The 68,473-nt window shown below is 52.5% G+C and overlaps 4 protein-coding genes across 4 annotated transcripts in view; 2 read left to right on the forward strand and 2 right to left on the reverse strand.

Moving 5' to 3' along the window:
- Nucleotides 1–7,269: 7,269 nt before the first annotated feature.
- Nucleotides 7,270–16,100, reverse strand: PCGF1 (polycomb group ring finger 1). Its single transcript, XM_033161174.1, has 9 exons — nt 15,954–16,100; nt 13,329–13,434; nt 11,943–12,095; nt 11,532–11,603; nt 11,249–11,354; nt 9,625–9,658; nt 8,880–8,966; nt 7,542–7,622; nt 7,270–7,456 (listed from the first exon to the last, which is right to left on the reverse strand). The coding sequence occupies exons 1-9, from the start codon at nt 16,047–16,049 to the stop codon at nt 7,409–7,411; spliced, it is 783 nt and encodes a 260-aa protein (XP_033017065.1). The 5' UTR covers nt 16,050–16,100; the 3' UTR covers nt 7,270–7,408.
- Nucleotides 16,101–44,956: 28,856 nt separating this feature from the next.
- Nucleotides 44,957–48,246, forward strand: TLX2 (T cell leukemia homeobox 2). Its single transcript, XM_033161176.1, has 3 exons — nt 44,957–45,749; nt 47,073–47,310; nt 47,888–48,246. The coding sequence occupies exons 1-3, from the start codon at nt 45,338–45,340 to the stop codon at nt 48,105–48,107; spliced, it is 870 nt and encodes a 289-aa protein (XP_033017067.1). The 5' UTR covers nt 44,957–45,337; the 3' UTR covers nt 48,108–48,246.
- Nucleotides 48,247–50,581: 2,335 nt separating this feature from the next.
- On the forward strand, nt 50,582–54,844 carry LOC117053453 (neurofilament light polypeptide-like). Its single transcript, XM_033161175.1, has 3 exons — nt 50,582–51,821; nt 53,392–53,516; nt 54,488–54,844. The coding sequence occupies exons 1-3, from the start codon at nt 50,802–50,804 to the stop codon at nt 54,552–54,554; spliced, it is 1,212 nt and encodes a 403-aa protein (XP_033017066.1). The 5' UTR covers nt 50,582–50,801; the 3' UTR covers nt 54,555–54,844.
- A 5,751-nt stretch (nt 54,845–60,595) lies between these two features.
- Nucleotides 60,596–68,473, reverse strand: part of LOC117052637 (interleukin-12 subunit beta-like) — an 11,445-nt gene continuing 3,567 nt past the window's right edge. The window contains exons 2-6 of the mRNA XM_033159607.1: nt 68,129–68,383; nt 65,975–66,086; nt 65,467–65,654; nt 62,456–62,622; nt 60,596–60,715 (exon numbers count right to left, since the gene is read on the reverse strand). Of these exons, the coding sequence (XP_033015498.1) occupies nt 60,596–60,715; nt 62,456–62,622; nt 65,467–65,654; nt 65,975–66,086; nt 68,129–68,383 (842 nt within the window). The remainder of the gene's footprint in view (nt 60,716–62,455; nt 62,623–65,466; nt 65,655–65,974; nt 66,087–68,128; nt 68,384–68,473) is intronic.

Genomic DNA, 68,473 nt, shown 5'->3' on the forward strand with positions numbered 1-68,473 from the left:
CCATGGGGTCACGAAGAGTCGGACACGACTAAACAACAACAACATGAAGAAGGGCTTTCTTTCCTGTGTCCTGAATCTTCCAATGGTCACCTTCCCTGGGTGTCCACGAGTTCTAGTGCGAGTGTGACATCTGATGCCTGGTGTGATGCATCATGTGCCCCCCTCCCAGTAACCAGCACCCCTCCCCCCGCCACCTTGCGCTGTGTCTTCTCTCTCTGTGTTAGAGTCCACATTGCGCTGGGCTGTGGATGCTGAAGCCCAGGCAGGACGTGTCTCCCCCCCCCCCGCCCGCTCCCGCCAGCACAGCCCTATTCCCAGGTCCTGGGCCAGGGGCTGCCCCCACCCTCCAGGCCATCTCAGGCCTTCCCTGCAGTCTGGACATGAAGGAACAATGGGCAGGGGCCGAGAGGGTGGTGTGCCAACATTCGTGACTGGCGGCATCCTGGAAGCGGGCAGGAAGCCTAACACTTGGCGCTTCCCGTCCTCACAGTGCCTGGCTCCCCTGAGAGGGCTGGGAAAGTGGGAAGTGCCACAGAATGATTCATGGAGGGGGCGGGGAGGGGTCCCTGCCCCCCCCTCACTGGAAATGGAGAGCCAGCGGCTTGAAGGCTGACACAACCGTCGAGCAGGACCTCTGCCCTAAGACAAGGTTGGCTGCAGTTACTCCATGTTAAAGAAGCAGCATTCTACACATGCTCAGGAACGGCCTGATTAATTTTGCCAGGTTTCCAGGACTGAGGTCACAGGTGCTTGGGCCCAGTCAGGTTGCATTAAGAACATCGATGCTGCTGGATGTGGCTGCTGATCAATCCAATGGCCCATCCAGGCCAGCATCCTGTTCTCACCCAAGTCAACCAGATGCCCCAATGGGAAGATACCCGCGAGCAGGATTCGCACACAAGTGCAACCTTTCCCCACCAGCAACTGGTATTCAGAAGCATTGCAGCCTCTGGTGGTGGAGGCAGGGCAGAGGCATCCTGGCTGGTGGCCTTTGATAGCTCTCTCCTCCTCCCTGAATTTGCCAAACCCTCTTTTCAAGCAATCTAGCTTGGAGGCCATCTCTGTCTCCTGTGGGAGGGAGTTCCGCAGTTTAACTCTGCGCTGTGTGGAGAAGGCCTTTCTGTGTTGCACTGACAGGTAAGTAATCTTGAGCCTGAAGGCCCTGCTTGGCTAGCCCAGTGTGGACGCAGGACCCCCCCCCTCCCTGCGCAGTCAGCCATGCCTGGGCCAGGACCAAGTCAGGCAAGTTGACAGGCTCCCCCTCCCCTGGGTGTGTGTGTTGTGTGTCTGTGTGAGTGGATCTGGCTGTGCAGTCGTTTAATGCCAATCGGGCACCAGCGGTTGCAAAATTGCCTTTGGATTTTTCTCATTAGCTTCGTCTCCCGTGAGCTCGTTATGCGGGAGCCTCTGTTCCGCCTGCAATGACAGCTCATTCCCACTCTGACAGCCATATGGCACGAGCAGCGCTCTGTGGGGGGAGGGGGCAGTGCAAGGAGGGGGGGCATCATTGGTGTCAAAGCAGGAAGTGCAGCAAAAGTGCCCTGGAGCACCTGCAGAGAGCCTTTCCCCCCCTCACCTGGGAGGAGCAAGCTGCCCCACACCTGTGAGCAAGGATGGTTCTGGGGGCAGTTCTCAAACTTGGATGCCCAAACACTGCAAACCTGGAAGTAAGTGTTCTGGTTTGCAAACTTTTTTCGGAAGCCGAACATGCTCTGTTTTCACAACAAAATAAAAAATTCTTTCCAGTAGCACCTTAGAGACCTACTAAGTTTGTTCATGCACACGAAAGCTCATACCAAGAACAAACTTAGTTTATCTCTAAGGTGCTACTGGAAAGAATTTTGTATTTTATTTTGTTTTGACTATGGCAGACCAACACGGCTACCCACCTTTAAATGCTCTGTTTTGAGTGTTACGCTTCCAATTTGAGTGCCATACTTCCGTTTTGAGTGTTACACCGAGGTCTGTCTGTTTTTGCCATTTATTTTGCGTTTTTGTTTTTGCGGCTTTTTTGTTTTGTTTTTGTGACTGTGTGGAACCCAGTCCAGCTACTGACTGATTGTGTGACCGCAGTATATTGTTTATTGCTTTCATTTTGTGGATCAATGGTCTCGTTAGATAGTCAAATTCATGTTAAATTGCTGTTTTACGGGTTGTTTTTAGAAGTCTGGAACGTATTAATCCACTTTGCATTCCTATGGGAAAGCATGCCTTGGTTTTGGAACGCTTTGGTTTTGGAACTGACTTTTGGAAAGGATTAGGTTTGAGAACCGTGGTACCACTGTACTTAGAGCCCGTCCTGGAGGGCCTGTCCTGGCTGCGCTCCTTGCTGAAACTTTCCCTTCCGGAGGCGAACCCTCCTCACAGCCCACTTGGCTGGGACAGAGGAAGCTTCCTCCTGCCAGGCTGCAGGGGCTGAACTAGCGGACCCTTGGGAAACTCTGCAATTCTGTTATCCTAGGTCGGCCCCCTTGCGCATCTAGCCTGGGACAGCTCCAGGCAGGTGCGGCTGGGGAAGGAGCCTTGGGGCTTATGCGCGCAGAGCCTCTGGTGCTCTGGCCCTGAGCGACTGTGGCCCTTGCACAATCCCAGCTTTCTTGTGGCAGTGAGTTCCAGAGTCCTGGCTTCCCACTGGCTGCCTGCAGTGCGAACCAAGTCTTGTCTAGGTGGCACTCAGAGGCAGCCTGGTGCTCCGGGAAGAAGCAGCAGGTCTGGTGGGTGGTTAGACGGGAGACTGTGTATGTGTGTTGCAGACAGTACAGGGGCCTCTTCCTAATGGCCAGCCCAACCTACTTTGCTGCAACTCAGAGGAACGTGAGCTCCCCTCACCCCCATTAACTGCTTGCGGGGGAGGGGGAGGGGAGGGGGGCTCAGGTTTCCCCATCCCTGTAGTTTGGAGCCTGCGGCCATTAGCAGTGCCCAGAGCATGACCAGGGAGGGGGGCGATATCAAAGAGCTGCCCCCCCTTCCACGCCTCTCATCACCCCCACGATCCCTCCCTCCATTAGTCATGTTCCATAAAAGCTGCTTTCTCCTGGAGAGTAAAAGGTCTTAGGAAAGCATTCTCAACCATGCTGGGAATGAAAAGCAGGGGGCCTCCTGGGCATGTGCAGAGTGCATTTCCCCTCACCGCAGCAATAAAAGCAATGGCAACAAGGAACAAAGGGTGTGTGTGTGTCAAAATTCAACACGGGCGTCAACCTTAAAGAAGCTGTATGAATTCTCATGGGAAGCTGCTTCTTGCTTCCTTAATGTCAGCTGGGCAACCCTGTCCCCGACTCCCGAGAAGGGCAAAGTTGGCAGCTGAGCTGACACATCCGGGAGTGGGGGGGGGGGCCTCTGTCCAGGTTTCTGGACTCTTGGAGGGGCTGTGGGAAGAGGACCTCTTCCCAACCTCCATTCCTCCCCTTCTTTGCTCTCCACCTCATCAAGGAAATGGGCGCAGTGAAAGCTAAACTTTGGAAGTCTCTGCCACCAAGTTGGACGGCTTAAAGAGAGAACTGGACAAATTCATGGAGGAGACTCTAAATTAAGGTTTCTAGCCAGGATGGCTCTGCCCTGCCTGCACAGTCAGGCAGCAAGGCTACTGGAGACCCGTTGCTGGAAACCCCAAGAGGAGAGACTGCTGGTTGCTTGTTCTGGCTCAGCTTCTGGGCTTCTCTTTGGGGGCATCTGGTTGCCCGCTGTGAGAACAGGAGGCTGGACTAGATGGGCCATGGGCCTGATCCAGCCGCCAGGCTCTTCTGGTGGTCTTAGTTTCTCCACTCAGATGTGCAGCACCCCAGTAGCTGGTGTAAACAATGGAGGGGGGGGGGCGAAGAGAAACTCTGGAAGCCGCTCAAGGGCTGAGAACCCCCCCCCCCGGCCTGGCCCAAAGGCTTAATGTCTGGATAATTATTCTTTTTTGGAGCGGATGTTTCACAATGTCTGTAAAATGGGCACAATGAGGCAGCAGCGTCCCCTTTCAAGGACCCTGCCTTTGCAAGTTCTCTCAGCGCCAGCTAATTTTGAATTGTGAGGATTAGGAAGGGACAGCTGAGCCCATCGTTGCAAGTACTTAGCACTGGCCCACGGTCCTGCAGCCTGATGGTTTTGATCCCTTGACCCTCCGACCTGCGTTTCACCACATACTTAGCAAGGCCCAGGTCTTCCAAACAGGGGTGGGGAGCAGCATGACCCCGGCCCATCTCCCTGATGCTGCCAGCGCTGCTGTTGCCTCCGTCCAGACGGGTGAGAAATCACCAACAGCTGGGCTTGGTGGGAAGGGCCAGCCCAGGGTAACCAGATCTCCCCCCTCCCTCCCAGGGCTGCGGCATTTGGGGCTGGGGCTCAGGGTCAGCAGCAGCATCCCTCGCTCAGGGGTTAAGCGCAGGGCAAGAGGAGGGTTAACTACCAGCCAGTGCCCTGTAAATCATTTCACTTGGGGAGGAAACAGCAAGACAAAGCCGAGGGGAGGGTGGCAAAGGCAGAACTCCAGAAGGAAGGGGCAGGTTTAGCTTGGAGAAGGCGAACTCTACAGTTCTAGGTGGGCCGGGGGGACGGGGACGACGACCAGAGAAGTGGAACTGCCCCCCAAATGCAGAAGAGCAAGCTGGTGGCATGGAGCTGGAGGAGAACCAAGGAACTTTCAGAAGGTGGAAGGAAAGGAGGGGAGAACTCGGGCGCAAGACCTCCTTCATCGTTGTCTTCTCAGTGACCTGCTGCCAGACGGTGGCCTCCTTCTCCTAGCATCCCCTGCAGACGCCAGAATGGATCAGGCCCACAGTACGTGCCAAGCACCACTTGGGAGATGCCACCCCTGTGCATTTGGTTGGCAAAGGGGAGCCCAGAACCAGAGGACAGCCATTCGGATCTGAGTCGGGGCCTCCTCTCTCGATATGCTGCTAAGGGTTTATTCAGTTAAACCCGCTAAGCTGTCAAAAAGGGAGATTGGCCCACCAAAGGGTTTTGCAAGGTCAAGGCCGGATCCAGAGGCCGTTGGGCACTTTCAGGTGACAGCGGAGAAGGGGCACATGAAATCTGAGGTGGCACAAAGCAGGAATGGGCTGCAAAACATCCAGAGACATCTACATTTTGCTGGGCTGGGCAGAGAGTGGTGGAGTGGACCAATGCCAGGTGGGACCCGCAGGAAAATGGAAAACCTCGTGATGGCATCGCAAAGGAAGATATTTATGGGTACGCAATAAATTGGCCATGGGGATACCTCCACAGAGGCTCTGGGGCTTCAGAAAGGAGAGTTGCTTGTCTCAGCACCAGGAAAGGCGTCGAGTGTGGGCCAAGTGGCGCTCTGGGCAACCTGAGCTGGCCCAACACTAAATCAGCAAAGAGGATGGCAGGCTGGAAATGCCCTGGAGAACCGCGTGAAGGAACTGGGCGACCCCCATTAAAGACGTGGGGCAGAAAAAGGCAGCAGCCACTGAAGCCAAAGACCCCAGTGCCACAGAATCACAGGACTGTAGAGTGGGAAGGGACCCCATGGGTCATCTAGCCCAACCCCCAGAAATGCAGGAATCACAACGAAAGGATCCCAGTGAGCCAGTAGAGAAGGCATGGGCAGCGGAAATGGGGAGGGGGCTGCAAGCAGGCAGGTCTTGGCTCCACGTGAGGAAGGCCTCCTGAATAAAGGAAGTGGCCATCTGAAGCAGTTGACCTACGGAACTCCCCCCCACAGGAGGCAGGGATGGCTTTAGATGATGATGATGAAACACCTTTATGTAGGACAGGGCTGTCAAGACCTTCTAGGCAGGATGGCTCTGCCCTGCCTCCACATTGGGAGCTAGCGATGCTTCTGGACAGCAGATGCTAGGAACCACAGCAGGGGAAAGGGACCAGTTCTGATCTGCCGCCCCTTTCAATTCTAGAGTCCAAGAGCTGGATGGAGCCTAGATCCCAGAGGCTCCCAAATTTGAGGCTGGAGGAGAAGAACCACCACCCAGGACTGTGCAACCCAACATCCCAGCTTGAGAAGGGAGGTGTCTCTATGACAGTCCCCGATTCAAGGGCCCCCTGGACCACAGAGATGGCCAAGACAGGCGCTGACGGCTGGAGCCTGAACCTCGGAGACCTCGTTCCTCTTCCTCAAATCTTTCTCTTCCCACCGTAACTGGGAAATGACCCGCCAGGGGGAGGGCAGCATGGAGTGCCAGCGTGGCAGTGATTCGTGTTGGACTAGGACCCGGAAGGGACGAGGTTCAAATCCTCCCTCGGCCACGAAGCTCACTGGGTGTGAACGTGGGGGCCAGTCACCGCTGCCTCGGCCTGGCCTCCCTCGCAGAATCGCAGTGGGGATTAAAAGAGGAGAGCCATGGGCTGGGAGGAAAAGCTGGGAAATAAACGCAATGGATAAATGAACAGGGAAAGGCTTGCCCTGGAGGAAGACATCGCCGAGAACTCTGCAGGGCTAAGAGGAATTGGCGATGGAGTTGGCACGGAGGGAAGGGATAGAGCCCCCTCCCCTTTGAGGGCCGTCTCCAGCTGTGGGCATGAGGCCAGAGCTCAGGGGCACCTGTTACGTTTCCAGGAATCAAAGAGGGCAGGCGGGGCGGCTGGTTCACAGCCCAGCCTGCATCTGCACGGACGGCCCCCTCCCCAGATACAAGGAATCCGAAGGACTCCGGGCGGGGATGTTGCTACATGCCCCCCCTCCCATTTTCTGACAGCTGCCCAGATGGCCACCCCCATTGGCTGCAACAACAGCTCCTAATTGGCTGCGAGCCGGGGGGGGGCACCCATCTCCCCCCCAAGCAATCAGGAGCTCATGACTGCATTATGCCCATTATCTCTGGTGGAGGGAGAAGGGGGGGGGCTGGAATGAGGATCATTATTTGCTCATCGCTCCTCATTGGAATTCTGACACCCAAAAGGGGGGGGGGGTGGAGAAGAGAGGGGGTGGGCTGGGGGCTGACGGAGATTAATCTCCCCAGCCAGCACAGCAACTGCCACTTGGTAAACGTGCCTGAGCTGGCGGTGCATTAAATCACTGCACAGGAATGGGGAGGGGGGGTGGGCTGGGCTGGGCTCCCTCCCTCCCTCCCTGCAGGGATTCCAACCTCAAGCCCCCCCCCCCAAGGCTGAAAACGGGAGTGTCGCTGCCACCCACTGGCCAATCTGAGAACTGTGTCTTTTCTGACTGGTGCTAGGAGTCCCGTCCCCCCCAGTTCCCACTGTTTGGGGTGGGGGTGGGGGGGCAGATGAGGACAACATGAGACTCTGACTTCCTGCTCTCCCAGGAAATGCTGCTCAGCTCTGGCAGGAGGGACAAAATGGGTGTGCATTTTTTCAGCTCTTTTATTCCAAAAAATAGACTCGTATTGAAGAGAAGGCAGGGCTTAAGTTAAAAGGCGGGAGGGAGGGCAGGCGGGGGGGGGGGTGGCGATGCTGGGGCTGCAGCCCGTCCGAGGGCCCCCCCCTACCTCCTCTTCTCCTTCACGCTGTAGTTGAGCAGCAGAGGCGCCGGCTGCAAAGGGAAGAGAGGGAAGGCAGGGTGAGTGTCTCTGATTTTCCGGGGAGAGGGGGTCACCACCCACCCACGCCCCACATACCTTGCCAAACCAGCGAGAAAGCCAGAGCTGCTTCAGGGTCATGTGGTCGGGGAGCACCTCATTGTTGAACAGGATCTGCACCTGGAGGGGGGCGGAGTCCCGTCAGCACCTGCCAGGTGGAGCCCAGGCTGCCTCTCCGCGCCTGAGAGAGGGCCTCACCTTCCTGTTTCCTCGCAGGCAGACCACCTGCTCACCCGCCCACCCTCCCCGGGGACTGCAACCTTTTTTGACCAGTGGACGCATTTCTGATTTTGAGAGGGTGCTGGGGGGGGTGGCAGTCACAAAACAGCTGCCATGGGGGGGGTGGCCCAACACAAAATCTGCTCATTTCTGCTGGTCCCGGTTGCAGAGATCAGGCAATGCTGATTTTAGAAGCTTGGGGTTCCTGAGTTGAAAGGGACCCAAAGGGTCATCCAGTCCAACCCCCTGCCACGGATTCCCCTCCCTGCTTCCTAACAGTCACAGGGAGGGCAGGGGAATGCAAGGGGGTCACATCTCACATAAATCACTTGGGGGGTTCCTGGACGTTTAGCCCCATAACTGTCTTTCAAGGAAGAAGAGAGGTTGACTGTTCTTTGGTGGTCCTGTAGAAAGTAAAAGACTTCTGGGAAATGATATATAATGAATTGAAAAAGAGGTTGAAGATACCTTTCCCCACAAAAAAACAGAGGTCTTTTTTTCTTGGATTAACAGGGGAGGGAAGACCTAGGGACCTAAAAAGGTTATGCAACAACAGCTGCAAGGATGCTGCCGGCCCAGAATTGGAAACAGGAGAAGATACCAACAAAAGAAGAAGGGATAATTAAGATGAGGGACTATGCCGAAATGGCAAAGATGACTGCGAAGATCACGAGATCAGGATGAGAAAAATTTTGAGCAGGAATGGAAAAGATTTATAGATTATTTAAAAGACCACTGTAAATATATTAAAACGTTAGCAGGTTTGATATAACATTCATGTAAGCAAATAATTGGAAATAAAGATAAACAAGAGGGAAAAACCAAGAATTTGGAGATAAAATGAGATGCAAGAAATTTTGTGGGGAAAGATCGGAATCCAGGGGAGCAGCAGGGGGAGGTCTATATTGTTCGTTGTTTTTTGTGATTGATTGGAAAAACATTGAATTTATGAATTATTGTGATTATACAATTTGAAAATAATTATTTACTTATTTTTAAAAAGAGAGAGGTTGACCATTTTGGGGGGCGGGGGGGGGAGCTCACTGTTGGAGCACCTGCCCAGGATCAGCAACAAAGGTCTTTGCAGGTGGTCTTTGCAGCCCGCAGAAGTCAGGCTGGCAACTCCCCCAACCCTTTCCAGGCAGAGACCTTACTCACGTGTTGTAACGCCAGCTCTAATCGGCAGCACAGAACCCGGCGGAGGTGGCGGATCTGCGCCCGTACCGAGCAACGAACGTATTTGTGCTGGGGGAGGGAAGGGAAAATGAAATGGGGGGGGGTGAAGGGAGAGGCAGCTGGAAAGGACAGAGGCAGCCCCCCTCCCCTCCCCTCCCCACCAGCCCTGGGGTGTTTTCTCTCACACAAATGCCCCCCCCCGGGTCTCTGTCTCAAGGAATGGCAAATGGTGCCAAGAGGAGGGAGGGCATGTGTGAGTGCCTGGGTGGGGAGCCCCCCCACGCTCCTGCCATCAGCTGCCAGCCTCTCACTGCAGGGTCACCGGGGGGGGGGGCTGAGGGCAGGGCCATCTTTACCCAAATGTATTCTGGGGGCACGTGAAATGTATACCTACTGTATACCAGTCCCTCTTGATTGGTGGCAGTAAAAAGCAATGAAGCAAAAGCCCCATCGCTCTGTTACTCCTTAGCGTTAAATATTCCTGACCAGTCAGGAAACAAAAGCAGTCATTTCTCCCCCCAAAAAGGTCAACAAAAAATCCTGGGGGTGGCTAAACTTAATTTGGGGGCGCCGGGCGGATCTTTGCACCGCTGTCCAAGGGGGAGATGGCAGAGCTGGAGTGGGCCAGGGGGGCCGGAGGTCAGAGGGGGCTCTTTTCCCACCTGGCCAGGTCTCCAGGCCCCCTTGTGCCACAGCCAGAGCCCACCCAACGCCTCGGCTTCCTCACCTGCAGAATGTGCTTGTTCTTCTCTTTCCCAGAACTGCAGAAAGAAAGAAAGAGAGAAAGAGAGAAAGAAAGAAAGAAAGAAAGAAAGAAAGGGAATGAGAGCCACGCCAGCAAGCTCTCTCCACGCTCTCTGCCCCACCGGGGGATGTGCAGAGGACTGGGGGACCCACAAGATCCCCTGCAGGGGAACATGGCACTCCTCCCCAAGGGAAGAGAAGGAAACCATGCTGAGGGCAGGAGCTGTCGCCCTCCTTTCCTGGGCACTCCCCCCCCTCCCGCTGGAGAAGAGCTCCTGCGATTTACCAAGAGGCTCGGCTCTTGCTCTGTGCGCCCCCCCCCCCCCAGAAAGGCCGGTGGTTCCTTGCCTTGTTTGTGGAGGAAGCGCCAGAGTGCCCCCTAGTGCTACGCTGGGGCACCGCAGCCTGCCCTGGAGGAGGGAGAGGGAAGAGTCCCCACTGGCAGGCAACCTGTGGGGCGCTGGGTGCTCCCCTCTCTGCTTCTTGAGGGGCACAAGAAGCCAGGAGCTGGGAAGAACCACCGGCCATCTTTTGCAAACCCCCCCCCCACCCAGTGGGAAAGCGCCTGCCCCCCAGCAGCAACAAGAGCCTTGAGCTGAAGACCAGGCAGGGCTGGGGGAGCACATGCCCACTTGGCCAGAAGGCTCACTGGACGGTTGCCCTGCTGGCCGCTTCCTCTTCAAGGGATGCCAACAGATAAACTCCCTCTTTCAGCCCAGAGGCTGCCTCCCCCCCCCCCCCCAGCCACAGAGGGGCCCGTAGAGTCAGCAACTCTGGGTTACTCAAGCAAGCGAGTCAAGCCACGCGCTACAGGGAGGCAAACTTTCACTGCGCCCCCCCCCATCCTGCTGCCTCAAGTTTCCCTGGGACCCTGCAAGCCTGTCCTGCGCTGTGTCCAGGGCCGGATGGAGGTTGGATGAGGCCCTCAGCTACTGAAGGTAATGGGGCCCTTTCTATGTCCAGCTGTCCTTTGACAACAACAAATTGTTGCTTGTTTTTTGTTGAATATATGCTATATGGTAATTTATGGACCTAATAGGTATCTCAAGCCATTTGCACATAACAAAATACGTATTTTATCAAAGTAATTGTTGAACTGAAATACAATTAAGAAGAAGTATATTAACAGTGACATACAATTAATAAGTATATTCATAGTGAAATTATTATTAAGCTCCAAATTTAAAAGATTTTGCATATTTTAGGGAGCAGGCTAGCAAGTGGGGCCCATTACTTACACCATAGGAGCCTACAAAACACTGTTGCTGTATATAGCTTTTATTTGTTTTTTATCTTGAATTTTGGAAATGTACATCCAGTTTTTCCCCCTTTAAATTTCTTGGGGGGCCCCTTGGGGCCCAAAGCTAGAGCTTGTTTAGCTTATAGGTAAATCCGGCACTGGCTGTGTCCCCGAGACCCACTCCTGCTGCTGCCCCACAGAGACTGCCTGGAGGTGCAAAGGCACAGTTTTGCCCCCCCCCCCCAGCAGCTGCACCTCTAGAGACAGGGTTGGGCAAGGACTGGAACCTTTCCCAGGTCTGTCTCCAAGAGCCCCCCCCCCTTGATCGCACTCCCCCCGGCCTCCCCCCCCCCCTCGCCATCCTCACCTCTGTTTCTCCAGGCACAGCAAGACGTGCTCGTCGAAGCGGTAATAATGGGCCCGCGAGTGGTCAAAGGTGGTGTAGGGCAGGCCCACGCGGTCAGAGGCCGAGTCTGGGGGGACAGGCGAGGAAGCAGTCAGGACCCCTGCGTCCCCTCCCTTTCTGCGGAGGAGGCCTGGCAAGCCACCCCTCCTCCTCCTCCGGCCCCCCACCCCAATTCAGGCTCCTTTGCCTCAGTTCCCTGCTGGTGTTGATGCAGGGGGGGGTGTCAAAAAGAAAGCGCCCCCACCTTCGTTGCTGGGTTGGCTGACGCGCTCCAGGCCGCGGGACTGGTAGAACTCTCGGATTCTCTTCTCCTCGCCTATGGGGGGAGAGGGGGGTGGAAGAGAGTCGGCCTTCGCTGGAGTCATGGGGAAAATCCCAGCCAGCCTGCACTGACCCTCCAAAAGGGAGGACCCAGGGAGAGAGAAGGATTGGGGGGGGCCTGTCTCTTTCCTATGCCTGGGGGAGGCCCCTCTCCAAGGCTCAGGTGCCTCCCGGGGGATCCTGCCTGAATGGAGCTGGAAGGCTGAGCTCGGGGGAACCCCCTGCAAGCGGATGTGCGTGGCCCTCCCAGCGTGGCCCCCCCCAAGGCACCAGGGGCAGCAGGCAATGCCCCTCCTCGCCTCAAAGGCTCTCCCCCCTCCCTCCCTGCACTTACTCTCCTGCAGGCCAGGCACCAGCTTGTAGACGATGTCCTGCATGACGCGGTCTGGCTTGAGGTTGAGCAGGGGCTGCGTCTCGTGGATTTTGGTGCTGCACATGGGGCAATACTTGCTGGTCTGCAGGTACTTCACGATGCAGCTCTTGCAGACTGAGAGAGAGGGAGGGGGGCACCGTGAGGCATCCTGAGCTGAACTGGGAGGGGGTCCCGCCAGGGCAAGGATCCGAAAGGCGGCCAGCCCAAACTCCGCACAGAGTCCCTTTCCCTCTCGGCCACAGGAATGACCAGGAGAAGAAACTCAATTGATCTTTAAGCTTCAGAGGTCCCCAAACTTTTTTTGGATCCCCTCCCCAGAGCCGTAGCCGGGAGATCTTGTGCCCCTGGCAGAACTGTCCAGATTGCACCCCCCCCCCCCGCCACAGACAAATGAGCTCTTCTTTCAAACTCTCCTCCAACCCCCACTTCCACCCATTCAATTCACCCTCTATTTAAAGCCATTTTTTAATGGGGAAATAATCAATATTTATATTTATGGACATACTTTTAGCCAATTTTGCGCCCCCACCCATTGCCTGTGGCCCTGGTGGGGGCCCACCTCACCGCCCCCTAGCTACGGCCCTGCCCCTCCCCCTTGGTTCTGCAGGATCATCCCCAGTGCCCCCTACCCTACGAAAAGTGTTTTTCAAAACAGCAGTTTGCAAGACACACCCAGGAAGATAACACAATAAAACCCAAAACAATTAGCTTCAAAATCTAGCTGAAGCTATTTAGATTATTAATTCAACAAAACTGATGAATGTGTGGACCAGGGATACCAGCATTTCAGAGTCTGATGGTTACTTAAACCCCCAGCACCCCAGTTGCCTCCTCATCTCTTAGCACCCCCCCCCAGCACCCAGGGATGCTGCCACCTACTTTGGGAACCACTGGCATCGCCCTCAGATGGCTGTTAACCAGAAGGTTGGGGCTAGACGATCCTCGGGGTCCCTTCTGCTTCGGAAGGGAACCCCCCCTTCCTGCTTGTGCATGTCAGACAGCCCCCCCCCCGGATCTCTGCTTTCCAATGTTTCCCTCCAGACAAGGAGGGGGAGCACCCCATTCGCAGTTTCCGTGTGAGAGAGGAAGATTTTGAGGTGGTGTGATCTTAACTTCAGAGCACAACCTCCACCTGCACTGCCCCCCCACCCCCTGCTAGCTCTGGTCCCCCTACTGCTGGCATGTGGCCCCTGGCAGATTTCCTCCCAAGGGAAGGTGGCCCTCATCTGCAAAAGGCTGCTCCTTCTGTAGCTGAACACACCTCTCTTTGGTCAGGAACATGTCTCTCCCCGCTCCCCCCCCCGGACAGTCAGCCTGACCCCCCCTTTCCCCCCTGGTGCTACTCACAGGTGTGCAGGCATTCGGTGATGGTCGTGGCATCGATGAAGTATCCGGCGCAAAGGAAGCAGACAATGTGCTCGTTCAGCTCCTTCATCTTCACCCTCACCTCCTCCTGGGGACAGGCAGGTGGATTAGACCAGGGGTGGGCAAACTAAGGCCTGGGGCCCGGATCCGGCCCAATTGCCTTCTCAATCTGGCCCCGCGAATAGTCTGGGAATCAGCGTGTTTTTACATGAGTAGAATGTGTCCTTTTATTTTAAAAGCATCTCTGGGTTATTTGTGGGGCATAGGAATTCATTCATCCCCCCCCAAATATAGTCCAGTCCCCCACAAGGTCTGAGGGACGGTGGAGCAGCCCCCTGCTGAAAAAGTTTGCTGGCCCCTGGATTAGACAGATGGGGGGGGGACTCCTCAGCCCCTCCCTCCCAGCTGCCCAAGAGAGCTGCTCCTCTACCATCTCTCTGTCTCTCCATAGAATTGTAGTTTGAGAAGGGACCCTCAGAGTCATTTAGTCCAACCCCCTCCATTGCTAGCCCAGTGCCCACTGGTCAAAGCCTTAGCCCCTTGTTTGAAAGACGGGTCCCAGGGGCCCCCCACCAGCCTGCTGGAGGGGCAGCTTGACCCACACCCTTGTCCCTACATGCAAGTCCAGATCTAAAAGGCCCGAGTTCAAAACCCGGCTCTGCCACGGCCTCTTTTTCTAAGTCTTCATTAAATCTCCCTCTCTCCCCCCACCCCAGCCACAGAACAAGCCTCCCCAAATGAAGACGTGCTCTGTGAACACCCCTTTTCCCCTGCGGATCGTGTCCCGCCTCCATTCCTGGGCCTTGGTTTTCCTCATCTCCTCTGAATATTGGGTTGAACTGATGCCATTCCCAGGGTGTCTGTTCTTGTCCGTTTACGCCCATTTAAACCACCCCCACACCAGGCAGGATGCCCTCATCTCCCACTTGATGTCCCAAAGGGAAACCAGCAAGCAGGATCCGAGCACAAGAGCAGCCCTCTCCCCTCAGAGTTGGTGGCCATGACTGCCTCCTGTGGCAGTGAGTTCCACAGTTTAACTATGCGCTGTGGAAAGACGAACTTTCTTCCTCTGTCTCACAAGAGAGGGAGGGATGCCAAAGTTTGGACCTGCCTGGTGACAGGGGAGAGCAGCTTGCCTGCCTTTGGCATGCGAGGCTTCAAGCCCCCAGTTCTTCCTCCAGTGGGCGCCCGGCTCAACAAACTACAACTCCCATCATTCCTGGCCATTGGCTGGGCTTGCTTGAAGTTGTAGTTCTGCAACACCTGGAGGTCAAAGCTTCCTCCCAGCCGGCACAGAGGGTGTGGCTCTGAAATCAAGAGCTACCCTTTGGTCAGGAAATGGCCCGAGGTGAGTCTCAGTTTGCCTGCCTGAGAAATGGGGACAATAACAACTTGCTCTTCTCAGGACAAAGTCTTGCGGCACCTGAAATACCAGCAAGTTTAGTCCATAAATGTCACTTCATCCGGCAGCCCCTGATGATGCCAGGACAGTGCAGTGGTTAAGCGTTGGACTGGGAATTGGGAGACCCGGGTTTGAATCTCCACTCAACCAAGAAACTCACAGGGTTGTGGTGGTAAAATGGAGGAGGAGAGAACCAAGAGCTCCTTGTGGGGAGGTGGGGAAGGTGGCAATAACAAATAGGAAACAAAATGAAATATCTGTAGGAAGCAAATCTGTCTGTGGCTAATCTGCCACAAGACTCTTTTGACTGCATCCAACCGATAATGCCACACTTTGAGGTGGCAAGGAAGGTGGCATGGTCTGGGTGCTCATGGGGTTCAGGCAGGGCCAGATTGAGGTTTGATGAGGCCCTAAGCTACTGTAGGTAATGGGGCCCATTCTATGTCCAGCTGTCCTTTGTGTTGAATATATGCTACATGGCAATTTACGGACCTCATAGGTATCTCAAGCCATTTGCACATGTTGCCATGCAGCCAGTCCACGCAGAATGTAGGCACCCTATATCTAGAAAGGAGCAATCCAGGGCTATTTGAGGGAGCAGGCGGGGCCCATGTCTTACATCAGAGAAGCCTACACAACACAAAACACTGTTGCTGTATGTAGGTTTTATTTTATTTATTTTTTATCTTATATTTTGTAAATATACATCTTTTTTTCCTTTAATTTTTTTTGGGCCCCCCAAGAGAGCGGGACCCTAAGCTACAGCTTGTTTAGCTCACAGTAAATCCAGCACTGAGTTAAGGCAAAATCCTCAGAAACGAGCCCCGCCCGTTTCGTGGTGGCAGGTGGCACCCGAGAGAAGGAAGGGGCATGCACTGCAGGGGCTGGACTAGATGTCCCTTGGGGTCCCTCCCAACTCTACAGTGCTAGCAGGCACGACCCACCGAGGAGTGCGGCTCCTGCGCCTTTAACAGGGAAGGGACCCCACAGGGTCATCCAGCCCAACCCCAGAAGCCTCTCTCTCTCTCCCCGAGGGGCATCTCCTTAGCTCCGCCCCTCGCGCTCAGGGGCGGGGTCACGCCTTTCCCCGCCCCCTCTGCGCACGCTGTCGCGGCTCCCCTGCTGCGCATGCGCACGGGCGCCAGGCGCGAGGCGCTCCCGCGCGGCCCCCGCTTCCCCGCCTGCCGGTCCCGCCGGGGCCTCACCTCGTTGCGGAGCGGGTCCATCTTGTAGACGGCCTGGAGCTGGTTGCGGAGCCGCATCGCGATCGCCATCGGGCCCCCCTGAGGAGGAGACGCCATCTTGGAGCTGCCTCGCCCACTTCCGGGTTGGCCGGAGGGCGGGGCCCGTCGCCGCGGCAACGGCTGCTGGCGTCACGCCGAGGGGAGCGCGCGGGGCACGCTGGGAGTTTTAGTTGGCGGCCGGGCAGGCTGCCGTCCGTCAGGTCGAGAGAGAGAGAGGGAGAAAGATTTCCTGCTGACCAGCCAGAAGATGGAAAGTCTTTTTAAATGGTATAATTCGGAATGTATAATTGGCTTTATTATTTGTATTATGATGTGGCAAGATTTGATATGTTATTATTAATTCGAGTGTTGTTAATGAAAAATTAATAAAAATTATTTTAGAAAAAGAGAGGGAGGGATGAAAGGGCGACTCCCGCCCCGCCCTCGTTAACCCCTCCTGTGCCGGGCGAAGGAGCGGCCGCGTGCAGTTCCCGCTCTGGCCACGAGGGGGCAGCAGCAATGCTCGACGGGGGGGGGCAGAGGATCCCCGTCGGATCCGGCCGAAGGAGCCGCGGATCTCCCGGCCAGGGAAGCCCGCGAGCCAGACGTGTCCAGCCCGGAGGAGAGGGGACGGGAGAGCCTCGAAGGGCCGCCCCGTCGAAGAGGGCCCGAGCTTGTTCCCCGCTGCTCCAGGGGGTGAGACCCGGACCCAAGGATTCCAACGATCAGAAATTAAGTTCCGTCTAAATAAATAAATAAAATTAAAAAATTGTCCAGTAGCACCTTGGAGACCAACTAAGTTTGTTCTGGGTATAAGCTTTCGTGTGCATGCACACTTCTTCAGATACCACACGGAAGCTTATACCCAGAACAAACTTAGTTGGTCTCTAAGGTGCTACTGGACAATTTTTAAATTTATTTCGACTGTGCCAGACCAACACGGCTAGCTACTTGAATCTAAGTTCTGTCTAAACATCAGGAAGAACTTTCGGTTTGACAGTGGACCTCGGAAGGGGGTGGACTCCTCTTCTCCACGGAAGGTTTTGATGCAGAGGTTGGGTAGCCATTCAGCTGTGGTTGAGGAGAAACTGCATGCCAGGGGGTTGGACTAGATGACCCTCGGGAGCCCTTCCGACTCTACGAATCTCTGAGCGGAGGAATCAGAAGAGCCCTGCCGCCGTCCAGTCCAGCATTCTGCTCTCCCAGGATCAGCCAGGATCTGAGTAGCAATTCTCCCCACTTGGCTATCCCAGCAACTGAACAGGAGAACACCTGTGTTTCCTGCATTGCATGGGGGGGGGGGTTGTTGCTTTGGGTGGGAGGCCTCTCAGGAACCTCGACTCCAGCCTCGCCAACCCTGTGGGACGGCTGCCTGTTGGATCAGCCGCGGTGGCAGCTGGGCTCTGGATGCAAGGGGCGATTCAGACTGTTTCCCCTCACAACCCTCGGCTTTTGTGCTATATCATTCCCCACCCTAAGCCAGAATGGAAGGAGAGTTACCCCAGGCTGTGTGGCTGTCATCCCCCCCCCCATCTTGCTTCTTTTCTGGGTGGGGGGCATTTGACAGAACAACAGTTAGAACATCAGAAGAACTCTGCTGGCTCAGGCCAGTGGCCAGTGCCGGATTTACATATAAGCTAAATAAGCTATAGTTTAGGGCCCCACTCTCTTGGGCCCCCCACAAAAAATTATGAGTCTTTGTAAAATGTGTTTCTAAAGGAACTTTTGTTATTGCCAGATGCCAATGTGTTTGTATTATTAAGTTATGAATAAAAAATCATTTTAAGTTAGAGCTTAATAACCATTTCACTATTATTATACTTCTTAATTGTATTTCACAATTAATATACTTCTTAATTGTATCTCAGTTCAACAATTACTTTGATAAAAGACATACTGTGTTATGTGCAAATGGCTTGAGATACTTATTAGGTCCATAAATTACCATATAGCATCTATTCAACACAAAAAACAACAATTTGTTGTTGACAAAGGGCAGCTGGACATATAAAGGGCCCCATTACCATCAGGAGCTGAGGGCCTCATCAAACCTAAATCTGGCCCTGCCAATGGCCCACCTAGTCCAGCATCGTGTTCTCACAGTGGCCGACCAGATGCCCCTATGGGAAACCCACAAGCAGGACTCGAACACAAGAGCAGCCCTCTCCCCTCCTGTGGTTTCCAGCGACTGGGATCCAGAAGCATCGCTGCCTCAGACCAATGGAGGCAGAGCAGAGCTGTTGTGGCTAGGAGCCATCCCTAGCCCTCTCCTCCAAGAATGGGTCTCATCCTCTTCCTCTCATTCTTCCTTGAGGCTAGAAGCCACTGGCAGCACTCTCTTCCTGCATGACTGACTGGCTGGGATCCTCTGGGATCATAAAATCATAGAATCATCAAATTGGAAGGGACCACCAGGGTCATCCAGTCCGTCCTGCAATACAGGAATCTTTTGCCCAATGTGTGGCTTGAACCCACAGTCTTGAGATTAAGAGTAGTAGTAGTAATAATAATAATAATAATAATAAATTATATATACCCCGCCCATCTGGCTGGGTTTCCCACTCTGGGCGGCTCCCAACCGAATATTAAAAACAATACAGCATTAATCATTAAAAACTTCCCTAAAGAGGGCTGCCTTCAGACGTCTTATAAAAGTAAGACAGTTGCTTATTGCCTTGACATTTGATGGGAGGGCGTTCCACAGGGCGGGCGCCACCACCGAGAAGGCCCTCTGCCTGGTTCCCTGTAACTTCACTTACCGCAGTGAGGGAACTGCCAGAAGGCCCTCGGAGCTGGACCTCAGTGTCTGGGCTGAATGATGGGGGTGGAGATGCTCCTTCAGGTCTACAGGACCGAGGCCATTTAGGGCTTTAAAGGTCAGCACCAAAACTTTGAATTGTGCTCGGAAATGTACTGGGAGCCAATGTAGGTCTTTCAAGACCAGTGTTATGTGGTCTTGGTGGCCGCTCCCAGCCACCAGTCTAGCTGCCACATTCTGGATTAGTTGTAGTTTCTGGGTCACCTTCAAAGGTAGCCCCACATAGAGCGCATTGCAATAGTCCAGAGATGTCCAACAGGTCAATCGCAAACCACTGGTAGATCCTCGTGAGGTTTTGGTAGATCGCCGTCAATCTCTGGCTCCCTTTCCTTAGCATCGCTAGAACCAAGAACAAACTTAGTTGGTCTCTAAGGTGCTACTGGAATGATTTTTTTTTTATTTTTTACTTTGTACTGACTCCTGTCCTGCCCTCCATTGTCGTTTGATCTCTGGAAGGGAAGACTGCGCCTTCTCTGTGCTGCTGTTTTCATCCATAGCAATCTTTTTGTGAGTGACTTAACCCCTTTGCCCCCTTGTCTTTAACCCCCCACAAAAAACGGAAGTTCAACAACTTTGTGCTGAACCCCCCCCCAAAAAAAACGGGGATAGATCACTGCCAGTTTTTAATTCTGAAAGTAGATCGCAGTCTCTTGAGAGTTGGCTACCGCTGTATAGTCCAAGCGGGAGATAACCAGAGCATGCACCACTCTGGCGAGACAGTCTGCGAGCAGGGAGGGACTCATCCTGCTTTCCTAATGGAGCTGGCAGACAGCTGCCCTGGATGCAGAATTGACCTGCTCCTCCATGGACAGCTGTGAGTGCAAAATGACGCCCAGGCTGAGCTCCTGGTCCTTCAGGGGCACAGTGACCCCATTCAGGGCCAGGGAATCCTCCATATCCCCCCGCCCTCTGTAGAGTCTCACGCTCGACCATCTGAGCTATCCTGAAGAGGGAGGCTGGCATTGAGTGGTGGGTGCCATCACAGGGGAAGCCGAGCCCTCGCCCGGCACGTGGTGCCGCTGGGAATTGAGGACCGACTGCCTAGAGTGACCACCCTGGCAGCTGCTCGAAGATGCCAAGCCCGTCTCTCTCCCAGGCCTGGCTGCCTCTGCCCTCTGCCCTCCTCCTCCCCGCTGGGGGCTCCCCAGGCGGCACTTGAGACCCGGATTGCAGCGCTTAGCCAGCCTCCCGCTAAGGAGCCCCCCGCCAGCCAGGCAGCGCTCCTGCTTTGCATTAGTCGGCCCTGATCAAATCATCTCCATTAGCCTGGCTCCAGGCAGCGGAGCTGGCAGTGCCACAGGGCGTAGGGAGGGGGGTCTGTCTCATCTCTCCTCCCCACTCCCTGGCCCAAGTCGACCCTGGGGGAGGCTGCTCCTCTCCCTCCCTCCCCGCCTCCGCTTTGAGGAGGAGAGCAACAAGGCCAGACCCAAGCAGAGTCTCTCTGCCCCCCTCCCCCAATCCAGGGGTTCCTCTTGCCAGCCTCCAGTGCCCTCCAAGGCAACACCTGGGGGCATGTGAAGATGGAGCCGCTGGAGATCACCGAGGAAATCTTTTTAATTTAATTAACCATCTTTTTAGGCTGCCTTTCTGGGCAAATGCCAATCCGAAACGCCATAAAACAAAAGACAGAACAGCACCAAAATTAAAATGGCCAAACACTTAAATATTGTTTATGAGTAAAAAGTTGTCAGGCGTCTGCACAATGAAGTTGATGTTGAAGAATCATTGCTTCCACACTGGTGGTCTTTGCTTCTTCCAGTACACGTCTTGCATGCACACGAAAGCTCATACCAAGGACAAACTTAGTTGGTCTCTAAGGTGCTACTGGAAGGAATTTTTTATTTTGTTTTAACTAACTAACTAACTAACTAACTAACTAACTTCAGCAGGATTCAAATAAATGGATTCAAATGACAAGAAAGAAAATTCCATCTAACCATAAGAGCTGTTCAGCGGCAGAATGGACTCCTTCAAAGCTGGAGGCTTTTGAACAGAGGTTGGCTGGCCATCTGTCATGGAGCTTCAGCTTCCATTCCTGCATTGCAGGGGGTTGGACTGGATGACCCTTGGTAGCCCCTTCCAACCCAACAATTCTGTGATTCTTCACGCACATTCCCAGCCTCTACCATGTGCTGTGATCTTGGGCTGAATGTGTTGGGGGCTCCCCTAGAGCTTCTCCCCCCCCCCCAAGACATCCTGCAGCCTCCTGCCTCCTTCTCTCCCTGCAGTTCCCATGCCCAGCAGCATCTCCTGCTGACATCGCCCCCCCCCCCACGCTGGGCCTGACACCCGCCTGCCTGACAGGTAATAATGCTGCGGCCCCCAGCGGCCCCCTTAAGAAGCCCATCCCAATGATCGGCTGTCAGTCTCCTGTCTGTGGCTGCCCCCAAGAAACTCATTAAACAGCTGCAGATGGAAGGAGCCCAGCCCAGGAGAGGCCAGAGGGGCTTGTGGGGAGCTTGGCTTGGCCCACTCAGCTGGCTGTGCCCATCGCCCGGCTTCAGAGTGTACAGTGTAATGTACTGTTTACTCTTTTATTTTTATTTCTTATTTTTCTTGTTTGTTTTCTTTATTGCTTTGTAATAAATAAATAAAAAATTAAAAAAAATTAAAAGGGAACTTCAGGCATGGGGCGGGTGGGGGTGGCTTGGAAAAAAACTCAGAAGGGTACTGCCAGACAAATATTATATGGGCCCATGGTTTGACTTGGTCCGAGGTTCCTTCCTTCCTTCCTTCCTTCCTGGTTCAGGCCATGCACAGCCCTTGTTAAGAAGCCCCCATCAACTGTGGAGGGGGGGGAACTAGGCCTTACCTCCTGATGCAGAGCCTTCCCCATAAGGACCCCCCCCCCCCCGCAATGCCTGCAAAGAGGCATCCAAGCATCTATTCACTGATACAATGGGGGGGGTGGACCTGGGGAGGGAGGAGGTCTCCTCTGGAGGCAGTGTTGAGTGCAAGGCACCAAACTGGCATGAGGTGGCGCTGCATCGCTACACGTAGCCAGGCTGGACCTGCTGCAGGGCTGCCTGTTCCTTGTTCCTGCAGCCCCTGGTTCTCCCAGGCTCTCCTTCTGATGTCACAGTTGCTGCACCTTCAAAGGGAAGCTGGAGTAAGAAGCTGCAGGCCTGGAATTCGTAACAACAACCACCACCAGGGGTGCCAACTTGAATAAAATAGGGGGGGCAGGTAAGTCCCACCCTGCATGGTCGATCACATGATGCAACACCCATGCACCTTTTGAATGACAATGCGCATTAACTTGGCCGGGGGGGGGGGAGTATTTTATTGGGGCCGGTTACTGCTTTCAGCATAAGTGCTGGTGGGGCACAATGTAGCGCCTGGTTTGCGGTTGTGCCCAGGCTTATACCCAAAGTGGAAGGGCGTTACCCTGGCTCGGCCTATAGGAAAATCTAAAAAAATGTAGTATAAACACCGACAACTGGGAAACGCTGGCCTGCGAGCGTTCCAGTTGGAGAACAGCCTTTACCAAAGGTGTTGTGGGCTTTGAAGACACTTGAACTCAGGACGCAAGGGAGAAACGTGCTAAGAGGAAGGCACACTTGGCAAATCCACACCGGAATCAACTCCCGCCTGGAAACCAATGTCCCCACTGTGGAAGGACATGTGGATCCAGAATTGGCGTCCACAGTCACTTACGGACTCATTGTTGAAACCGTGTTTATGGAAGACAATCTTACTCGGCTATGAGGGAAACCCAAAGAAGAAGATAAACCAGTGACTTTGAGGAGGGACCAGTGTGGTGAGAGTGCTGGACTAGGACCTGGGAGACAAAGGTTCAAATCCCCCCCGCTCATCCATGAAACTCACTGCGAGGCTTTGGGTCAGCCACTCACTCTCAGCCTAGCAGCCTACCTCATAGGGTTGTTGTGGGGATTAAATAGGAAGGAGCAGAAGCACATGTGCCACCTAGAGATCCTTGGGAGAAAAGGTAGCGTATAAATGTAAGAGAGATATTTAGGGATTCCTCTGAAAGGGGAGCAGAATCACCTGCATGCCAGCTGGGCGTGGACTTATGGCCCCCACTGAGTCCTCCCTGGCACTCTGTTGGAGCTGGCGATGGAGCCACCTTCTGCCTCGTCCACCAGCCAACAGGCATGGTCCTCCCTTGGCAGAAGGCTCTGGGCTGACCATTTGTAGCTGCCACAAGTGGAGATCTTGGATTCCTGGCTCAGGGCTGAGGTCAATGTGCGGGCAGCTCATCCATCAGGGAGGGGGCTGCAGCCCCCCCCCCTGCACAGAGATAGATGGGCTTAGCCTTGCCCAGAGGCTAGGAAGGCACACAGCTGGCTGGAAGTCCAGGTTGGAGTGGAGTGGGGGCTACACAGCAGATCTAACCCTCCCACCACCACCCCCCATGCGAGGAAAGGAGACCAGTTTAGAGAGGGAGGCAGAAGGTGGCAGAAGAGATGGACTTTCCTCTCAAGAACTGGGCCCAGACTCAGCTTCCTTGGGGGAGGGAACTGGCTGCCCTCTTAAATCTGAAAAAGGTCCTACATGAAGCCACCGCCTGTGGCCATGGCCGGCCCACCCATGAGGCAAGATGGGTGGCAGGATCCACAGGGGCAGCAGATCTTGCCTCCAAGGAGTGCATTGCCTTGCAGGCCAGATCTGCCTCCTCCCCCCCCCCCCGCCCATGCCACCTCTACAGCAGCCTTGTTCTTCCCTGGCAGGGTGCGTGTGCGCCATTCTGCAGTTCACCTCAGGTGCCCAAATGCAATGCAGGGGGCTGGACTAGATGATGCATGGGAACCCCTCCCACCCCCTCCTACAATCGTTCTCCCCACCCTCACTCCCAAGGCATTTGGCCTTCATCTTGTGGGCCCCCAAGCCTCCCCCCCTTCACTCCTCCTTGCAGACAGAGCGTCATTTTGCTTGGCACCAGCTTGTGCTCATAAAGGCCTGGTAGCCTCAGGGTAGTCAAGCTGCCCAGCAGCCGCTCTCTTCATGTGGAAGTGGAGGCTGGACCTGGAAAGCTTTTCTCCTTTTCTGCTGAAGCTCTGAGCTCCCCCATCGCCACCCCCACTGCCAGCCAGCTCTGGCAGATGGTGTGTGCCCCCCCCCCTGCAAACTGGGATCCACCAGTGGCTGAAATGTGGTTTGTGCCTCAGAAGCTCCTAATCAGTGGGTTGATTTTAGTGGTTTTGCAAACAGAACAGAACAGAAGAGGCCCCCCCCCCCAGTGGTGTATTCTGCAAAGATTTCAAACCCTTTGCGCCTTTTGATGTGTGTGTGTGGGGGGGGGGGCTGTTGATAGTCATTTGAGTCTAAAGCAGAATAAGTCCCCCTGGCCCTATCCTGATTTGTGTCTTTTGTCTTAAGAGATAAGAAGGATGGCGAGTGATGGGTTTATGAAATACATACACACATAAACACACACGTATGTATATGCTACAATTTCTGCATTGCCTCTGTTGGATCCCTCATGCCATGAGCTTCTTCATTCTTCTTTTCCTCCTTAGTTGGTTTATATAATTTTATTTATTTCATAAAAATTTATATACTGCTTGATTGTAGAAAACCTCAAGGCAGCTTTCAAAATATGCATAAAGGTGTTAAAAGGAATACAAATACTGATTGATTGATTGATTGAGCAAGCCTCTGGGTCATACTAACTTGCAAACTGAATCATTTGAAGAGTGGAGGCAGAATCTCGCTCCCTGGCTACTCAGTCAGGCTCCTTATTCATGGCCCCTTATCATGCCCCTGCAACAGAATGTCACAATTGCCCTCCCTCCCTCCCTCCTTGCAGAGCTCTTTGTTTTGGACTCAGAAGGTGGCTATTTCTGCTGGATTGCCCCTTCCAGTGCCCCAGGAACAGCACGTGGGGCACCCCTAAAATGTCCCTACCCAAGTGTCCTTCCCCCTAGCGGCAGGCGCTGCTCCTCTGGCTCCCCAGATTGTTGCCGCGGAGCAATATCTTTGCTTGCCATCAAGTGAACCTGCTCTCAGTTCAAAGGGGCTGAACTGTTTCTGCTTCTGCAGCTTCCTTCCAATTCCTTTGACACCTTCGGTCTCCTGGTCCTTACAGCCAGGTAATACCTTACCCATGTCTTTGTCACCTGCAAAGTTGGGCCCTGTCAGGTGTGCTTGATCTGCTGCTATTTGATCCCTTCCAGGTGATCAGGAATTGGTTCAGGCTGAAGGATGACCTCAGGAACCAGGGAAGAAGAAGAAGAAGAAGAAGAAGAAGAAGAAGAAGAAGAAGAAGAAGAAGAAGAAAGGAGTCATGCCCCATAGTAGATAGCAATCATTAACTCAAAACAGACACCAGCAGCTGGAAAGTCATTGACTGGATATGGCAGAGGGGAAAAGAGATCAAATTTTCAGCTGGTAGCAAAGTGGCTCAGCCCACAGCACAGGGGCTCATCTCTCACAGAGGATGAACCCACACTTTTCTCTGTAACTGTAACTACAAGATAAAGAATAAGGCGGAAAAGGGGAAAAGGGAAGGTGGCTGCGTGATCAGTCCTTATATAGGGTCTGCCAGGGTCACGCTCATCTACCGGGTCACACGCAGGGGGAGGTGTGACAGGAAGTCCTCCTGGCTGGAGTTACTTCCCCCTGAGTGTCCACTCTGGGCAAACAGGAAGTGTTGTATTTGACTGCTTACGTCATGTCACATCCCACATGATGTCGATGTGCAAACATGAATCTGGATTATGTCTGTGGAGAAAGGGCAGGCGCTAGGAAGAGCATCAAGCATGGGCGTAGCCAGGACCTTTGTTGGGGGGCAGGCTTCATGTTGGGGGGGGGCGCAGAACCTCAGTTAAGTATTTTGATTGATTTAGTTGACTCTGCTGCCCCTCTGCCCCTCCCCCGACTACGCCCATGGCAGCAAGGGCCAATGGGGGGGGGAAATAAGGCGAGGCAGCAGTGGTGCCTCACCTTAAGCCGAGGACAGTGGAGGTGGAGAAGGAGTGTCTGCCCAGGGGGCAGGGAGGTGGAATGGATCATGGGGTGCAAGTGTGTAGGTAACTGGGGTAAGGTTGTGCATGAGGCATAATCATATAATTCAGAGTTGGAAGGGACCCTGAATCCACAGAGCTGTATCGGTGATAGGCAGATACTTAGACCGTAGAAAAATGTAATTGGTAGATAGGGCTCTATGTGATGTCATTTCCCCAAGGAGCATGTAGTACTTCCTGTTCCTGTGAGCAGCCATGCTGGCAGACTTGTCCTTGCTCGCTCCAGCTCAAGCAGAAGCTTGGAGGTGGTAATACTTGCAAACATATTTTGCCTGCAAAGGTTTTTACTGCTGCTATTGCTGTGAACCATGCATGATTATAAAGTAAGTAAAAACAAAATAAAAAAAATTCCTTCCAGTAGCACCTTAGAAACCAACTAAGTTTGTTCTTGGTATGAGCTTTCGTGCGCATGCAAACTTCTTCAGATACTTCTTCAGATGCATGCGCACGAAAGCTCATACCAAGAACAAACGTAGTTGGTCTCTAAGGTGCTATTTTGTTTCGACTATGGCAGACCAACACAGCTACCTACCTGTAACTATAAAGTAAGTAAATAATGTTTTAAACTTACTTCCCAAGTTGATGTCCGATTCTTTCAGTAGGGCAAGAAAAGAAGAGCCAGGTGACTTCATAGCTGGACTTGCTTAAATCAAAGTTCTACAGTCTAATTCTTGTGCTTTTAATTCTGCTGCCAAGGATGGGATTTTGAAATTCTGTTCAGCGGACACAAATGGGTGCTGGAAGGGTAGATTGCAGATAATATACCCTCTCCTACCCATTCAAATCCATCCCACATTGAGGTTGTGCAGGTTTCCCGAAAGAGTCATCTGTTTGACTAGGGGAGAGGCGCTGGCCTAGATGGGCCTGATCCAGCAACTGCAGTACTCAGTTGCTTTGAGTATTACTGTGCTCAAAGGTGGGTGGGGATGCTGATGGTGCTCCCCCCCCCCAAATATGTTTAGGCAGCCTTCATCTTTCAGCCTCTGCCCCTCGGGGTGAATGTTTCAGTGGTTAGGGGCAGCGGCTTTTGCTTCTGCCCCCTCCCTGCTGCTGCCCCCTAGAGGGAGGTTATCTCCCTGGGAAGGCCAGCTGCTCTGCTAAAGTCCAACCCAGCCATGCCCCAGTAGAGAGGGACGCCTGCTGCCCCCTTCCTTGCCAGGCCAGCTGCCCCCTTTGCCCTGCCTTCCTAGATGAAGTTTTCCCCCTTTTTTCTCTCCCCTCCCAACCAGGCCTCCTTAATTTGCTCAAGAGGGAACCGGTGTTGGCGGAAGGCAGGCAGCTGCGTGGCATCGAGGGGGCAGCCGGGAGGTGAATGGGCCAGGCAGCGAGGCTGGTGGCCTCCGTCGGTCCCCGCGAGCTGCTCTTCAGCTTCCTGTGCTGGGGAGGAGGCAGGGCAGGGCCCCCGGTTGCCGCCTGGAGGGGGGGGGGTCCGAGGAGCGCTTCATGCGGTTACGACGTGTCTGATTGAGGCAGGAGGCGCCAGCCGCTCCCCCGGGAGCTCAAGGACCCAGCGCACGGCCGGCCTAATGCAATCTGCGGCCGCCGCAATCCAATTAGCCCAGAATTAACCCAGCCGAGAGATGAGGGGGCGGCTGTTCCGCGCTTGCCCTGCGGGAGCCAAGGAAGTGGGTGGGGGGCGAAGAGATGGCCAGGCAGGTCGCGGTGCGCTCGGGGTGCGGCTCGTTGCCAGGGCTGCCAGCAGCTGCCGCAGGTGGGCGCCCCCTCGCCCAAAGACTGAGGGGGAGGGGGCCGGCACCAGGTCCCCTACGAGCCTCTTCAGCCATACCTGCAACGGACAAGAAGCAGAGGGGCGGCGCGGGTCCCCGTGGCCGCGTGTCAAGCCCGAGCCTCAGTTTCTCAAATGTGAAATAAGGGGTTCGGGCGCTGCCCCCTTGGGGTCCTTCGAAGGATACGCCCTGTGGAATGCAGTCGGAAGAAGGGCCTTTCAGGCTGAATTTGCCTTGAGGGTGTGGGTCCGAATGGATGGCCTCCAGGAACCCCCCCTGCCAGAATCAGATTTAAGCTACGGCCGCCCGGGTCCTTGCGTTCACATGTCACCTTCGGGTATCCTCCCATTTTCAGGTCGCTTTGACTGGACGTCCTGCTTAGAAGAAATGCTATGAAGTGCTGGAAACAAAACGCACGATTGATAGGCCGCGTCCCTGGTTCTATCGAGCTAAGGGCGGGGCGGGGGGTGTTAAACTCTCTCGTTTTCGCAAGAGACGCTCACAAAGACTCGTCTCCAAGGGGAGGGACATCATCCTCTTGTGTTTATCTCCTGCATGCCTTTTTTCAAAGGGGCTAGTCACAGAATAAAATCTAAAAACAAGATAATGAACAGTTACAAAGCAGAACACTTTAAAAAAAAGTCGCCCTAACGCCAACAGGGCAAACAAACTTATCATGTTAATATACACTTCCCAGCAATGCCTAACAATAAATTACAAGCACCAGAAACAAACAATACCCCCCTGGAGTGTTGGGGGGGGGGCAAGGCAGGTGGAAAAGCTAATGGCCTTTGATAGTTCCAGCAGACTCTTCCTTTTGGAAGGAGGAAGGAGGAAATGAGAGCAGCAACCCTAAGAGGCACCAGTCCATTGCAGGCGGTTGGACTAGATGACTTTGGGGTCAGGAAGGACTCTGTCTGGGGAACCTGGAGGCCTCTCTCGCCTCTCCTCTCCTTCCCACGCAGAAACAACAGACTTCAGTGCAATTTGACTCGCACCGCCACACTTCCGACGGCCCCCCTGTCAGCCCAAGTGACCAGTGTCCTCCCCTTTTACACCGGAGAAGGAGTGGGGAGGCGGAGACAACAGGTCGTCGAGATATAAGGCCGAGTACAGGTGCCCTAAACTGGTACATTGACGCGCAATCGGGGCCAATGGCATTCGGCAACCAGAGGAGTCTCGGAGACGCCGGACGGCGTTTGGGAAAGCGCCGTCATCTTTGCAAAGTCGCTGTTTTCCTGAGGCGAGACCGTTGACTCAAACGCTTCAATAAGGTCTTAAAACAGGAATGTCAGAATTCTGAACCTGCAGCCCCGGAATCCCCCTGAGGAAGGAAGGAAGGAAGGAAGGAAGGAAGGCCACGCCCAATGCTAAGCGCCAGGGGACACTGCCCGGTCCTTGCAGACCCTGGAGAGACCTGCTTGGGAAGCCGCGGACCTCGCTGGCGGGAGAAACTGCGCGCCAGACGCGACGCCTGAACGCACGAAAACAGCAGAAATGCGTCCAGCCTAGTCCGCGGCTAGAGAGGAAACAGGGACGTCATCCTTTGCTGTTTGATGATTACGGTCATGATTTTGCAGGGGGGCAAGTGCAATCTAAAGAAACAGTTTCCATTTTGCAGGGAATAGTCAGTGGAACTGAATTAGATCGCACGTAATAAAGTTCCCCGGCCCTCCAGCTCCCTCTGAGCTTCCAACTGAATAAAGCTCGTTCCCACGAATTCGGGAGACTAAACACATGTCTGAACGTTAAATGACGTGTGCCTTTCGGAATCGGGGCTCTTCCCAAAGGTCCCAGCGCGGGCAGAAGGGCACAACCCCCCCCCCCGGCCCCGGCGCCCCTACACGATGGCAGAAGAGGGCGGATATTAAATAGAACATTTGTATAATCGATGCTCCGAAAACGTCTGGATCCTTCCAGCATTGCCACCCTGTTTTTCACATGAGCGAGATGAATATATTACAATTATAATCGACTGAAAGCTGCCAGATCAAACACGGCCAGGCGGGAGATTTTTAAAATGCTGTATACATTCAAATAAAAGCGACCATTCGCCCCGCTTAAAGGGAGGAATAATTTCTCAGCAAGACATCAAGAAAACAGTGGGCTTGTTTCAGAATGAAATGTGGCTTTTATTTATATTCTATATTTTATTATACATATATTATATAAGCATATTATACATATACATTTATTATATGTGATATTTGAATAAAGGCTAGTATAGAATTAATAATAATAATAATAATAATAATAATAATAATAATAATAATAATTTATTTCCGGTGTGTGCAAGGTTGATCTAAGATTAATCGATATATTACCAAAATCAATATACAGTACTATAGAATGTGAGCCTTAGTTTGGATTCATCCCTGAAGAGAGTCCATTTCATAGAACTGTAGAGTTTCAAGGGACCCTGAGGGTCACTTATCTGTTTTGTTTTTGGATACTTGCTTTGGGGTAGTGAAAACACACACACACACAAACACAAACACAAACAACTAAACATAATAAAAAATCCTTTTGTCAGGAGGGGTGGGAGGACAAATAATAACTAGAAACTTGTTTCTAGAAAATAAGAGCTGAATCTTGTTAAATATTGTAACAGCTGATCTGATTTTTGCGCAGAAATAAATTTTCAAACGTTTAGTTGCAGAAGTCAGTTTCAAATGTGACAAAATAACAAGATAGCCTACATTATTTTCAATTTAAAAACTTTATTGCACTGGTCCCACGGTGTGCCTTTAAACTATTTTACTAAAAAGTAGCCTTCCAGCTAAAAATCAAAATACTACGTCTCCTTCTTCCTCCTGCGCGCACCTGGCCAACACCCAAAGACCAACGGCTACCTGCAACTCTGTGTGTGTCCGCGTGATGCAAGCAGCTTCATTTCCATATATAAACAACACCAACAAACACCCTCAGGTTTCAGCTCCTCTCACCGCTGCCTTGTGATTTAACTCGTGATCCAAGCCTAAAACTCGGTCACAAGGTAGCCTATCACACTTTAGTGGGAAACGTCCAGCCCTATGGAAAAATACCGGTTACATGCCTAAAGCATTTGAATACCATGCAACTAAAATAAAGCATTTTATGTGACACTAAACATAATTTCAACAGATCTCGCCGCCCAGAGGGTCCTGCATCCGAGAGGGATTTCAGACAGACCGTTCACATTTCCGTCAGGCCGCGTCAGACGCTGCTCGTGCCGGGCCCTGATCCTGCGCGAAGGCGCTGCCCTTAGAGCGCTGCCTCCAGGGGCACCTCGAAGAATGCCCAAGCCCCGCCTGGGTTGGTGGCCCTTGGCGACTCTCCCTTCCCCGTCCCTTCCTCGCCGCTTTGGCTCCGCGCTCCCGGCTTGTGGAAGCAGAAGGGACGCCCCGCAGCGCCTCCCAGCCCCTTTGCGCAAGAGGAGCCTCAGTGGCTTGGCTTTACGAATATACGCGCAAGCGGAGCCTCAGTGGGAAGAAGGAGACGCCTAAAAACAGATAGAAGCGATCCCCAGGCTGCGCGCTCGCGCCCGGGTTTCAGGTAAGGCCGGCCGAGCTCGTTCAGAAAACTGGAGCCGCCATTGAGAAAACCGGGAGCGCGTTTCGTCAAATAATAATAATAATAATAATAATAATAATAATAATAATAATAATAATAATAATAATAATTTATTATTTGTACCCCGCCCATCTGGCTGGGCTTCCCCAGCGGGCAAGGCAGGAAACGGCCTGCGAGCGAGAATTTGGAAACATTTTTAAAGTTTTATTTTATTTGTTTTAAGGATCATGACAGACTGGAAATGAATAACCCTCCCAAAAAAAGAATCCTTGCCATTCGCCGTAATCTCTCGTTGTGTCTTTCAAGTTTTGGATGTGAAATTTTATGCCAAAACTTTTTATTCAAATGGATAAAGGTTGTTATCAGTCCTACTGTAGTGTGTGTGTGAGAGAGATTGTAGTTGGGGGGTTGGGTGAGGCCTTCCCAGTTTTGGCAAAGTGACTCTGAAATAATCTTCCAAGATAAGACCTGCCTCGTGGCTCTTCAGAAAGGCTTTCGGGAGGGGCCGACAGCAACCTCCTTCTCAAGCTGTAGGGTGGTGTTTTTATCGATGCAGCTAGAATTTGTAGATTTTGTCATACTCTTTAGAAATATTGCCTTATAGTATTTTAGAATGCCATAAAGGGTGGGTGTTAATAAATGATGTAATCAAACCGTCAGTCACATGTCAGCTGTCAAATGCTATTTTCCAATATCGACCATCATGATCCATTACTGATGTCTGGTAACATTTTTTAAAAAGCAAGAGCCTCTGAGAACTGGCTTATGGAACTGGACAGGTAGGAACAGAAGCTCTGAAACCAGATCAAAATGCATCCAGAATGCACAGCCGGTTGCTATATCAGAAAAAAATAATAACAAGGAGATTACTGATACAAATGATGTAGACACTTTTGTTTAAATATGGTGTCCTTTTATAAAATATTTCACTGATAACCATGAAGAATTGCAACCACCGAAATAACAGACTGGACTTGGGCAAAATAAATTGGACTGATATGTCCTAGAAGTGGAAGTAAATTGGGATTTTGTTTTTGCATTTTTTTAAATATTTTTGTAATTATTGTTATATATTAGAAATCATTAAAACTATATATATGAAATGGATCCAGATCCCAAAATATATGGAAATGCACAGAGCCATGGAGAGAAGTGTTTGCACCAGGAAACACACTGCAAAGCAGCCCCCAGCAGGGGATGGGCAGGGGTGAAGCGCCAGCACAGCTTATGTCACACCATGCTCAATGGTGAAGTCATCTCCCAGGGTGCCACTTGCCAGTCCTCTGCCTGCCAAATACAGCAAGCTGTTTTCAGGGAGAAACCCACCAGATAAGCTCCTCAGAGGAAGAGAGGAGGCAGGTGAGGCCCGACTGCGTGGCGAAGGGTTAAACTGCCACTTTTATTCTGAAAAATCCCAGTCCCTTTGTTATGCCCAACCCAAAACATCCCAGGATAGTGGGCAAGGGAGTGATTCTTTCTATCAGACAAACCAGTCATTAGGGAGAGACCTGTTGGGATGGAAGGAGAAACTTGACCCCAGGCAGCCAAGGACATGGTCTCTGTGGTGGTTTAGAAGTAGGGAGTGAGCATGCAGTCATTCTTGTTGGAATCCAAATAATCTCTCTCTCGGTATATCTCCATTGGAGCTCCTGGTCTTGCTGTGTGTGAGAGAGAGGGAGAAGCTGCCTTGATATGAAACCAATAATTATTTTCTGCATTTGTTTTGTTTTTAAATATTTTGTGTCATTTTTCACTTTCAAATACTGTACGCAAAAAGCTACTGGTTTTTTTTTAATTAGGTATTTTGTGGTTTTATATCTTGATTTTATTCTGTGAACCACTCTGAGACCCCTGGGTATAGGGCGGTATATAAATTCAATAAACAACAACAACAACATCAAAGGTCAAATAAGAAAGGAAAAGAAACAGAACGAAGGAGAGGAGGAGAGAGGAGGGAGCAGCAGTTTTCCAAAAATGGAATTACAGTTCCACACAATTGAACTTCATAAGGATATCTTTCCAAAGGAATCTATGAGATCCCAAGGGGACCTGCTAATCACTTCCCTCTACTTTAATGTGTTCAATAAATGGATATCAAACTTTAGAAAGTATGTCCTTAATTTTCGGATGCTGTTGGGTTTGGCTATGTTTTGTTAACTTTTCCATTAGAGCATTTTTTTCCTTTTTTCTTTAAAGTTTTGTTGTTTGGAGCTGTGCTCAGAAAGCAGCTCACACCCAAGGGGTTCCAAACATGAAACAAATGCAGCCATTGGTGTAATAGCCACAGGCCTCCACTGCACTAATTGTTTGCCATGTGTCTGTCAGTGGAGATCTGAAGCATCTGCAATGCTCACTGAAGCTGCATTGTCTGCCCTGAAGACATCTGGAAGATGTGCCTGTCTAAACAGGGAGCAGCCTCCCCATCCCATTTTGCTCAAAGCAAGAAAAATGTAGTTGAGAAATTTCATGGACTGGTGGCTGCCTCTGGCACCCAGCTCTTTTGGTGGTGTTCCCATGGTAGTTCTGCCCTCCTCCTGCCTGCAGAGCTGCCCAGTGTCTCTAGGCCAGCAGGCAGAGATCCGCCCACCCCCCAAGTTCTTGATGCACCCGTTGAGGAAAGAACAGCACACCTCCCAGCTTTTCCAAAGGTGTTAAGCTCTCCTACAGGGTTGGTGTTGGAGGCAGGTGGCACAGAAGGGGTCTCCACAACTCTTTTCTTGAGTCAAAACAAAAAAATAAAAAATAAAAAAAATTCCTCCCAGTAGCACCTTAGAGACCAACTAAGTTTGTTCTTGGTATGAGCTTTCGTTGGCATGCACACTTCTTCAGATTCTTTTCTTGAGGAAACACACCTTAAAGGAATGACCCATTGGCACTTTGGGGAGAGGCATGGAAACATCTGCCTTCTGCCAGACAGGCCAGAAATTGCTCCAAGGTGTTGCATTTATTTGCTTAAAATCTTATGCTCTGCCTTAAAAAAAATCAAAGTGGCTTACACAACAATAACATATAGATACAACAAAACCAACTCCACGAACGGCATTAAAGTACTATAATAACTCAAAAACATACAACTCTTAACGCCACCCATGCCAAAATCCAAGGTAAAGGTACATAGAAAGGAAAACAGTATTATCACATTTACAACAAAGAGATAATTTTCTCAACTGAAGGCCTTCTAAAATAACAGGTTTTGACCAAGTGTGTGAAAGATTGATGGATTTTAGCCAGGAGGACGGACATCACACAGGCCAGGGGCTCCCAGCTCTGGTCCAGCATCCTGCTACAATAACACAAGGCTTTTCTTTCTATTTAGAATCATAGAACTGTAGAGTTGGAAGGGAAGCCAAGGGTCATTTAGTCTAACCCCCTGCAATGCAGGAATCAAAGCTAAATATTCCATGACAGATGACCGCCCAATCTCTGCTTAAAAACCTCCAATGAGGAGGAGTCTGCCACCTTCTGAGAATTGCACTGCTGAACAGCTCTTGACACCCAAAAGTTCTTCCTAAGGCTTAATATGAGGAAGCTGCTCTGCACAAGTAGCCCATTGCCCCCAAGGAAATCCTAGCCTTCAGATGGTCACTCTAGAATCTGGCCACTGCCTGGTCCTGCATCTCCATGCACAGATGCTCTCTTGGGCTTGGAGGTAGTTCAGCTTCCATCTCTGCCTTGAGCCCAGTTTCCCTATAGGGGGCAACAGCAGCCAGGGGGCCACAAGGCTAGGAGGCCTCCAGGTTCTGCCTCATTACTCCTTAAGCCCCACTCCCATTCCTCCATAGGGTTCTCTTGGGGGAGCACAAGGTCCTCCTCTGACAAGGACTCTTTGTGGCATGGCTGTGATTCCTGCATTGCAGGGGGTTGGACTTGATGACCTTTGGAGGTCCCTTCCAACTCTACAAATCTGGTATTCATTCATCAGGTGAGGACACAGCTGGTGAACCAACTGAAACCGGAAAAGAGACAGGACTGCCTGGTCAAGGATTGCCCTCAAACTACTGACCTGATCTTTTTTGGAGGGGAGGGGAGTTGGGAGTACAACGCCTTCCATGACAGCTTGAACATTTAACCCCAAGTCAGGCGGTTCATCTAGCAACAGGATTTCCACCTTGTCAGGGTTAAGTTTCAGCTTGTTTTGTCCAGACAAATCGCAGCTCAAGCTTCTCACTGATTCGCCAGGATTGATCGAAATGTGGAGCTGAATAGCATCAGCTTCTGCAGCCCAATCCCTCCAGAAGTTTCATGTAGATGTGGGGCCACAGGGGGTGTGTGGCACTAGACTTCATAGGTTTCTCAGCATGGAGCTGATGACAGGCCTTCAATTGTAGCAGCAGCAGCAGCAGCAGTAGTAGTAGTAGTAATAGTAGGTATTTTTAAAATTTGTATACCACCCTTCATCCGTAGATCTCAGGGCAGTTCACTCCAGTCCTACTGAGTACTGTTTTGGGGGGACAGGGGGTGGGCAGGTGTGGAGGACTCCCTGGTCCAGAATGGGGCAACTGTGCCCCTGAAGGAGGTGCGCAGCTTGGGAGTCATTTTGGACTCACAGCTGTCCATGGAGGCGCAGGTCAACTCTGTGTCCAGGGTGGCTGTCTCCCAGCTCCATCAGGTACGCAGGATGAGACCCTCCCTGCCCACAGACTGTCTAGCCAGAGTGGTGCATGCTCTGGTTATCTCCTGCTTGGACTACTGCAATGTGCTCTACGTGGGGCTACCTTTGAAGGTGACTCAGAAACTGCAATTAATCCAGAATGCGGCAGCTAGACTGGTGATTGGGAGCGGCTGCCGAAACCATATAACACCGGTCTTGAAAGACCTACATTGGCTCCCAGTATGTTTTCGAGCACAATTCAAAGTGTTGGTGCTGACCTTGAAAGCCCTAAATGGCCTCGGTCCAGTATACCTGAAGAAGCGACTCCACCCCCATTGTTCTGCCTGAACACTGAGGTCCAGTGCTGAGAGCCTTCTGGCGGTTCCCTCACTACAAGAAGTGAAGTTACAGGGAACCAGGCAGAGGGCCTTCTCGGTGGTGGCGCCCGCAGCGTGGAACACCCTCCCACCAGATGTCGAAATAAATAAACAACTACCTTACTTTTAGAAGACATCTGAAAGCAGCCCTGTTTAGGGGAAGTTTTTAAAGTTTAATGTTTTATCCTGTTTTTAATATTCTGTTGGGAGCCGCCCAGAGTGGCTGGGGAAACCTGGCGGGATGGGTGGGGTATAAAATAATAATAATAATAATAATAATAATAATAATAATAATAATAATAATAATAATAATAATAGCAGCTTTGCATAATGGGCACATCTGGCAGGGCACTGTGAGGCTGGACCAGGCAATCCTTGGCTCTCCTCATGTCCTTGAGGCTGGGTCCCCTTAGAGCTAGAGAGGAGGACATTTGCCCAGCCACTAGCGCTGGGCTTTGCAGGTGGACTGCACTTCCCAGACTAGGCTCTGAGGAGGCAGGGAACAAGGGCAGGGCCCACAGAGTGAGACAGGAAGAAGCCAGGTGGGACTTGGCAGTGCACTGCGTCCTTGGTGCAGCACCTCCGACACAAGCACCTTCTCCAGGGCCTGGGATGGAGCCAAGGCCTCCTCCCCCCCTAGGCCTCCCATTCCCGCCCACTCATCCATCTCCCTGGGAGCCAGGGTGCATTCCGCCCTTTGGGCTCTTCCAGGCAGACACCACTCATCGTGTCAACTTGCCAAGGAAGGGAACACGCCTCCTCCTCCTCCTCCTCCTCCTCCCTTCAACCCCCCCAGCCCTGGACCCAGAGGAGGCACCGAGTGGGCTGTGTGGGTGGCTAGCTGACTGTGCCCTTCCTCCCATCGGCCTTCAGATCCCCCCTCCCGCAGGAAACCCTCATGAGAGGGCCGAGGCTGATGCTCTCCTGGGCTCTAAGGGGGTTTAGTATTGTGTCCCTGCCTCCACCAGAAGTGGTTTCAAATGCCTCCATATTGATTCACATATTTGTTTAACAATTTTATATCCTACCTGTCAAAACCACGAATGGGGGGGCAGTTAAAGGACTCCCCACAAATCCCAAGTCCCCACCACAGCCTCTAACTAAGGCCAGGACAATGACACAGGAACCATACATACACAACAACAAAGAGGCTCAGAGAAGGAGTCTATAAAATTGTAGCAAGAAGTGGATCGTACTGTTTCCTCCAACTATCCAATATAGAAAACTATAGAAGCTTCAAATAATCATCAAAATTCAATGGCTTGACCCATTTCCTTGCTTCCAATGGCTAATGACTCCTCTGGAAGAGGGGAATCCATAATCCCTTAAGCATAAGGTCACATACTCCTTCCCCCCCCCCCCCACACAAGGTGTGAACTTGGCCATGGGCGTACCCAGGGGGGGCAGGAGGGGGCACCTGCCCCCCAGAAGCAAATAATAATAAAATAAATGGTTATCGGCAGCCTAAAAGGAAAAAAAAAGCTCAACTACTGGTCTTTCTCCCCCTCCCAAAATCTAAATAACAATTGAGCTCTGCTGGCCACTGCGTGTGTGTGTGTGTGTGTGTGTGTGTGTTTGTTGCGCCGGCTGATCATTGCAAAGGAGCTTTGGAAACAGTTCCCTTGCATGGTGAGTTGCGAGGGCTGAGGATCCTAGGAAACTGAGTTTTTCAGCCATTTGGGGGCTTTCTGTTTGGGGGGAAAAAGTTTTTCTGTTTTTTGAAGCTGTTTTTGTTTGCTGTTTACATAATATGATCAGTAATCTAAAAACGAACTGAACCCCTAAAAAACGGGGCATTCCTCATCCCCAAAAAGGTCAACAACTTTGAGCTGAACCCCCAAAAACGGGGGTAGATCCCTACTGAAAGTAGATCACAGTCTCTTGGGAGTTGGCCACCCCTCGTATAAGACATTTAACTTGAATAAAAATTTAAAAAAAATTCAAGCAAATAATTGTAATAACTACAGTAATAAAGCACTGCTATAATTATATATAATTTCCCTAAAATTTTGGTTTCATTCACCTTTCCGTGCTGAATTGTCACAACCTGAACGACCATGGCTTGCCCCCCCCCTAGTTTTGATCCTGGGTACGCCCCTGAACTTGGCCACACAATAGGAGGCGGAGGCGATTAAGGGCAGCACATACCCCAGGCAGACATCCATTGAGATGGTGGATTGAATCCTGATGCTTTCAAAGGAGAAGCAAAAGCCTTGCAGCTAGGGGGATGTGTAAATATTCTTCTTGTTATTTGGGGAAGAGGGTAGTTAAAAGGTATCAGGAACTGTGGCTATTGACAAGGGTGGGTGATGGGCTTATGCTTCTACATGCCAAACACTCCCACTTTGTGACATATTTGTGAAGTATCAATGATGCTGTTGAAAAATGTATTATGGGAAATGGGGAGAGGTCTTAAAAGTTCACGCAACCCCATGCTTGGGGTTCCTACTCTTTGTGTGTTTGAACCTTGTTGCAACAAATAAAGATCAGGTCTACTGGCCACTGGAGACTCCTCCTTTTGCTGACCGGAGAGACACAAGGGGAGTGGCGCCCTGTTTTTCCTTATCACTACCCTTCATCCCAAAGGAGCCCAGGGTAGCACACAGCAAGCGATAAAACAGTAAAGGCACACCAAAAAATTCCAGAGCAAATGCAGGCTGAGAAGGAGCTCAACTCAAAAGGCAGAGGAAGGCCTTTGGTATGTGCCAAACAGACAACAGAGGAGGTGCCTGTCTGATATTTAAGGAGCCTGAGTTCCAGAGGGCAGAGGGGCTGCCACACTCACGGCCTGATCCTGACACCCTGCGGTTGGGATCTCCTGAGAAGATGGTGCCCACCAGAGGCCCTTGCCTGAGTACAGGGCTTGGCTGGGTTTTCCACAAATCCCGATCTCCAGGTCCTACTCCAGAACCAGGAACTGAAACATTGCACCCTATCTCAGCTGATAGGTGTGCACTGCAGCATCCTCAATGGAGATGTTTGTTATGGAAATTATGGGGGGGGGGCACATGAGCTGGGCTGTTGAGTAGTCTCTCAATCCAGAATTTTCCTTATCATGTTAAAACCCGAGACTCCTGCCAGGAATGTTTTCTGTGCAGGCCACACCAAAATGCTTGGAAGCACAATGATGGCATGCAGCTGCACAAAGCCAACCCATTCATTCCAGTAGGAATGCACAGAAGGCTACCGGTAGGAGGGTCCTGGGTGAGGCCAAAAAGGTGTGGGATATAATCCACTGGGAGCGGTCAAGTACAACGTTCCTTGTAATGCTAGAGAAGACATGCGAGGGAATGTTTGGTCCAGCCAGTTGAAACTTGCTGTTCCTGTTCCTCCTGGCTGGAGCATCCTTCCTCTTGCATGTGACTAGAAGGTGGGCGTGACCTAACCTGTCCAGGTAACAAAAGAACGAGCCAAGCAGTACACCTCTCTCTTTTTCCTCTCTTCTCCATCTTCCCTTTCGTCATGCGAACTGCGGTGACTGCTAGTCTGCAGTCACTAGGTAAATCTCCCTTATGGGGCAAACCTGTTTGTATATGTTTGAAACTTTAAGCTTAAAGCCTGCCTTCAGGAATCACACTGTGCTCTGCCTGATCGTGAGTAAACTTTATTTTGTTTCTTATGAATAAGATTGTGGTGTCTTTATTCTTTTTAAGAGCGATTCAAGGGAACTTACCAGGAATGTAATAGCGAGAGGCTCACACGAGCCTGCAACCAGCTATCTGCTATGCTGTGAAAAGCGGAATGCACTCTGCTAAGTAAAGGAACTTGCTAACGCAAATTAGGAAGGATATTAATAAGCAACACATCCTCTCCTGCCTCCCTGAACATTCCCACAAAAGGGGCACCAAGCCCAAGGATGGTTAGCTAATCCTAGGAGTTCAGCAGCTCATTCAGTGTGTGGTAGCAAAGGAGCCATGGCAGACTGAGAACTCTCCCAAGAAACTGACATTAGGGTGTGTTTGGTGAGTCAAATGCTCAGTGGTTAGGAGCCTGAGACCCTCCTTTGATCTTGGTCAACGTGGGCCAGAGTTTTAAAAGGTAGAATACATACTAACAGTAATTTATCCTTCCAGGACCCCATGTGTGTGGCCCCCACCATTAGCAGCAAATTTGCAGCATGTAGGACTAGACTGTGAAGTCTTTTTGAAATTAAGTCCTGCTATCGAAGTGAGGAGAATTCCCCCTTTCTTACCTTGCTTAACAAAGAAACCAGATAACAGACAGGAAAGTAAGCTTAAACTACAATTTACTTACTCAGTAGTCTTGCATGGTTTTTCACCTACAACAGCAGTAAAAAATATGTACAGGTAGGTAAAATACTTATATTTACAGTTAGAAGCAGTCTCAGGTTTGTGCCTAGGACTGGAGCAAGCATAGGCCGAGTCTGCCCTCCTGGCTGGGGGGGGGGGGAGTAGGAAGTTACACTGCTCTTTCCCTCCCAGGAGAAGAGGGGAAATGACATCACACAGAGCCCTCTCTACCAATTACATTTTCTATGGTCTGAATATCTGCCTCTCAGCAATACAGCACTGTGGTATTGTCATGCTATCTAAGACGAATGCTTTGATGGTGTTTCCTGCTTGGCAGGGGGTTGGACTGGATGGCCCTTGTGGTCTCTTCCAACTCTATGATTCTATGATTCTAAGAACGTGCATTTGTTAGGTTTGGCTGCCAATGTCCAACAACAACTGGGATAAATATTTCTCAGTTAGGTAGAACCATTCCATTAGAGTTCAAGAGTGCCCCCTTCCATTGCAAGCTGCATGGACTCCATTCTCTCCCAAGGAACTTCTCCAGCACCTCAAGTCCAGCTCCAGGTTGCTTTTTGGGCACCATTGGGCCACTAACATCCAATGAGGCAGAATCCGACAACTTGTCATAAGGAAACCTCCTCTGGTCAGTGATATGGGATGGAGCAGCAAAATTTAGGAATGTGGTTTTGAAAGTAGCCCAAAATGCGCCTCTGTCTGCTTCCTTCATTCCAGGGAAACACGACACTAAGAGGGAGTCATGGAGTCATGTCTGTCTATCCACACATCCACATTATAAACATATAGTGGGTTTTGGAAGTTGCCTGTACGCTCATTTGTTTTATGTATGGAGATCAGCACACGCTCTTTGCAGAAAAGCTCTATTCCAGGGGTCAGCAACCTTTTTCACCTGTGGGCACCGGTCCACCATCCCTCAGACCATGTGGTGGGCTGGACTATATTTTTTGGGGGGGGGGCGGGGAATGAACAAATTCCTATGCCCCACAAATAACCCAGAGATGCATTTTAAATAAAAGCACACATTCTACTCATGTAAAAACACACTGATTCCTGGACCGTCCATGGGCCAGATTAAGAAGGCAATTGGGCGGCATTCAGCCCACGGGCCTTAGGTTGCCTTCCCCTGCAGTCTATTCTGATGGCATGAGTGTCACCACAACCTGTAGTCTTTCATCTGCCTTCACAGCTGTTGAAACATACCTCTTGTTATCTTCTGCCTGGTTTTTTTTGAGGATTTTTTGGATCATTATTTGTCATTCACTTTTCTGACCTAGGCAGTTATCTTTCTACAAGGACCGACATTGATACCGAAATCCAGACTCATCTGAGTTCCCCAAGTGCAGCTTTCTCCCGATTGAAGTGCAGAGTGTTTAAGGACTGGGACATTTTCAGGGAAACCAAAATGCTTGTTTACAAAGCAATTGTACTACCAACTTTACTGTATGTTTTCAAAACATGGACCACGTATAAACGCAATCCCCAGCTTCTTGAAAGATTCCATCAATGGTGTCTTCAGAATTGTTTTTATGTTACTTGGAAAGACAGGTGAACAAACGTTAGTGTATTGGAAGAGATCACCAATGTCAAAGCCAGGGGCGCCATCTTGCCCTCAGGATTGTGGGTGCCAGCCGCCACAACGGGGGCATGTGACATCACACACACGCCTGTCCCGTCGAAATGTCCATTTCGTTCTTTGATGGTGGACGGTCTCTTGGGGCAGATTGATGCGAGCATTCAAGGTCGCGGTGGAGGGATGGCGGCTCGGTCTGAGAGCCCAGACTCTAGGCCGGGCCAAAGTGGGACCTGGAGAAAAAGGAGACCCACAACCGACTCCCGCTCCACCGGCGCGCCCTCGGCGAAAGAGTGCGGGCGCCTCCTTCTCCTCCCCGTCGAGGAAGAGGTTCTCACGCGATGAAGAAGCCGGTCCCCAGTACGGCTCTCCTGTTGGGTTACTCAGTCGCGGCCGTCCGTGCACCGACGGAAGAAAAGCCAGGGTCCTTTCCATTGCCCTCGAAGCAGGCCGAAGGCAAGTCAGCTGAGGGGTCAGTGAACCCCTCTCCCCTCCCTCATCCCCCCCGATCTCTCCCCCGCAGGGTGCTGCGACAGAGGCTGAGTGCAGAAGCCCGCCCGACGGTGCCCCCCAAAATCGAAGAGCGCCGCGGATCCCGCTGCTGCGCCAGGCTCTCCTCCGGCGGAAGCGGGCCTCCCCCCCAGGACTCCAGCTGGCAGGACGGGGGGAGCAGGGGACCTGAGCTGGACTGCTTGCCGCAGGTCTGACCCTCCACCGCGTTCCTGCCCTCGAGACCCTCCCGGTTTTCAGCTCCGGGCGCGGGAAGCTTCTTTCCGCGGGTCGGTATATCTCTGGTTTTCTTACGAAATCAGACCGAGTTTTACATTCAATAAATACGAATTTTCTCTTTTAAACCAAACAGTACCTACTGATGTTCTTAATTATGCGTTTGGATTATTTCCCCTGGTTTTATTATATTTCATATCATATGCTGTAAATCGACTCGATATACTTTAAAGTCTGGATTAGAACTATTTCAATAAATGAAAAAAAACTTACTTCGACTGCTGCCTTTCTCCTCTTTCGCAGGCTACTTAAATGCAGAGCTCAGTTAGACAGAATTCGCTTTCCTTCACCGCCATCCTGCAAACGGCCCATTTTACCTGAACCTCCCAGCGCGGCGGATCGGGGCCTGACTGCCGGTTTGCCTCCTTCCTCTTCTCGCGTCTTCCTTTTCTGTCTCATCGGCCCTCGTGTGAGGTGTGACTGTGCTCTTTTGAGATGACTTGTGTAAGAATGTGGTTTTAAAAAGAAAAGAAAAGAATTATAAACGAACGTGATATAGTTGTTGTTTTTTTTAGTCGCATTTTTCTTGGCCTGGTGGTTTCCTCCTGTCGCGCAACTCTAGCTTTCTGGCACTTTTCTGACTGCCGCCTCGGCGGTTTTGTCCTCCTTGTTACATTATCGTTGCTGAAATGGTTTCTACAGTATTTGGTAACCAGAAGCTCCCGGCTCCCGGCCCGCGTCTCCTGGGATCCAGGAGAGCCTCTCCAACGCGGGAAAACGCTCAGGGCCGTTAGCTTTAGATCTTATTGTAAACAGAGAGCGGATTAGAGATTCGCCTCCCCGTGAAATAAAAACGGAGAGGGCAGAGATGCTGTTGAATGCCTGTAATTTATTTATGTAATATTTTTATTGTGTAATATGCAATATATATCTTGCTTTGTATATATTGCTTTTAATGCTGTAAACTGCCCTGGACCGTAATGTGCAGGGCGGGCAGAAAATATAAATATAAATATAAATATAAATATAAATATAAATATAAATATAAATATAAATATAAATATAAATATAAATATAAATATAGAGAGATCGACTCAGAGACAAGAAGCCCTTTTCTAGTTAAATGGGACTTAGTCCCCGGGAAGTTAATATTTGGCTGCTGTAGCCTTAAATAACAACCCTGAGATTGTTTCTCCAGAAATCCAGGCGATTGCAGCCTAAAATGCCCCAAAACCCCATAGCTGTCTTGCCAGGGAACAGCCTCCCCACTCCCAGATAATCGGTGTGTGTGAGAGCCAGGGGGTGTCCGGCCGGCGGCTTTGACCAGGAGAACGAAGAAAACCGGGATTGGTGGAGCGGGGCCCGGAGGGATGTGCGCCCAGAGACCGACGGGGGTTAATTCATGAATTATTCCAAAGAATTCTCCTCCGTTCAATCAACAAGTCGTCATATTTAAAGGTTTGCGGAAGGAATCCTTCATGCTGCACCTCAGATTCTTCAACGTCCGTCGCCCTCGGAGCGCGAGGCAGCAGGACTCTCTTGTCGGGTTTTCCTGTTTTTTTTTTTTTTTTTTTTTTTTTTTTTTGCGCGGTAGACGATGCGGAATGGTCGCGCGATTCCTCCCGCTTCCTTCCAGCTTCTCCGCCCTGCCTCTCCTAGGCTTTGGGCCCTGGCTCCTGCCTGCGCTTATTTGGAGGTAACCCTGCCTGCTTTCATGACTGGTCCGACGGCGAATCGCGTCCGAATTGCCCTCTGGGGCCTTTTTCTGAGTCTCAGCTTCGGATGCTTTGCCAAGAAGTCCGTGTCGGGCCGCGGTTTCAGGCCTGCGGAGCGGATTTAAACGATTCATTTGGGAAGGCTACCCAAAGGTCTAGACTCTCCCCCGACCGACGCCTGGAAAGTACAGCAGACCCGACGGGGGACCCGGGGAACAAAGGCTGTCTCGAGGGGCGGGGAGAAAGGGTCCCGCTCCTAATCACGCCAAGAGGACGGAGACCCCAGAAGAGACCCCCGAGGGCACGCCCGCCCTTTCCCACCCCCCTACCCCACCCCTCCCGCTGTCGGAGTCCGCCTGGAGTGGTCCGGATTCTGCAACCCAAAGAAATATTATTTTTTATTTTGTGTGTATGTGTGTGTGTGTGGTGGGGGGGGAGCCGCGCATTTCTGGCCCCGGTGACCGAAGCGTCAGTTCCCTGGTGTGGCGGCGGGGAAGCACCTTCCCCCACCCTCAGGATCCACCCAGACACCCCTCAACTCGAAGGGCGGGGGGAGGAGGAGGAGAACGAGGAAGCGCAGGGATTGGGCGGCTTCTTTCTGATATCATCCCCACCCCGCCCCCTCTGGATGTCCGCCTGTCAATCACTGCCAGAGGCCGCCAATCAGAAGGTTGGAGGCAGCGATTTTGGCAGGCGGAGATGGAGACGGGGAGAAAAGTGCCCGTAGTCTCGTGGCCCCTGGCGCTCTCCGGGTATGTCCAGCCGCCGAGCAGAGGCGGCAGCGCGCCCAGCCTCTGGAGAGAGCGCCGCTGCTTCCGCGCCCGTCGGAGGGGCCGCTCGGCCACCCGGCCGCCCCTCATGGGACCACCGCGGGGCGATGCACCCTCGCAGTGAGCTCTGCGAGGCCCGTCCGGGGCGCGCCGTCAGGGAAGGCTCCCTGGAAGAGGCAGCGAGAGCGGGGTGCCCCTGCCCGGACCCGAGCAGGGCGCAGGCATGCGGCAGCTGAGTCGCCGCTGCTGCTGAGGAGGGCAGGATGGAACCCTCGGGCCTGGAGCTGCTGGAGGGGACCGTCCACACGCCGCCGCCGCCGCCGCCCCAAGAGCCCATCCGCTTCGGCATCGACCAGATCCTCGGCTGTTCGCAGCAGCAGCAGCAGCAGCAGCAGCAGCAGCAAGGCGCTTGCGGAGCTGCCGTCGGGGCCCTCGGGGAGCCCGACCTGGCACTCTACGGCGGCGGTTACGGAGCAGAATACAACCCGGCCTGCTCGCTGGGTGCTTACGGACTTCCCAGGGCAGCGGCTGGCAGCAGCGGCGGCGGCGGAGTTATCCGAGTGCCCGCGCACAGGCCAGTGCCCTCCGCAGCGGCCCATCCCCAGCCGGGGGGAGCTGGCCTCACCTTTCCCTGGATGGAGAGCAACAGGCGCTTGACCAAGGACCGGATCGCAGGTGAGAACAGCCTCACATGATGGCAGGGCCCTCCCGCAACTTGAGGCACCCCCGGCCGCGTCAAGGAGTAGGTCTACCGGAGGGAGCCCGGTGCTCCAGCGCGCGGAGTCTCCCCTGTTCTGCTTTCCTCAGAAGCATAGGAGCCAACTCCCAAGGGTCGAGGGGTCTTCGCCCCACCCATAAAATATTTGAGCCCCCCCCCAAGTTGATGGACATTGCCATTCAAGTTGGCACCCCTGCCCAGAAGTTCCTGGATCTGAGCCAAGACTTCCTGGGGCTCAGCCCCCAAAGGAAGGTACCGAACCCAGAGGGCTCCCCACATTCTGGGTCTCTCCTGCCCCAAACCCTTTTAACAACTGAATTCTTCGGAAGGGGCAGGAGAACATGAGCGCGATCTTCAGGTTTCCGCAATAACTTTCGCCAGGCAGGAGAGGAAGGCTACAGAGGGGCTTGTATGGCAAGGCTGTCGGTGGGCCGTTCCCATCAATCTCGGTCTCGCTCTGCAATGCCTCTGCCTCCCCTCTGCTCCACACTCGGAGACTTCTTCGCCTCGCAGTTGGCGGAGACTTTCATAGAATTATAGATTTAGAAAGGAACCCAAGGGTCATCTAGGCCAACCGCCTTCAAAAGAGTTTCGCTTCCAGCTCCACCTCAAGCGACTTCCAGTCGTTCTCTGTGAGTGGGGAGCAGGGGGAGGCGATGGGGAGCGGGAGGGGGAAGGTTTGGTTCCGACTCGCATTGCTGTGAAGATACAGCAGGAGCGAAAGCGGTTGCCCCCTGCCTGCCCTCCTAACCTGCCAGGAAGAGGGACAGGAGAGGAGGGGGGCGGGCGCAGCCAGGATCTGCCCACTCACCCTCGACTCCCTCCCACCTCGACTCCTTGCTTAGGATTCGGGTTGAGGACGCTTCCACCTTGTGCTGCGCCCTTCTCTCGTCCTGCCGCCGGCATTCTGGGCAGGTGGGGGCGACGGCAGCCTGGATCTCCAGAGTTCAGATTGAGACGGGAGGGGTTCCTGCGGCTGCCCCCTGGCGGAATGGGGTCCCCAGAGGTAGTACAAACGTCTCCGACCTGGGAAATAGGCGAGAGGGATTGGTGAGACTCCTCTCCCAGCTGAGCCGCAGTAACGTCAGGGTCTGAGTGGGGGATGCGATCCTTTCTGTCGGTGATCCCGGGAAGGGGGTCCCCGGAGGGAGACTTCTCCATCGCCTCCCTGACCATGGGCATGGCAGGTGGTTGGACTAGATGAACTTTAGAGATTCCCTTCTAGTTTTAAAATTCTATGGTTCTGTGACCAGTCTCGTGCTCTCTCGCTCTGCCCGCAGCCGCCCTGCCGCCTTTCTCCGTCGCCCGGCGCATAGGCCACCCCTACCAGAACCGCACGCCGCCCAAGCGCAAGAAGCCGCGCACCTCCTTCTCCCGGGCGCAGATCTGCGAGCTGGAGAAGCGCTTTCACCGGCAGAAGTACCTGGCATCCGCCGAACGAGCCGCTTTGGCCAAAGCGCTCAAGATGACCGACGCCCAAGTCAAAACCTGGTTCCAGAACCGCCGCACCAAGTGGAGGTACGACGGGAGGAGAGAGTGTCGCTGCCGTTGTGACTATTGTTATGATGATGATTATTTTCATTTATCAGTAGCTTTTTACAGTAGCCTCCCCCCCCCCAAGCCCATAAAAAGCAATTTAAAACCAGAAAAAATGTAAAATACTCAACAATACAAGATGGTTATCTGGCCATAAATTAATGAGAACTTTAAAGGCTGCAAGCCACGCAGATCCCAGCTGAACCCCGTAGTGGGGGAGGGTCCTCAGGAGAGCCGGGAGCCCTACCCTGTTTGCAAAATGGTCCTGATGATAATAATACCGGCCCACCTCTGAGGGTTGTTGTAATGATGAGTGAGAAATGCAGGTGAGGCGCTCCGGACACTGTAAGCGCTAAGAGTGCGGGGGGCGGGATGTATAGAGAGACCCAGGCAGGTGGGAGATTGCCAGAGACACGACCCCTCCCCACCTGCCAGCGCTGTTTGTTCAGAAAGGGAGGCGCTCCCCTCCTCCATTTGTTCTAGCCTGGCCGCCCCCTCGCTCGCCCCTCCTTGCCGCTAATGCCCACCCGCTTCCTCTCCCTCTCCCCCGACCCCTCAGGCGGCAGACGGCCGAGGAGCGCGAGGCGGAGCGCCAGCAGGCCAACCGGCTGATGCTGCATCTCCAACAAGAGGCCTTCCAGAAGAGCCTGGGGCAGCAGCCACTGCAGCAGGACCCGCTCTGCCTGCACAACTCCTCGCTCTTCGCCCTGCAGAACCTGCAGCCCTGGGCCGAGGAGCACAAGGTCACATCCGTCTCCGGGGCGGCGGCCCTGGTGTGAGCGGAGCGCCAGAGAGACGGACCCGCGAGCTCATGGGCGCGGAAGGGCGCCACGGACTGGCCGAAAAGCCTTTTCCTCACGCGGAGCGCCGCTCGGTGCTGTGACCTCACCCTGGAGAGGCATCACCAGGCAGCCACCCCCCCCCTCTGCCCCACTCCCCCCACCCCGCGCTAATTTATAGTGACTGGTTCTTTCCACAATAAAGTGTCAAAGTCTCTCTCCGGGATCCAATCCAGCTATTCCTCGGCGGCGGAAAGGTTGTTTGCAAGCGCATTGTGTTCCCCTCCCTGAATCACCTGCCCTGAGCACTGGGCTTCACAGAATCACAGAATTGTAGAATTGGAAGGGACACCCAAGGGTCATTTAGTTCAACCCCTTGCAATGCAGGAATCGCAAATCTCTGGCAGGTGGCCATCCAACCTCAGCTTAAAAACCTCCAAGGGAGGAGAGTCCATCACCTCTCCTGGGAGTCTGTTCCACTGCCGAACAGCTCTTACTGGCAGAAAGTTCATCATCCCATTGTTTAGTCGGAATCTCATTTATTGCCATTTGAATCGGTTGGTTCGGATCCTCCCCCCTGGAGCAGCAGAAAGCAAGCTGGCTCCCTCTTCCATTCCTTAGATATCTGAAGATGGCCATAACATCACCTCTCCCTCTGCTCTTTTCTAAGCTTCTTCTTTGGCAATTACTCGTAGCCGAGTAGCATCGTCTTCCATGAGTATGAACGGTGTGTCCTTAGTGACTGGAGGAGGCCAATTCAGCTCTTTTCTAGGCTAAACATACCCAACTCCCTCAACCTTTCCTCATCACTCAGGCTTGGTTTCCAGACCCTTCGTCGTCCTGGTCTCCCTCCTCTGCACACCTTCCAGCTTGCCAACATCCTTCTGAAACCTGCAGAGAGGGCCCCCTAGCGGAGAACTCACGCGCGCGCACACCCACCCAGAGTGGTCGGTGGAGGTCAAGCTGCGATTGAGTCGGGCAAACTGGCCCCAGGACTGGGGCTGGAGTACTCCAGGTAGGCCGCCCTCCCCATGTTGGTGAGGTTTTTGTCCTTGGCCCGACTTGTAGCTCTGGCTCAGACCAAGACTAGCGCAGGATTCTGAGCAGGCGCAGCGGGACCTGTCCATGGTGCTGGAGGCTCCGCCATGCCCGAGGGAAGCCTCGCCTTCCTCCTCGCTGCAGCGGGCTTCAGAGGCAGAACAAGAGGCAGCGAGAGGCCGCAGGAGAAGAAGACCCCAGAGGTAGGGTCCAAGGGGCCGGGAATCTCAAGCCCAAACAGGCGCCCCACCTCTCCACTTATCTCATAGCATCATGGGAATGCAGAATTGGAAGGGACCCCAGGGGTCGAACCAATTGCCATGCAAATTTCCCAAAGAGCGGTAGGGCAGGAGCTCATGGGCTCCCGATTCCCCATCTCTCCTGCCCGCCCCTCGTTTGTGGTGCAAGCGAGGCTGGGTGTTCTTCTAGGACTAGGTAAACTGAGGCATTTCAGCGACCCCCTTGTTAAGCGTCTCTTCCTCTTATTGCCCACTAGCTGAAGAAGCGAAAGACACACACTCCAACCCGCCGACTCACGGAAAACCCGGAGGGACCGATAGCTACCAGCCGCGATGTCTGTGTCTTATATCTCCACAGCAGCGGCAGGTCTGACTTGTAGGAAGGCCAGCTGCCGCGACCCGCAAGTGAGCGAGAGGGCTGCTGTCGCGCTTCCTATTGGGGCTTCCCATTGGCCGCTGCGAGAACAGGGTGATGGAGCAGATCCAACTGTATAGGGCTCTTATTCTTCTTCATGCTGTTGTTAACAACAACAACAGAATTTATATACCGCCCTATACTCAGAGGTCTCAGGGCGTTTACACTTTTATCATTGGACGTGGGTCAAGGTCAAGGATAAGGCGACAGTCCCCACGCACCCAGCGCGCCCAGTCAGTCCGGCACATCCAGCGCGCGGGCGGGGGCGGGGCTACACGGCTGTCACTTCTCTCTTCACAGCCCGGCTTCCCAGTGAGGTTTCCTGCAGGCCTCAGCTGCCGGCTTCGCCCCAAGGCGGGCCATTGCATTGTCCAGGTGATGAGTGGGCGGGTCAGTAGAACTGACCAGGGGGGCCGAGGGCGGCTGAAGTAGGCTGGCAGGCTCCTTCCGCGGCTCGAGAGCGACACCTAAGGGCCCCTCGCATCCCACCCTGTCTTGACTGCCGCTGTTCCACCGCCCTCTAGTGGCGGCCTTGTAGGAGCGCTTCGGCGGTCTTCTCGGCTCCCCATGCCCGCAGTCCCTCCTCAAGAGCTGAGAGAAGCCGCGTGGATGTCACAGCGCTGCTCCGAGGAGAGGGAACCTCCACCTTCCTCACGCGCTTGATATTTCTCTGAGGGTGGGTGGGTGGGTGGGTGGCAGAAACACGTGCCCGCCCGCGTGGGTGGGTGGGTGGCAGAAACACCGGCTCCCTCCCGCTCCCCTTTCCAGTGCCTTTCCTCCGAGAACCAGCGAATTCTCCTGCCCCTGCTGCAGAGCGCCCTGATTGGCTGCCCAGGCTGCCTCGCTCTGCCCCTATATAAAGGCGGCCCGTTCTGCCGCAGTTCGCAGTTGGCGCAGAGCTGGGCCGGGAGGGCTAGTGGGCAGCGCAGCAGGGACACCGCGAGGCTCCAGTCGCCGCGCTTGGAGGGCAGTTCTGCGTCCTCTGTCCCTTCGGGCGCCACGATGGACTCCGAGGGCTTTGGTTGGCGTAAGCCGTGGGAGGATTACCGCGGCGGAGGCGGTGGGGCGTCGCGCTCCGTTCGAGCCAGCTTCTGCTCCCCGGTGCCGCGGCGCTCGGCTCGCCTCTCGGCCTCCGCGCTCGGCCCCTTGACTGACCCCTTGGAACGCCTGGACCTGGCGCAGGTGAGCAACCTGAACGCGGAGCTGCTGGGGCTGCGCGCCCAGGAGAAGGAGCAGCTGGTGGACCTCAACGACCGCTTCGCCACCTACATCGAGCGGGTGCGGGACCTGGAGCACCGGAACCGGGCGCTGCTGCTGGAGCTGGAGGCGCTGCGGCGGCAGCAGCGGGCCCCGGCGCGGCTGCCTCAGCTCTACCAGCAAGAAGCGCGCGCCCTGCGGACCCTGCTGGACGCCGAGGCCGGCGACAAGGCGCGCCTGGAGGCAGAGCGCGACCGTCTGCGCCTCACCTGCGGCCAGCTCCGCGAGCGCTGCGCCCAGGAGGCGCGCCGGCGCCTGGACGCCGAGGAGACGCTGAGCCGCGTGCGCGAAGAAGCCGCCCGGGCCGCGCTGGCCACCTGTGACGCCGACGGGGCGGCCGGCTCCCTGCGAGCCGAGCTGGCCTTCCTGCAAAAGCTCCTGGACGAGGAGCGGGCCGAGCTGGTGGCCCAAGCCGAGCTGGCCGCGGCCACCCGGGTGGCGGTGGAGGGCGCCCCGGCGGCGGCTGCTGCTCGGCCCGACATCTCCGCCGCGCTGCGCGACATCCGCTCCCAGTACGAGAGCCTGGCGGCGAAGAACATGCAGACGGCGGAGGAGTGGTACCGCTCCAAGTTCGCCTCCGTGGCCGAGCTGGCCAGCCGCAACCAGGAGGCCGTGCACAGCATCCGCCAGGAGACCGTCGAGTACCGGCGGCTGCTGCAGACCCGCTCGGCGGAGATCGAGACCTTGCGCGGCGCCATCGACTCCCTCCACAAGCAGCTGGAGAGCCTGGAGGGCCAGCAGGGAGCCGAGGTGGCTCGCTGCCAGGTAAGACCGGGAGGGCTAGAGGGCCGCCGCTCTCGGTCTTCAAGCACGCGGGTCCTCCTGATGCGCCTCTCCCTCTGCGGCGGGGGCTCCAAATGGAGCTCTTCCTGCTCTCGGCGCCTGCAATGGGGTCCTTCCAGATTAAGAGAAAGCGGCGACTTGCCCCCCATCTCCGCCGGAAGGACTGGGAACCCTGCTCATCTGGCAGGGGAGTCAAAGGGGGCCTCCATATGTCTGACACTTGGGATGCTGGGACTTGGAGTCCTAGCAGCATCTAGAGGGCGCCATGTTGGCAACTCTAGAAGGGCCTCCCCTTCTGCTGCCTCCTCCGGATTCAGCCTCGCTACAGCCCAAATCTCCAGCCAGCACAATTCTGTGGGGATTTTATAGCTGTCGGTGATATGGACATCTTTGAGGAAAGGTTTGAACAGTCCGTCCAAGATGGCTCCCAAATCCTCCTTCTAGCACCACATGTGTAGTGCCAGGAGCCCTTGGGATGCTCTTGTCTTCCAGGCAGCTTCTCTTCTCTGCCCTGTCCCTCTGTCTCCCTTGGCGCACATCAGATTCATGGATGGGTAGGGGGTTCCTTATGTCAGACTCCTGTTCAGTGTATGTGGTGGTTCTTAGGCCCTTGCCCGGTTTCTTCTAGTGTCCAGCTTTCGCTAGGTCTCAGAGTTTGGTTAAGGTGCAGGGCTCCTTCTCCTGCCTCCACTCGCCTCCTGGACCTCCGTGGACTGGCTTCTTCAGGGAGAGAAGGCAGAGGTGCGTTGGCAGGATGGCCCCACAACCACTTACAGCTCCTCTATTATTAATAGTCAGATTGATTTAATGATGTAGGCCTGTCAGGTTAAACCTCCCATGTGTGGCAGATTAAGTGGCTATTAGGTTAGGAACTGGCTGGCTTTGAATGCCCCCACCCCCACCCCTTTCCTGCAATGCTGCCTGGGCTTCTGTACCTTCATGGAGCTCTTCTGGCCAACATTTAAATGGCCTGGCCTGAAATGCCCAGCCAAGGTGAGAAATGAGAGGCTAGTTTGGCTGAGATTAAAACCTCCCACAGGGCCTGGAGGAAAGAAAAGCGGCTGAGTGGGCAAAGAGGCAGAAATCAGAAGGTCAGGGCAAGTGGTTGTGTGTGGTGGTGAGAGGTCAATGGAGGGAAATGAGGTCAAGGGGACAAATGAGGCTGGGAGGTCTTGTATCCTGGGGACAAGGGAATTAGATGACCTTTGGGGTCCCTTCCAACTCTACGATTCTGTGTTTATGGGAGTGCAAGAGGCAGGTGTCTCCTCTCTCTCCCCCCCCTCCTACTTCAGCTACGGCTCCGTGCTTAAGCACCGTTCTTAGGAACTGCAGGGTGGTGGGCTGGTGATCGCCCTGGAGAAGGTGGTCTTGGCACTCTTGCAGGAATGGGAAAAGAGAAACTCCTGCTTCCAGCTGTAGTTCAGAGCTGTGTGTGTGAGAGAGGGGAGAGGTGGGGACTTCTGTGCTCTCAGGGGTTAATGTTCAGGGGGTGGCTCTCATCAGTTGCAGCCTACAGTCTCCCCTTTTTCCTTTACCCCACCCCCACCCCCAGGAGAGAGTGGCAGAACTGGAGCAGGAGATCTCGGAAGCCAAGGAAGAAATGGCTCGCTACATGCGTGAATACCAGGAGCTGCTGAACGTCAAGATGGCCCTGGACATAGAGATTGCTGCCTACAGGTAAGGGATGCAGCAGGCCTGCCTCCACCTGGCACTTCTGTGCTTGAGGCTACAGGGCTGGGTGCTCCTTGACTCCCTGGGTGTCCCATGCCGTGCCTTTGCCCACATGTGTATGGGTGGCTGTAAAATATGTTCTCTGTTATGGCAAAAGGAGGAAGTGTCATTTATTCTATTCAATATTGATCCAGAGCAGAACTCCAACATATAGTTAGTGGAGTAAAAACTTAAACACATTGCAGGATTCCCAAGAAATAGACCAGAGGCAATGAATATTTCATCCAGCAGAGCTTTACTGCTACTGAAGGCAAATGAGCATAATGGTCACAAATCCAATACATTCAGGATTGGCCCTGTCCATAAGAAATTCATTTGCAGCAAACTTAACTTAAACTTACAGTAACTTATAAGAAGACTCAACCTTAACACTAAGCATACTATATACAGAACTAAAGAGAGACAGAAAGAGAAAGTGAAACCCAGGCTTCCTTCGGGTCTTACTATTATGGTCAGCATGACCTTGACAGAAAAAGATAACAGGACCAGTTTAAGCCAGCTGTACTCAATTTCTTGGAAGCAATAACCCAAACATCAAGAACCTTCTGCTTGTTTCTTTCACACAGAGAAGCTTCCAGGACCCTCTTGAATTAATTAGAATAGGAAATATCTCTACACATCAGCTCAATACTTTCTGTACTAAGAAATGCAAACTGACAGAAAGGGCAGTCAAATTGTTCCAAGAAGGCTGAATCTGGTTCCCGTCTCCTTTTTGTGTGTGCCAAAGTTTAAAACAGCCTCAATTAGGGCACTTAATAAGAGACTGGAGTTCATCTGTCCCTGAACCCCAAAATAAGCTCTGGCCTACTCTGTATAATCTAGAATCTTTTGCATTCAAAGCTTGTGTTCTGTGGCTGAGCTCCTTGTCCGAGGCTGAGGTGTAGTAAACTCCCTTTGCCCCCCCCTTTCTTTTTCAGGAAACTGCTGGAAGGGGAGGAGATGTGGTGGACCTCTTCTTCCTCCTTGCCACCCCTGATGAAGTGACAGGTGGCTCTGTCGGGAGTGAAGGAATCTCCTCTGATGACCATCCTCCTTCTCGTCCTTGCCCCTTGAACCTCCCTGCCTCCCCATCAAGTTGCTTGCACCCTCAGTGGGTGGGCTGGTGCCCAGCTGGCCTTGGAACTGGGTGTCCCCCATGGCTCTGGGGAGGGTGGAGGAGCCGGTTCCCCAGGCCAGCCTCACCCCCTGCTCATCCAGCTCTGCTCTTTTCCATCTGCCATGAGATGCCACTGTGTGTGTGTGTGTGTGTGTGTGACCCTCCTGGTTCAAGAGGCAGCCCCTTCCCCTGCAGTGAGGCTGCCCCCCATCCCTTTTCTTAAACCCCTCACTGCTCTCACCTTGGGAGGAAAACAAGCAGGAAACAAGCAGGCTTGCAACCTGAAACTGGGTGCACGGAGGCGGGGTCTTATGTTTTGTACTACTTAAGGTGTTTTCAGCAAGGTCTGGGCTAATTGGGACGCATAGTGGGGGGGGCTGTGTCAGGGGCGTGGCTGCCTCCTTGCATTAGCTGAGTGAAGGGGTCTCTGTAAGGGGAAGGGGCTGCACTGCTGCTCCCACTTTGAGGGCTGCATGGCTCCCCCCCCCGTGCCTGTGGGAGGAGTCCGTGCGGACCCTGCAGACGGGAAGCTGATGCTGTCCCATGGGGACTGTGGAGCAGGGCCAGTGGGGGCTGCCCAGAATTGGGACTGGGGGGGGGCCTAGCAGGGCTTCCAAGGAAAGAAGGGCATTTAATTATTTGGAGTATTTCATATGTGTGGGTTCAGAGTTGAGGGTGGAGTAGTGCTCCCCCCCCCCCGTTAGCCAAGGCCTTAATCCAGCCCAGCTCTTTGGTCTGAAAGGCTCTCAGAACTTCTCCCTAATCTGTAAACAAACAAAAAACCAATACAGTATCTCTCTGTCCTCAGGTTTATAATCAAAAAGACACAAGGAAGGAGGGAACAGGACAGAAACACAAAGTTTTCATTTTGCAGAATGTGCAAAATGTGTTGGTGAAAGTGGCTCACCTGCTAAAGGGGTTTTGAGGCTCCACGTGGAAGAGAAATGCGGCACAGGTTGTACTTAAGAGGGAACGCCCACCCTTAAAAAGTGCTTTTAATGGTGCGTATTTAGCAGAAACATTCCCGTCCTCAGATTGAGGATTGCTCCTGGGAGCCAAAGGTTTGAGAAGAGAGAGTTGCTGTTATTTCTAAGTTGGAAGCAGCTGCTCCTACCCCTGTATACGTGCATGGTGCAGATATAGGGTATAGGGCGGTATATGAATTCTAATAATAATAATAATAATAATAATAATAATAATAATAATAATAATAATAATATACTGGGATTTCCCCTCCCCTCCCTCCCCTCTCCCGGACTTGGAATAAACAGCCCCACCTCTGCCCAGTTCTCCTTTGAGGTCAATGGGGGTGGGATGCCCCCCCCCCCCGTTCAAGCACTATGCCCTGGGAAACCAGAGCCTCAAATATGCACACGCACCGTGGCCCCCTCCGGATACTGGGGGGTGAAACTGCACGCAATGACCCCCCACAGCCCCCTCCCAGGCAATGCAGCCGGGGCTGAGGGAGAGAGGCTGCCTGCTCCCCAGACCGCCCTGTTTGGGGCTGTGTCCTTAGAAGCACCCCAACAGCTGGGATGCTCTGGGAAGGCTGCAGCCCCCACCTTTGGGAAGAGAAGCTGCCCTCTATTCCCACAATGCCCCCCACCTGCCAGCAGACCAGTGAGGCTGCAGCCTCCTAATGCAGGGGGTGTGAGGGTGCAAGGTCCCTTAGCCCCTTCCTCTGCTGACCCCAGCAGGGTGAGGAGAGGTCCCCTTTCTTCTCTCCTCTGCCCACAGGCTGACCTTCCACAGGGAAGCCCAGGTCCCTGCAGAGGCAGTTCGCAAACCTGGATACAGCGTTCCCATCCCACCTCACCCCTTTCCTCAATGACGTGCGCTGGGGGCGGGATTTGCAGTGGTCCTAAAGACCCCTGCCTCTTCCATTCCCATCCCCTGCTGCTGTAAAGGAACATCCTCCCACTCCTTAGGGGCTGCTTCTGGCTCAAGACCCTCTTTTCCTGGAGACTCCCTTCTCCAAAGCACTTTCTGCACACGCTTTCCCTCTGCCACTTTTTGGCTTTTGTTGCCACACTTGTGGGCTCCCTCATCTGGTCAGCCACTGTGAGAACCAGATGCTGGCCTGGATGGATGGCCCTCCTTAGAAAAATGGGCTGGCCTCTAATAATTGCTGTGGAGATCCAAGCAAAGGATCTGGATTACGGGAAAGGGGGTTGTTTATTATTGTTATCAATATCAATATTAATTAAGTTACAGGTAGGTAGCCGTGTTGGTCTGCCGTAGTTGAAACAAAATAAAAAAAATATCCTTCCAGTAGCACCTTAGAGACCAACTACTGGTAAGTTTGTCATTGGTATGAGCTTTCGTGCTACTGGAAGGAATTTTTTAATTTTGTCATATAATTTTTCTGTTGGTCCAGGAAGGGAGAGAGCAAGGAAAGGGAAAGGTGCCAGCAACACAGGGCGGCTCCCCCGCCCTGCCTCCCAGTATGGAGCCAGGAGTAGCGAGGAATGGAGCGGCTTATATTTGGGGTTCCCCCCCCCTTTTTCCCTTTTCCCTCCTCCAATTTTAAAGGTGCAGCTTATATTCAGGCCAATACGGTAATATAAAAACACAAAATACATAATAAAAACAAAAACAAGAAACCCAATAATCCTTCAACACATTTTAAAAGGGCATAATTAGGTGGGGGAGGGAGTTTGTCAGAGGTGGGCTGTGGGAGGCAGGTGGGGCTCAAGGGAGGGGGAGGTGAATCTAAATACAAAGGGCAAGGAATGAAGACAACCCCCCCACACACACATGCACACACACAGGCAGAATCAGGCCTGCAGTCCCTTTCGCTTCACCAGCTGCTCCCATTTTATGTCTGTGACAGAATCGGATCAATAAACATTTATGAAATTATGTGTGCCTGAGGCTCTTGAACCCGAGGTGTGAGGGGGAAGTGAAAGAGTGGAGGGGTCTTTTGCTCATCTAACCCAGTGTTGCCTACACCGGCAGGCAGCAGCTTTCCAGAGTTTCATAGAATCCAACCCCCTGCAGTTCGCTGGAAAATGTACAAGTCTATGATTCTATTTCATTGGAGGTTTTTAAGCAGAGTTAGGATGACCATCTGCCAGGGATTCTATAGCTGTGATTCCTGGATTTCAGGGGGCGGGACTAGATGTCCCTTGGGATCCCTTCCAACTCTGATTTTTAGGCACTTGGTCTCCCCAGTTCTCTGGAGGAACTTGCCCAGTGTCTCCATTATGGACAAGATTGAATCTTCAGGGTGCCTCCTGAAGATTCAATCCAATGTTTGAAGATTGAACAATTCAAAGTGTTGGTGCTGACCTTTAAAGCCCTAAATGGCTTCGGACCTGGATACCTGAAGGAGCGTCTCCACCCCCATCGTTCAGCCCGGACACTGAGGTCCAGCACCGAGGGCCTTCTAGAAGTTCCCTCAACTGTGAGAAGTGAAGTTACAGGGGAGCAGGCAGAGGGCTTTCTCGGTAGTGGCACTCACCCTGTGGAGTGCCCTCCCATCAGATGTCAAGGAAATAAACAGCTACCTGACGTTTAGAAGACATCTGAAGGCAGCCCTGTTTAGGGAAGCTTTTAATGTTTAATAGAATGTTTTATTGTAATCTTTTGTTGGAAGCAGCCCAGAGTGGCTGGGTATAAATAATTATTTTATTTTATTTTATTTTATTTTATTTTATTTTATTACTCCTGCAGTGCTACAAGCAGCTGCAGCCCCTCCAGTGAGGTTGCTCCCGTCCCCACAAACCACAGCAGCCTAGCCCTAGAGAGTGTGGCCCTCAAGAGCCTCTGTTGCTGCAGCAGCCAGACCTTGTGGGAGATGCCTCTGTTGCTCAGGCTTGGCTCAAGGTGGCTTTTCTGCATGAGCAGCAGCAGCAAATAATGTCCTTACACTCTGAGCAGGTACAGTTACCCAAGGCCATGCTAGCTTTTTTGGCACTGCAAACTCTTAAGTCCTCCATCCCCTCCTTTGCAGTAAAAATACAAAAGAATACATTCATTGTCTCCTAACCAGGGACTGCTCTTTCAGGGCAGCCAAATTTGGCCACCTGAAGCGGTCCCCTCTTCTCTCCCTCTGGCTGGGCTGTGTGGATTTGCACTGCCCACCCCTGGTATATTTCTGTCATTGCATCTGGTTGCTGAGAACAATCTCTCTCTGTGCCTTGGCATCACATGAGCTCTGATTTTGGCAACTCATCCTTCCAGCAGAGGAGATATCTCACATTATTCTCAGTCTGGCAAGGTAGGTCTCTGCTGCTTGAATCATAGGGAAAAAGAGGAGGGTCTTAATGAAAGTCATGTGCTGACTTCCTCACCCCCATTTTATCTCATGACCCAAGAAGCCTTCCAGAAACAATAGGGAGGCTGACACAAAACATCAGAGGGTACCACTCCCCCTACCCTAATTCAGAGCACTAGATTTTACTCTGCATCATGGCTGGGTTGGGGGTTGAGCCAGATCCTGCTCTCTTGGGGCATAATGTTCTGCAACCCCTCCTCCACTGTAGACTGATAGGTGTTGAAATGTGTCAATAAACCATATTTCTTAAAGACACCAGCCTCTGCTGCACCTCAATCTTCCCAATGGGAACACAACCCTGAGTTTGTGCCTGTAACCCTCCAGGGAATCTTGCTACTGCTTGGCAGAGAGTGGAAGTGGCGCCCAACTTTTGCAACAATGCTTAGGCTAGAATAAATCACAGAAATTTAGATTTGCAGAGAAGTGAAATTTTACAGTTTCCAGATGTTACGGTGAACTAGTCTCCATCTGCTGGCAGTAAAGCAAATATGAAAAGTTTCCAGAATGACTTAAAAATAAAAGTGCTTTGTTTCCTTATAAAAAGGATCATGCAGTCTTTGGGCTGGCAACCCTTTTAGAGAGATTCAGTTCACTTGTTCCAGGAAGCAGTGAGAGGAAAAAAGAGATGGGAGGGGAGGAGGGAGCTGAGCCTGCTAAGGCACACTCACTCTGACAACTGGAGCTCAGGGCTCAGGTTTCCCCTTTCATGCATGAACTTTATTGAAAAATTTAAAAACAATTACAAGCATTATTCCAGAAAAAATGCATGTACAGATGTTAAGTCTTGTATGCAGTCATCCACATGGCATCAAAACAGACTTGGAAAGTCTTTCACATTACTGATTAAGCTCCCACCCACAGGGTTTACTTCCATCTAAAGCATTAAGATACTTTCTCCATAGTGGCTGCTGGGACAGAGGTGGGAGGGAGATTTTTTTTACCACTGTTAGTAAGTGATATAGACCAAGACCATATGGAGTCAAGCCCATATTTCTTTGTTATTCCTCTTATCACCCTCAAATTCTGAGTTCAGAGTTCTAGAAGTGCTATATCCCACACTTAATGGGTCCAAGTTTATCTGGTGGAAGGAGGTGGTTATCTATTGGAAGCCACGAAAGAAGACCAGCTCTTTATACTTGAAATTGGGGCTAATTTTCCCCCCGCACTGGCATGGGATGCGGTAAATTTATTACCTCCACTTTGTCAGGAGGAGGTTCCAGGGGGCGCTGCAGCAATTTCTATTCCACCAGCCTCCGCAGGCAATTAAGAGCACACGCGTCCAAAACAGTTAAGGTTTTTACCTTTTATTGCTGTAAACAGTTTTAGTATTTTTCTTTACTGCCACAGCAGTAGATGAACATTTTTATAAATAAATAAATGATGGATTTAAGATTCAGAATTAAAAAGTTGAAACAGATTGCAGCCCCAGGAACAGGCTCCTGAAAACACACCTCTCAAGCATCAACATGGAGACAAGGATACATTCTGCCCCGCCAGTAGCCCCCCAGCTGAAAGGAGAGGTACAAAAGCAGAGGGGGAGGAGGAAGATGAAGCTCATTGGAGAGCTGGAGGCTTGCAAGGCAGCTGCTGTGGAGAGGTCGCTGGCTGAGTCCCCCAAAATAGGCTGCAGCAGCGTCCCGTCAGGCGTCCTCACCGGACAGTGACCCAGGGCGACCACAGGCTCCATGTTGAGTTGGTGAAAAGATCCTGGCAGCGAATCTGCACACGATGCACAGCCTCCGCATCTTCGATGGTTTCCTTCAGCTTGTCCTGTAAGGAGGGCAAACCAGGTGTGACTGGGCTGGAAGAGGGGCAGAGCCAGGGCCTGCTGGGGGAGGGGGGAGGTTCTCTGATGCGGGGGTCTCCCGTTGGCCATGGTTAGAGTCCATGGTGCTCACAGGCCCACCTACTGAGCGAACCCATTTGCAAGAGGCTCTTAGCCAGGATAAGTCCAGAGAATGTGGGTGGGGGAATTGTAGCCTTTCAGCTGTTGCTGGACTTCAACTTCCATCATTCTTGACCATTACTGGATGCTGGGAGATGGAGTCCAGCAGCATATGGAAACTGCCACATTGACTACTTCTGCCTTAGCTGCTCCCTGCACAAAGGCAGTGTATAGGTACCTTCCAAGATCAGGTTCTGGGGACAAAGAACAGAAGAAGGGGATCAGCTGAGGCTACTGTGCCTCACTTGTGGGAAACTGGTTGGAAGATGTTGGGATTAGACTATTGGGCTGGAGGAGCCCTTGACTTGGCCTGGCCCAGTTTGGCAGTGGATGGGGGAGTCCCGGTGATGGAAGGGGATGGCCTTTTGTGGTCAGGAGATCTCACCCATTCCCAGCTCCTTTGAGCATATGGGAAAGTGGCTGAGGATGTTATTGTTGTAGGTTTTGAGTGCCAGATGTTGTGGGTGCAAGTCCCCCATAATCCTTGGATTCAACAAGAGTTAGATTTAATCGAGATGGGCATCACTGGAAGAACAAAGGCTGGTGGTGGCCTGTCATTAGCCCATCAGTGAAAGCAATCAACCTCTGGATTTGGGAGGTGGAAATTTCCAGGGTTATAGTGAGCAATGAGAGAAGTGAACAGGAAAAAAGTGTCACTTTTGTAAGTTGGAGGAGGGGGCCAGAGCACAAAGCAGGAAGTCTGTTTTATGCTGCAGAGAGGGTCAGACATGATGTCTGGGGTCTCTTGGAATATGAAACTGCAGCAATGGAAGGAACAGGACCATATCGGAAGGTGAATGCTCTGTACTCTCTCCCTCTAGACACAGCCTGTATATATGTTTAGATGAATCCTGTATCATAAAGACACCACAGACTCTGCTGTGCCATCTTTTCCAAAGGAAGCACAGACCCCGGGTAAGGGCCTGGAACTTCACACTGCTATGTAACGTTATGAAGAAACAGAGCATAGGAAGAGCCTGCTGGATCAGGCCAGCGGCCCATCTAGTCCAGCATCCTGTTCTCACAATGTAGGAAACCTGCAAGCAGGATTTGAGCACAAGAGCGACTTTCACCTCCTGTGGTTTCCAGCAACTGGGATTCAGAAGCATTTACTGCCTCTGAATGTGGAGAGCAGAGCTTAACCTTCATGACTAGTAGCCCTCCATAGCCCTTTCCTCCATGCATTTGTTCAATCCTCTTTTAAAGCCATCCAAGTTGGAGGCCATCATTGGTTCTTGTGGGAGGGAGTTCCATAGGCTGACTCTGTGCTGCATAGACTATGATTCTGTCCTGAATCTCCCTACGTTCAGGTTCATCGCATGTCCATAACTTCTAGTGTTATGAGAGAAGGGGGAACAAGCTGTATCCATTTTCTTCAGGCCACCATGCATAATTTTACAAACTTGTATCATGTTGTCTCTTACTTGCCTTTTCTCTAAACTAAAACGCCCCAAACTTTGCAACTTTCCTTCATAGGGGAGTAGCTCCATCTCCTTGACCAATTTGGTTGGAAACCAGCCCATGAGGGAAGAAACAGGCATACGGAAAATCAGTTGGTTACTTACGCTGCTGACTTCCTTTTGGGTGCCATCATAATGTTCCAGTTTCAGGTGGTAGCGCAGGGGGAAGTAGGCTGAGGCGCAGTGCCAAGAGGCTGGGGGAGCCCAGCTGAGCTTCAGCTTTGCTCCCAACTCCTTGTGGATGGTCAGCTTCTCTGGTGGGTCTGGCCTCACTGCAAGGGGAGGAATGACAATAATAATAATATTAATAATAATAATAATAATAATAATAATAATAATAATAATAATAATAATAATAATATATTTATACCCCGCCCATCTGTCTGGGTTTCCCCAGCCACTCTGGGTGGCTTCCAACAGAATGTTAAAAAAACAATAGTCCGTCAAACATTAAAAGCTTCCCTAAACAGGGCTGCCTTCAGATGTCTTCTAAAAGTCTGGAAGTTGCTTTTCTCTTTGACATCTGGTGGGAGGGCGTTCCACAGGGCAGGTGCCACTACCGAGAAGGCCCTCTGCCTGGTTCCCTGTAACTTGCCTTCTCACAGCGAGGGAACTGCCAGAAGGCCCTTGGCACTGGACCTCAGTGTTCAGGCAGAACGATGGGGGTGGAGACGCTCCTTCAGGTATACTGGACCGAGGCCGTTTAGGGCTTTAAAGGTCAGCACCAACACTTTGAATTGTGCTTGGAAACGTACTGGGAGCCAATGTAGGTCTTTCAAGACCGGTGTTATGTGGTCTTGGCGGTCTCTCCCAGTCACCCGTCTAGCTGCCACATTCTGGATTAGTTGTAGTTTCCGGGTCACCTTCAAAGGTAGCCCCACACAGAGCACATTGCAGTAGTCCAAGCGGGAGATAACCAGAGCATGCACCACTCTGGTGAGACAGTCTGCGGGCAAGGAGGGTCTCATCCTGAGTACCAGATGGAGCTGGGAGACAGCCGCCCTGGACACAGAATTAACCTGCGCTTCCATGGACAGCTGTGAGTCCAAAATGACTCCCAGGCTGCGCACCTGGTCCTTCAGGGGCACAGTTACCCCATTCAGGACCAGGGAGTCCTCCACACCTGCCCGCCTCCTGTCCCCCAAAAACAGTACTTCTGTCTTGTGAGGATTCAACCTCAATCTGTTAGTCGCCATCCATCCTCCAAGAGCCTCCAGACACTCACACAGGACCTTCACCGCCTTCACTGGTTCTGATTTGAAAGAGAGGTAGAGCTGGGTATCACCCGCATACTGATGAACACCCAGCCCAAACCCCCTGATGATCTCTCCCAGCGGCTTCATATAGATATTAAAAAGCATGGGGGAGAGGACAGAACCCTGAGGCACCCCACAAGTGAGAGCCCAGGGGTCTGAACACTCATCCCCCACCACCACTTTCTGAAAACCGCCCAGGAGGAAGAAGCGGAACCACTATATAACAGTGCCCCCAACTTCCAACCCCTCTAGACAGTCCAGAAGGATGTTATGGTCGATGGTGTCAAAAGCTGCTGAGAGATACAGAAGTAGGAAACAGCTCTCACCTTTGTCCCTAGCCCCCCGGAGATCATCGACCAGTGCAACCAAGGCAGTTTCAGACAAGAGCCATCAGGCTTCACCCAGGGCCCCACTGCCTCTAGAGGGGCCACAATAGGGCCCCTCTGGCCAGACTTCCGCTACTGCCTTTCACTACTGAGAGGCCCAGATCATCTAGATCAGAGGCCCCCAAATATTATTCAGGATGCTGCCCCTTTGGTGCCATAAACTCATTCCCTATCACCACCCAACCTACAAAAAGCATTTCTGAAAATAGCGGTTTGTACAACCCACTGAGGAAGATAACACAATTAAATTCAAAACCATCAACAATTGCTCCCCTGCCCCCAGTTTTTATTATGTATTTTGTGTTTTAATCTTGAATTGTCATGTTGTGAACTGCCCTGAGATCTTTGGACAAAGGGTGGTATATGAATTTAATAAATAAAAAATTAGTTTGATTAATTCAACAGAATTAATTTGATCCAGTGTGATACCAGTTTTTCAAAGTCTGAGAGCCATTTGCACCTCCAGTGCCCCCTGGCCCACCCCCTTACCACTAAGAACTGCTCTAGCTACCACCCACGTTGGGATGCTGATCTTTGGGTTGAGGCATTCCCAGCCAGTGAGCTGCTTGTCAGTTAACATTCCCCCCCCCCCAAAAGCAGAATATGATATGATAGAGAGGAAGCAGAGCTCTTTGCAAGACCACAGCTCCCTGCCCTGTAGGGAAGAAGCAAGATAAGTTGTGCAGAAAGTCAGCAGTAAGTCATGAAGAGAAATCCCTGACAGCAGAGCTACAGGGACTGACATCATCTGCTTTTCATACTTAAAAGCAACCTTTCCCCCTCCCATGCTGCTGCCCCCCCCATGTTTTAAAATCCCATCAGCACCAGCCAACAAGAGCCACACTGACTGCAAGGGCTGGTGGGAGTTGTAGTCCAACGTGTGGTGGGGGGAGTTGAGGCTCTTGCTCAGAGGTTCAGTGAGGAAATGTCCCTTTGAAATGTCCCTCCCTGCCCATAGAGCCATTCCATATAGGCCAGGCATGTCCAAAGTCCATTTCGGGGGCCTAATCCAGCCCACTGGTTAGTTTAATTCAGCCCTGTGGCAGTTTATTTCCTGGGGTAAAATCCCCAAAAAAGCCTCAAACTCAACAACTTCAGTCCTAAAAAAAGCTCAAGAACTTCAATCCTAAAAGAGGTCAACAACTTTGGTCAGCCCTTTGGTTGGCCTTCACAGCCCTTCAACTTCATCAAATCTGGCCCTTTTTGAAAAAAGTTTGGACACCCCTGGGGGCAGTCCCAACTGCCCCAGTTACTTAGCAGCTCCACTCTAAGCAGCGCCGGGGTCAGACTAGTTGGCCCTTGGGGGTCCCTTCCCAGCTGTGATCCTGTGATTCTGCCCTCGTTCTGCAGGTGTCCTTTTGCTTAGCTTTCAAAGGCAGCTGCTGGGTTTCTCCTCATGCCTCCTTTGGATTCTTTTCTTGAGCGGGGTGGGGGGTGGAGGGGTGGGGAGGGCTGGTCTGGCACCCCTACCTACCAATGTCCTGGATGACAACGTCCCTCCGGAGAGCCTCGTAGCTGCCATCTTCGCCCAGCCCCTCCAGCACCAGCACCAACTCCGTCTTCTCCCCGAAAGGGCAGGGGGAGCAGTCCTCCAGCAGGAGGCGCACCTCCCCCGGAGAGGCAGGCACTTCTCTTGCAGGGCAGCGGGCAGAGCCCGGTCCTCTGCGGAGAGAGAAAAACCAGTGAGGAGCCTTGGCATAATTCTAAGAGGGAGGGAGTCCTAAAACGAGAAGTCCTGGGGCTCCAAGCTGCCAGCTTGCAAGCTCCATCCAACCCCACTCGAAAGAGGTCTCGGTGACTGGCTGGCTGGTGGCCGTGACTGAGGGGGTGGGTGTCTGCTCTGCACCCATCCAAAAGCCCCCCCTCGCCCCCTCCCCATCTCCCCTGATGCTTCAGATGTTCCAGGACCTTCAAAGAGGTCCTCCTGCCTCCAAGCGAGCCCACCCCTCTGTTGGACAGAGGAGAGCAGGCTAGGTACTCACTTGCGGCGCAGGCGGGCACGGAAGGCGCCTGGGTGCTGAGTCTTCCACCAGCAGCTGAAGGTGCCCCCGTACGATGGCGCCTCGCAGGTCACCTCAGCTTCTGCCTTTCCAGCTGCAGGGAGCGGGCAGAGTGGTTAATGGGGACGATGGCAGCTGCCTTTGCCCTTCCCACTGATGGGCCCTTTGGAGGAGGAGCCAAATGATCTATCAGGCCATCCTGTCGGGGATCCTTGAGCTGTGATTTCCGCGTTGCAGGGGGTTGAGCTGGATGACCTTTGGGGTTCCCTTCCAGAGCTACAGTTCTACCGGTCTGTGATTTTTGCATTGCAGGGGGTTGGACTAGATGACCCTCGGGGTCCCTTCCAGCGCTACAATTATATGACTCTGTCACAAGACAATCGGGGTTCGTCACGCATGATCACTAAGATCCTTTTCAGCGTTAAAAAAGGACCGTCTCCACTTGCGCGACAGCGCCCCCTGCAGGAGCGCCCGCGAAAAATAGCCCAAGTTACAATTTATGAATGAAGCCCGGGCCGAAATATTATAGGAACTGGAAAGGCCGTGTTTAGACTCGCTGACCACTTCTTTAGCCAGGAACACCTAGATGGAGTGCTGATGGTCGCCAATCTGCAAACTGGTTGGACCAGTCAAAGAAGAAACAAAATAAAATAAAAAATTATTTCCAGTAACACCTTAGAGACCAACTAAGTTTGTTCTTGGTATGAGCTTTCGTGTGCATGCACACAAAAGCTCATACCAAGAACAAACTTAGTTGGTCTCTAAGGTGCTACTGGAAAGAATTTTTTATTTTATTTTGTTTTGACTATGGCAGACCAACACGGCTACCCACCTGTAACCAGTCAAAGAAGGGCAGCCCTGTCAACGCGAAGGTCCTTTGTTTATGAATGGGGGAAGGCTTGCGACAATGGGCTCAGGGGCCAAGAGTATTTACCATATGTAAAGGAACGGATAGAATGTATCAGACAGGCCAGGAAGAGCCATTAACAAAGTATCTTCATTGACAAGCTGAAAAGCAAATTCGAAAACAGGATCTTGGCGCCTGCTCAGGGCTTGCTGGACAACCCTTTTCTGTTACTTTAATGTTACGTTTTGAGGTGGTCTTTATGTCAAGGGGGCGGATAATTTATGTGTGTTGGGGGCTCCTCCCCTCTTTGCAAGGGTGAGGTGGGGAGACAACAGTTGCCACAGGTGCAATAAAGATTCCTTGCTTCCTCTCACCAGGTAGTAGCCCCTGTTTAAATCTCTGAGCGATAGCGGACCACAAGGGATGCTAAGTCCCTTGGCTGGAGTTAGGCTGCTGTTCAAGCCAAGCCCAAAGGCAGTGTGAGATGGACATGTCAGTCAAGTCCAACATTCTAACTAAGGGAGGACCAACTGCCACTTTGTGTCGGTTCGTTTTCTTCCGTTTGTCAGTTAGGCTGCTGCTGCTTAAAGGTGTGTTAAGAGACTCACTAATATAGTTTATATAGTTTATATCTTTTGTTTTTTAACCTAAATATGTACATGAATGAATCTGTCAGTAAATTACTTTGGTTATTAATCAGATTCATGTGTATCTTTACAAACACTGAGATCCAGCGCCGAGGGCCTTCTGGTGGTTCCCTCACTGCGAGAAGCAAAGCTACAGGGAACCAGGCAGAGGGCCTTCTCGGTAGTGGCTCCCGCCCTGTGGAACTCCCTCCCTTCAGATGTCAAAGAGATAGACAACTACCAGACATTTAGAGGACATCTGAAGGCAGCCCTGTTTAGGGAAGCTTTTAATGTGTGATATTTTAATATATTTGATTTTTGTTGGAAGCCGCCCAGAGTGGCTGGGGAAATCCAGCCAGATGGGAGGGTACTACTACTACTACTACTAATAATAATAATTTTGAGAGGGATAAAGGGATTGACAATCAAGAAAAGGATGAAAGACTCAAACGAGTCAATAGCCGTTTGCCACTGTGCAGGTTTAAATAAAGAACGTTTAACTCTGCTACTATATTATATAAATGTTCCCACAGGCAGGTCCCTACTCGCCCGCCCCAATCATAATGTTGGAGCCCAATGGAGGCCGCTGGACTTGATCATGGGTGGGGGCCCCGCAGCCTCTGCGCGGATTCTGCGAAGGCTCCCGAGGGGTCCGCTCCTCACCTTTTCGGAGGAAGAGGGGGAAGTCCGGGTCGCGCACGGCCAGGAAGGTTCTGCGCAGCACCTGTCCTGCAGCTCCCCGGCAGGTGTAGTTGCGGGCAGAGGCAAGATCCAGGGGGCCGACACCCAGAATGTGACCCCAGGGCGGCAGCTCCTTCATCTCCACCAGGGCTCCGTCCTCAACTTCCCAGCTCACCCGCTGCCCCGTCGGGGCATCGCATGTCAGGTTCACCTTCTCATTGATATCCCCAACCTGCACTGGGGAGGGAAAGAGAGAGAATTTGGGGGGAAGCTGTGGCAGAAGCGTCCCTTCATGATAAGTTTTGAACGGCAAGACTCCAGGCTGGG

The sequence above is a fragment of the Lacerta agilis genome, chromosome 9, assembly GCF_009819535.1.
Source record: "Lacerta agilis isolate rLacAgi1 chromosome 9, rLacAgi1.pri, whole genome shotgun sequence".
In the NCBI taxonomy this organism is placed as follows: Eukaryota; Metazoa; Chordata; class Lepidosauria; order Squamata; family Lacertidae; genus Lacerta; species Lacerta agilis.

What these genes read in the sequence shown, in the direction of transcription:
- PCGF1 (XM_033161174.1), bottom strand. Translation starts at nt 16,049, where the DNA reads ATGGCGTCTCCTCCTCAGGGGGGCCCGATGGCGATCGCGATGCGGCTC. An exon ending in CACCGAATGCCTGCACACCT is followed by an intron (nt 12,096 to 13,328) that starts GTGAGTAGCACC and finishes CCTCTCTCTCAG; the next exon opens with TCTGCAAGAGCTGCATCGTG. An exon ending in TAGAGCTGGCGTTACAACAC is followed by an intron (nt 7,623 to 8,879) that starts GTGAGTAAGGTC and finishes GCCCCCCTCCAG; the next exon opens with GTGCAGATCCTGTTCAACAA.
- TLX2 (XM_033161176.1), top strand. Translation starts at nt 45,338, where the DNA reads ATGGAACCCTCGGGCCTGGAGCTGCTGGAGGGGACCGTCCACACGCCG. An exon ending in GACCAAGGACCGGATCGCAG is followed by an intron (nt 45,750 to 47,072) that starts GTGAGAACAGCC and finishes CTCTGCCCGCAG; the next exon opens with CCGCCCTGCCGCCTTTCTCC. An exon ending in AACCGCCGCACCAAGTGGAG is followed by an intron (nt 47,311 to 47,887) that starts GTACGACGGGAG and finishes CCGACCCCTCAG; the next exon opens with GCGGCAGACGGCCGAGGAGC.
- LOC117053453 (XM_033161175.1), top strand. Translation starts at nt 50,802, where the DNA reads ATGGACTCCGAGGGCTTTGGTTGGCGTAAGCCGTGGGAGGATTACCGC. An exon ending in CCGAGGTGGCTCGCTGCCAG is followed by an intron (nt 51,822 to 53,391) that starts GTAAGACCGGGA and finishes CCCCACCCCCAG; the next exon opens with GAGAGAGTGGCAGAACTGGA. An exon ending in ATAGAGATTGCTGCCTACAG is followed by an intron (nt 53,517 to 54,487) that starts GTAAGGGATGCA and finishes TTTCTTTTTCAG; the next exon opens with GAAACTGCTGGAAGGGGAGG.